This window comes from Marmota monax, unplaced genomic scaffold (genome assembly GCF_021218885.2).
Source record: "Marmota monax isolate L192 unplaced genomic scaffold, Marmota_monax_Labrador192_F-V1.1 WCK01_AAM20220418_F8-fsc00013, whole genome shotgun sequence".
Classification (NCBI taxonomy): domain Eukaryota; kingdom Metazoa; phylum Chordata; class Mammalia; order Rodentia; family Sciuridae; genus Marmota; species Marmota monax.
Genome location: NW_026692202.1, coordinates 13,484,980 through 13,557,068, shown reverse-complemented (window position 1 = coordinate 13,557,068; position 72,089 = coordinate 13,484,980). Strand labels below are relative to the sequence as shown.

Here is a 72,089-nt window from a genome sequence, read left to right as displayed (position 1 = left end):
CACAATAATTTTCCTATAGTCACTATAGACAATGAAGTCCTAGCATCCTTTTCCTTATTATTTGCAAGTTGTAACTATGATAATAAACTGTTTTTGCAACCTTCATCAGATTCAGCTGTAGTTAGGGAAAATTCACTAATTGTATAACATTTTACCTCATTTGCAATTTTTCAGGGTTTTGCATCTGTAAAATTATATAGTAGACATGTAGCCACTCTAGCCCTGATGTGCTAGTTGAAGAAAGCTTGGATTAGAGAGACAGACTCACTTAGGATTTCAATTGGACTCTAATGTCTGCATGGTGCTCATTATCAAGTCACATCACTTTGGACATTCTTTTACACCTTCCAGGTGGAGTTAATTCACAAAACAAAGAAGTCAACGCAAATGTTCTCAAGTTCTATTTAAACAACAATATTTCATAGTTTCAAGTCTTTTTCTGACCTGACTCATATTTTATGCTTGTCTAGCTGGTAGCAAAGATGAAGAGAAAGTAGAGTCTAGGCTTTTTAAATCTGAGTGGTTTACAACAATGGTTTCCAAGTTAGTCTTTGGCTACAAATATAACATTATCTTTGATAAACACATTCAAGTACGAGAGAATTAGTTTTAAAAAATTAAACTTGGGCAGATGCTGGGAGCCATTAGCCAAGTAGGTATGACAATTTCCTTGCCAGCGTACCCCATGTTGCTTAGTGGAAGGACTCCTGGAAATAGGACATTTTGCAGTGACATTGCATCTAAGGTGACCTTGCTCAAGGACCAGGGCGGATCCGGGTTTAGGGTGTTCCTGGTTTAAGATAACCGGGGTTTAGGGCATTCCAGGTTTAAGGTTATTCCTGCTGGGAATAGGGCGTATCCTGCTGCCTGAGTTCCCCTTGAGTTCTCATGGGATTCAGACAGTATTTTTTGGGAGACAGAAGCCCAGTGGGGGTGGACTTGGGCAGAGAACGTGGATTTCCCCAGAACGTGATTGTAGACGGCTGGTGTGAGTTCGGGAATAAAGAGTTGCTGTTTGAATATACAAGCTGTGTGGTGGCTCCTGATTTTGTGCTCACTCAGACTGCGGCAGGCACATGTTAAGTGAAGAGCACAATAGGTCCTCAGGATACCCTACAAACAGATTTCATGTCCCTGGGGGTTGTTAGGCAAATCCTGAATGGTTTTCTTCATTCTGTTGATAGTCTATGACCCAAAGACTTTTCATTTGGGGCAGTTATCTTGGAAATCAGAACAGTCTGGAACACAAAGTTAGTCTTTCACGCCATCTCTCAGAATTCATTGCTATATCACTACAAAAGCTCTGCTTCAACCAAAGAAAAATAAATACCTATCCTAGTCTCTTATTATTATAGTTTTACAAACTGATTTTGTTATCTCTATCAAGTTTTTCTCTACCTATTCTTTTCTTAAAATTGCTATACTATTTTGCTTTAAAAATTTATATTATGCACTGATATTTCATTATATATTTGATTTTGTTTCAAATTATTATTTAACAATTTTATGAATAAAGATGTTTCAATCTACTTCATCAACAAGACAGCAAACTCATTGAAGTACAAAATTGATTGTTATATAGCTCTAGATGCCGAACAGCAAATCCAGGTGTTTTATTCAGTTTTTTTTCTGCTAATCAAAATATAAAAGAACAATTTTAGAGGAGCCAAATTTTTCTTGGTGGATCAGTGTTTCAGAGGTCTTCAGGGTTTTGCACCTTTAAAATTATATAGTAGACATGTAGTCACTCTAGTCCTGATCCACCTCCCCTGGACATATTCTACTCACATTCAGTCACTGTTAGAGTCTGTAAACAAGTCAGGATGGCGCCTGGCAAATGTTAGAGTCTGTAAACAAGTCTGGATGGCGCCTGGCATTTTGCCAGAGGGAGTGGTTTGTGAAGTAACGCCAGCGAGCCATTAAGTGTGGAGATTCCTTATTGGTTGACTGCTGTATCTAGTTTATGTTAATTAAGATAAGCTGTGTGGAATGTATATATACCCCTCCTTTCCTACAATAAACAGCGGCATCTTTTCACCTCTAAGCTGTCTTGCTTTGTCTTGCATACCAGGTTTTGAGGGAGACCTCAGATCCAAACCATAACACCAGGTATACGATTGAAAATATGGTCTTATTAGATTTTGTTTTACTAACATTTTTCTTTATTTTTTTCTTAAATTTCTAAGTCATTAGTTATCCCTTAAAAGTTCAAATTTTGCACCCAATGTCAAAAACTGACACTAATAGAGTTGGGTAAAAGACAAACAAAATAGTTTTTTAAATTCTTTAGAATTTTTTAAAATTTTATTTAGAAAATGTATATCAGCTCTATGTCAGTTTATAGTCTCTATGATTTACATATTCTTTTGAAAGTGCTGGTCTTAGTATCTTAATAAAAAAATCCATTTAAATGCAGCAACACGCACATTCTTACGTTTCTTGTTCTTTTGTATGTCTTTTTTCATTTATATGGGTCAACCAAATGTATCTAATCTTATGATTCCTTATGAAATGAAAACAGGTCACACCAGCATCTGAATGTCTCTAATGTTTTGTTTGTTTGTTTGCTTTCCAGTTCAACTAAACATATATGAACTCAGAAAAAAGTTCTGGTGCTCAATTAACATAAATTTGTTAATGGTGATACCAAGTAGGGGTTCATATTTCAGTGCATTGGATAATGAACTTGAAAATAATTAAGTCATCACCTGGAAGATTGTTTAGAGAAAATGTAGAACTTCTAAAAGGGCCTGAAATTATTCTGAACAATAATCAGGAACAATGAACAGGGTATGTGCATACAATGATTAAGTAATTAAAAATTACTTTGTATTTATATTCTGTTCAATTTTCTTTGGTTGGAAAATAATTTAATCTATTATTCTTTAAAATAACATGACAAAAATCTTTGCTATATGAACTTTTAAATATAATATATATTAATTTTATTAAATTTTATTTTGACAAAATAGTATATATTCAGGGTCCAAATAATTAGACAAAATTATAATGAAAAACATTTCCATTCATCTGGAACAGTCCTGCTTTCAACTCTTGTAAACATATCTTCTTACATTTGTTTATACATTTTAAAGTAATATACTTATAGAATTATTTTTTCTTTTATCAATTTTAAGCACAGTTTATTGACTTTTAATTTTATAGTGGTTAAAGTTTAGCTTTATAAAACTTCACCACTTACATTCCACTTTTATAATGCAATTGATTACATCACAATTTTAATTTAATGATAATTGTATAGTATATGATAGCCATATTAATATGTTCAATTTTGAACCAGTTAGTATAGTTTACCTTTATTGTTGCATTGGTTTTTAATTGGAGTTTATAGCTGACATTCATCTTGCTAAGTAGCATTTCTTAAATAACAAATTAGCATGGGTATAATACACAAATCTCATTCACGTTTTGAGTTTTCAATGTACTCATTTGCATGTGTGTGTGTGTGTGTGTGTGTTTGTGGTTCTATGAAACTTCACACCATATGCCTCATAGGATATCTATATGGCTGCTCTTTCCTCTCTGTTCTCTCATCTCTAATCTTGGCAAGCCTAATATGATCTCCATGTATATATATAACTTCTCAAGAATGTTCAAATTAATTTTAAAAGGTCTTGATTATTATGGTTTTGTTTCTGAGGATATTTTTCTTTGTTATTAGCTTTTTCATAACATTTTGTCCACATATTATATATGAAACACCTTTTATTATCTCAGAACACAGAAGAATACTTATAAATTTCCTTGGTTTTAAAATTTCCATTCTGCTACATTTATCTGTTTCTTCAAAGTTCCCTCCTTTTTTAATTGGTTCCCAATTTCTCTTCATGTAATTCAAGAGTACTACCCAAAAAGGAGATTAAAAATGTTGTATGAATATATAGCTCTGACTTCTAATCTTTTCTTTAGAGAGAGAATCATATATTTGTGTTTGGATTTTTTTTTTAACAACCTGACACTGTATTAACAACACACATTGATGCAGGTCATATTTATAACCTATTCACAACAGCATTCCTTTGTTAAACCTATGGACTTAAAATATATTTATTTAAAAGTAATATTCCCAGGCCAAATGTTGCCTTGGATGTTCCAGTTTCATTATTAGACCATAGCAATACAAAAGAAAAAAGGCCCATTTTAATTCCAGTGGTTATTCACTTGGAATCCATACTCCAGTCCCACATCCTGCATTACACAATATGAGACAGGAGCTCACCACTGGAGATAATAACTTCTCCATGTGATTTTACTCTAGTCACGTACATCCCTCTCCCAGAAATATCTCTAAGCTGCTTCTCTTGAGGTGCTAACAAATTAGACATGAGACATTGATTCCTTTTCTTCCTTGACATTAGGGAATTCTATTATGCTTTATGAGTTTGCTGTCTGCTTAGCTTATGTAATCTATTCTACCACCAAAATATACACATCTACATTCCTGTGCTTAAAGGAAAATATTGTAGAGAACCCCCAAAACTGTGTTGTTTTAAAAGTGAATATAGATTATTGTTTTTCTCAAGAGGCAGCATCCCCATATCAGTCAAGCCCTTGACCCTCTGGACTGTCCCCAGAGAGTACTACCTTAAATATCCTCTCACTCGTCAGTGCATACTGTTACTATCCTCTTAAGCTTTCCACCATGACCTCCAACCCTGTATCTCCAACACTGACCACCACAACCATCCCTCCTTGCTAACACATGAATATCACTGATCTTTATATGTGTAATACTAAAACTGTGAAGTTCATATCTTCCACCTACATAACTTCTGGCCCTGATGCCTTGACCTAAGAATAAACCAAAGTGATGTGAGATATATATATCTTAAAACACATTTCAATACCATCAAGCCATTAATAGAGACTTCACATCTATTTTATTGCTTAATTCCACATAAATGAGAGACAGTTACATCTATCCTACAAATAATTTCTAAAGTTACTCCTTTTGTCTCCCATAATGAAATGTTTTCTGTACTCTAGAACAACTTATACTCTACACCCAGAAGTCTTCTCTACTATTCAAGCCACTCAAATACCTCAAATAATTGAGCTCAAAACTGATATTAAATCACAAGAGGACAATTAAAATACAATTTTTAAAAATCTTTTTTTTTTTTTTTGGTACTAGGGATTGAATTCTGGGGTGCTTAACCGCTACTCAACAGCCTGATTTGTTTGTTTGTTTGTTTGTTTTTTGAGATAGGTTCTGGCTAAGTTGTGTAGGACCTCTCTAAGTTGCTGAGTCTGTCTTTAAACTTGTGATCCTCCTGCCTCAGCCTCCTGAGCTGCTTGATGACTGCTATCTTCATCCAGTTTTGAGGTTTTGGTAGAGGTTGGTTGGTTCTTCCTTCTTGAGAAGTCCATTAAGTCTGTACCCCAAATCATCTACCCCAATAATTACCCCAGGCCAGGCATTAGACAACCAGGGAAAGCCCTCAGGCCCCATAACAAGCTGAAATTATTCCAGTTAGCCAATCAATCCTAAATCTACTCAACCTCCCTTTCCCGTGGAAAGTACCATAAGGAAATGCCCATGATTCTCCTTCTCTTGCTTTATGACAAACCTTGGTAATTTTTACTCCAACTCCCTCCCTGATCCATAGCTTGAGGTTTTTTCTTCTCTTGGGATCTGAGAGTGCAACAAACTATTGTTTTAGTGGCAGTTTTCTGAATCTATTGGCATTACCATACCCAGATAATAATAAAATTCATTAAACAATATTTGACCAAATTTTACCATTTTTGGATAACTCATCAATCTGTTCTACAGATTCACCCAATTGAATTTTCTCTTACAAATGATATACCAACAATAGTCTCTTTATACATCGCTTATGAACTAAGTTATGTGATGATTTTGGGGGGAAAAAAACAGATTTCAGCAGGAAGAAGAAATTGTAAATATGACAGATTTTTTATTTATTCTGAAAATTTAAATAAGTAGTAATAGCTTAGCAGAAATTACTGAAATGAAGGTATTTTTGTTCTTAATGTAAGGAGATATAAACATACATACACATGTAAAATATATGTACATATATTCATTTTACTTCAAATTTAAAATACTATCTAATCAAGTATTATATATGATTCTATCATTTTCACTTACATTTTCCTATCTGAGTTTAAGAACATGCATCTCTGATATTTATGAAATGATTTATTTCACAGATTTCTTGTTATACCTTTAAGAGATTTGTTTCTGCTTTGAGTTATTTTCTCTTTTTCAATTGAAGCTATCTGCCACACAGTTGGTGATGTTAGAGGGCAGAGGGGTGGGCACAGGAGGATTATTTCTAATGGAACTACTAATCTGGCTGAGATTTAACATAGTTTAGAATTACAACATGAATAGTGAATATTGGTGGCAATTTTTAAATATTGATAGCAGTTTTCAATATCCTATGTAATCTTGTGACAAAAAAAATGGTGAGGTTCTAAATTCAACTATCATTACACCTTCTACAAGCATCAAGAAAGCTCTGGTGGTTCTGAGATAAATCAAACAAAGCTTTGTGTGGCTCATGAGGGATTAATATACTTTGAATTACTTTAATCCTTTAGGCTCAAAGCAGTTGTTACACCAGCTACATATGAACCTTCAGGGAATAGAAATTCCTAGCTTTTTATGAATTCTTATAAGGATCCATGTAGTGTTCAGATAGCAGTGTAAAACCAAATTGAAATCACGGGCACTGATTATGCTTCAGGTTGAATGATCCCCTCCTGCCGAACACACCAATCTCATCGGTTTAGTTTATTACACAGTACTAGTCACATTCACAACAGTCTGTGTGCCCTGGGAATTCTGAAAGGATCATAAGCTTACTATGGAGACAGAGCCTTCGCTGTTATGTATAGATTGGGGTCCTCATTTTGCAGCATGAATTAGTTTTAACTTAAAGCTTACTGGTTTTAATCAAAAGAAGAGATTCCTCCTGCTCCTTCTCACTAGATCAGTTTCTGTATAAACCCCTCAAGTTGTTTTGTTTAGATTGCAGTTTTTACCTTCCATTTCTCATTCCTTTAGACAGATATTGATCAGCACACACATTCCAATTTCCTTTTGGAGGATTTTCTAACATATGCATTGCCCACCTCTAAGTTGCCAGAGAGCAAAGTTTTGTCAATTGAACAAGACACAGTATGTACTCCATGTTTACTAAGACTGTTTTAAAAGGCTCTGATTCTGAATTTGTGACCATGTTTGTGCCCCAAATGTAGTTATCTTCCCCACCTCTCCTCCGGTAATTTTTTTCTTTATTTTTCTTTATTTTTTTATTTGTTTTAAGTAGTTACACATGACAGTACAATAACCTTGACATATCATACATTTGAATCAAATGGGATATAATATCTCATTTTTCTGAGTATACAGGTTGCAGAATCACAATGTTCATGCATTCACATACATACACACAGTAATAATAATGTCTGTTTCATTCTATTATCCTTCCTATCTCCCCAACCCCTCCCCTTCCCTCCCATCACTTCTCTCTACCTAATCTAGGGTAATGCTATTCTTTTTTTTTCTCACATCTTCATACATGTATTTTGTATAACAATGAGGGTCTCCTACAATCATCCATGCAATTCCCTTTTGCTCTCCCTTTCCCTCCTGCTCCTCTTCCATATGTAGAGGTAATCTTCTTCCCATGCTCTTCCTCTCTTCCCCATTTTGATCCACACCCCCCCCTTATATCAGAGAAGACATTCGGCTTTTGGTTTTGGGGGACTGGCTAACTTCACTTAGCATAATCTGCTCTAATGCCATCCATTTCCCTGCAAATGCCATGATCTTATTATTTTTTAGTGCTGAGTAATATTCCATTGTGTATATATGCCACTTTTTTTTTTTTTTTACCGATTCATCCATTGAAGGGCATCTAGTTTGGCTCTACAGTCTAGCTATTGTGAATTGTGCTGCTATAAACATTGATGTGGCTGTGTCCCTGTAGTATGCTGTTCTTAGGTCTTTTGGGTATAGTTCAAGAAGAGGAATAGCTGGGTCAAATGGTGGTTCCATTCCCAGCTTTCCAAGGAATCCCCATACTGCTTTCCAAATTGGCTGCACCAATTTGCAGTCCCACCAGCAGTATATGAGTGTATTTTTTTCCCCACATCCTCGCCAGCACTTGTTGTTGTTTGTCTTCATCATGGCTGCCATTCTTACTGGAGTGAGATGGTATCTTAGAGTAGTTTTAATTTGCATTTCTCTTATTGCTAGAGATGATGTGCATTTTTTCTTATTTACTGTTCAAAATCAGATTCATTCATGATTTTCTTCCTCAACACCAGATAGGTTCAAATAATTGTGCATGTATAACATTATGAGGTACAAGTAATTCATCAAATTTATATATGAAAATATTTAAACTTCAGTAAATGCTTCTGTGGAGTAGTTTTATATAATTTTCTTTATATTATCAAAGTATTATTTGATTCCAGAGAGACTCAAGAAACATTGAATGCCTTCGCTACCTTATTAGTAAATAAAATGCTAAAATTTCAATTTATCATTCAATTGTTAAGAGTTTACGTAGAAATAAGATATATAATAAGATTTAATAGATGATGTGTTTTTTGAATTCCCTGACATTTGCAGCTCAATAACTCTAATAAATAATATTTAAGGACTTTTCTCTGGTGGCAAAAGTATTTCTTAATAAGCAAAATAGTCTTATCCATTATCTTTCTATAGCAAAATATTAGAATTATACATATGACTCTTTGGAGATGTTAGATACACAAGATATCTAAAGCAAATAATAGTGTTATATAAAACAACCTACTGTTTCTACTACCATTAAGAGCTCTTTGGGCCATTCAGAACATTCAATTAAGGAAAAGTAGTAAAAAAAAAATTAATGATAAAAGGGGAAAAATTAATGAGAAAGTCCATAATTTACCAACTACAATCTGCAGTAGAAGATAAGCCTGGGAGTCTGTACCTCTAATTGGAGTCTGTCCACAGGGCGCTAGAGGAGAGTTGACAGAAGCCCATCATGGTGGACCTCTGGGGCTGTAGGGGCAATCCGCTAGGATCAGCAAAGAACTGTGAGCAGAAAGGCTTACTCTGGCTGCTGCTCATGGCATTGTTTTAGCCAGCTTTTTTGGTGCTGTTACTAAAAGACCTGACAAGAACAATTTTAGCAGGGGAAAAGTTTATTTGGGGATCACAGTTTCAAAGGTTTCAATCCTTGGAGAGCTGGCTCCATTCTTCAGGGCTTGAGGTGAGGCAGACCATCATGGCAGAAGAGTGTTGTAGAGGGAAACAGTTCACATGATCAGGAAGCAGAGAGGGAGAGAGACTCCACTTGCCAAATATGAAACATATAAACCAAAGGCATGCCCCAATGACCCATCTCCTCCAGCCACACCCTATCTGCCTTCAGCTGCCACTCAGTAGGCTTTCATAACCCAATTCTTTCTTCTCTTAACCTTTCATTGTCTCACACATCTAAACCATAATAGGCATAATTGTAATTAATATGATGACTCAATTCATTGGAATTCCAAAGTGCTAACCCCTATACATCTTGGGAAGAAGCAAAGGAAAGTCATCTTAACATGAACATAATTTCTTCCTACATCTTTCTTACTACATCTTTGAGTTGAGCAAGACACGCCAGGTGGAAAATTTAAGATAAAAAGAGTGTGCTGGAAATAAAATAAAATATTCAAATTATCAAAACCCACATTATGGACTGTATATCCATGTCATCCAAATTCATATGTTGATGTTCCTACTCCAGGGACATGGAATTAAAAATTAGGGCCCTTGGTAGTTAGGTCCTTGGAGTGGGACTCTCATGAATGGGATTAGTGTTCCCATAAAGGAGGTGTTTCAAGATGAAGCAGTAATGTAGCAAGACAAAGGACCTATATTGTGTTAATTACCAGCTAACTTGTCTTGATCCTCAACTATTTGAATAATTTTCTGCTAGGCACAATACATGATAGAAAAGCTGTTTTCTATGTTTATAGAGCAGCATCAGAAGTCACATTATTTGTCTTAAGTCTAAATTCTACTTCTTACCAACTCTGACTTTGTGTGGAACGTTTGAGAATGTGTAAGAATTAGAGAAGCAAATACTTGTATCTTGCTTAGTACAGTACTGACACATATATAAAAGCCCAATAAACATTGGCTGTTATCATTGCTACAATTTTGATTTCAGAAAGAGCTGCTTGGCATTCAAGGTATGATGACTTTGCTCTTAAACCAAACAAAAAAGTAAAAAAAAAATCTCTGAATTACAGTGTGTACTCATATTGTAAATTACACACCAGACCTGGTACATACATTCTTGGTTAAAGAAAACTGGCAATTAAACTGTAGGCAGATGGTAAATTTTAAGGCTCAACAGTAATGTTGACCTTTGTATTTTCGACAGATAAGACAGATCATAGCATAGGGCAGGGATAAGTTAGTTAATGTTACATATTTGTATGCTTTTCATTTGTGTTTATAATCAAAGAGCATGTTCATAAGTTTATTTACACTCTATAATGTGGATAGAAGTAAATTAAAAATAATATCATGGCTGAATGATAATCATATGGCTTGGGTGGTCAGAATTACTGAGTAGAAAATAAGGCAGTAATAGTGCTTAAAAATTTTTTTTAAGTTTAACAGAATTAAAAGTGCCATAACATTTTAGCAGGTTGTTGATGAGAAGAACAATAAAAAATACTACAACTATTCTACAATATATTTTTATGTTCATTATATGACTTATGATAGATTCTAAAACATTGCAATTTGTATTACAATAAAATAAATTTGTAGAAAAATATAATTTAAAGCTGACTCAAAAACAAACATCTGGGTACAGTGGTACAAACCTTTAATTCCTCAGGAGGCTGAGGTAGGAGTGTCTCAATTTGAGAATATCCTGGGCAACTTAGCAAGACCCTCTCAAAACAAACAAAAGTCAAAGAGGTTGGGGGTGTAGCTTGATAATAGAATGCCCCTGGGTTCAATCCCTAGTGCGCAATAAATAAATAAACAAATAAAATGATACCTTTGAATGTATACTTACGTAGAACCATATGCTTATAAATAACCTAGGAAATAGGTCACTACATAGTAAAGAACTTGTTATGATTTGGATGTGAGGTGTCCTCCAAAAGCTCACATGTGAGACAATGCAAGAATGTTCAGAGGGGAAATTATTGGGTTATGAGAGTCCTAACCCAATCAGTGAATCCCTGATAGGCATTAACTGAATGAAAACTGAATGCAGGTAGGGTGTGGCTGCAGGAGATGGGCATTGGGGGCATGACTTTGTGGTATATGTATTTTGTATCTAGCAAATGGCATCTGTCTCTGCTTCCTAATCATCATGTGTGCTGCTTCCCTCTACCATACTCTTCCATCATGATGACTGCTTCACTTCTAGCCCAGAGGAATGCTGCCAGCTTTCTATGGACTGAGACCTCTGAAACCATTAGCCCCTCAAATAAGTTTTTTTCCCCTATAATTGTTCTTGTCAGGTCTTTTAGTCATAGCAGCACAAAAAAAAAAAAAAACTGACTAAAATAAAACTAAAATTAATTCTGAACTTCACTCCCAAATACATGTGCCTATTTGCATAAAAAGGGTATATATACTTATGACTTTTGATGAGTTATGAAGTTTTCTAAGAAAATTATATTAGAATAATTTCCTGTATGAACAAAGACTTAGTTTATTCTTTGGTCTTTAGGTACCAGCTTACATAATGTAAATTTTAGAAATTTTCAGTTCTACTTTTGACTATTGAACTTTGGTCCAAGAAACTTGTCAGGAATTTAATACTTAAATCTGAAATTGACCTTCTGTGTATAATAAAATGAAAAACTTTAAATGACCTTTTGCCATTAAGGAAAACAATACTTCACTTATTCATAGACTCTTCTAAGCCTGAAGAGAAATTGAACTGCTCTCCAAGGGCAGGGGTGCTGCAGAGACACTTGGAAGACAAAGGATCCCTGTATTTTTCCCAGTAACTCATCTATGCATTCACACATACATTCATCCACTTATGGGTTCTTTCATTTAGAAATGTTTTGAGAGTCTATCCTGTGATACATTTTTTTTTTGTTTCCCATTACAGGAAAAAAGGGAGCTTATTTCTGCAAAGAACAACCTTAAAAATATTATTTGTTTGAGTTTCCATATAGAGAATCATAATTTACATACCATTTAACCTATGGGACTATTGAAATAAAATGAAATAATGAAGGCCAAAGCCCTTCCAAAAATTTGGAAGCATTATACAGATGAAAAGAATTTTCATTATTGAAAGTTAAATAGCCTAGATCCTTTTAACTTCAAGTTCATTTCTCATGTCACCTCTTTTCACTTAAAAGACCATAAGATTGTATACAGTATAAAAACCTCAAAGTCTACTGATTGAGCCAAGCACCACCTGTACAATAATCACTTTGGGGAGGTAATGTAATTATCAAATATCTTTGATTATTGAAATGAGATTTCTGGTGGCTTTGAAAGGCATATTTAATTGTTTCTAGTATTTAGGTAAATTTAGTTTAAATCTTACTACCTACATGAATCTTCCTTGAACCAGCTTCTTAAGAGTAAGTAATAATTTATTACATTAAAATCCATGTTATTTTATCTATGCACAATTACATTCCCCTATGTCATAATTGCTTTTTCCTCTGAGATATAATTTATTTGCTTTAATGTTTGACTATAATTTAAATGCTGGAATAAATTTCACTTAATTTTCTTTCTTCTGTGACATATAAAGGGCTTTTTTCTTAGAAATATTTAGTGAATGAAGATTGAAATAAAAAATGCTTTATAGCTTCAAATTATTTTTTACAAGAATGAAAATTTCCCCAAATTTTATCATAAATAATACAAATGAAAAAATCAAAGTCTAGTAAAGTGAAGATGTATTAACAAATCTGCATCAAAATTATAATTTTTTTCAAATATCAGTTTTCTTTCTCACTTTTCTGTATGCACATAGCCACACACACACAATATGTGTATGCATGTATGTATATAAAATATACATATAATCCACATATAAGTATGAATGTGTATGTATATGTGTATACATATTACACACATATGGATCATATTATATGTATAATATATACTCATTATATATTTATTATATGTAAACACAAAATCTATATTATATATAGATTATACAAAATATATACACATATGTATATGATGAACCATTTAGAGTAAGTTATAGATAGTAAAATTCTTCATTCATAAATCCTTTAGAATACAGACAGCAATATTATTCTGATAAAAACTGAAAAATGTTTCTGTTTATCATCCAGATCTCATTCAAATCCTCCTAATCTTACTTAAATGTTTTATTCTAACTTTCCAAGAGCAAAAAATAATAAAAATATTATGCAGTATTTTTAATTCTATGTCTTTAATAATTTGGTTCAATCCTCCAAATTATTTTTTCATGATGACATTGAATTTTTTAAGAGATCAGGCCAAATCTTTCCCAGAATATACAATGTTCTGACTGTTTCTTGTGACATGAAAGAGTTTCTCTATGTCATATATTTCATGTGAATTGAAAATTACATCTATTATCTTGATAAAGTTAAATTTTATATTGCTTTCCACTAACACTGCATAAGTGATACAGAATAGTTCATACTGAGTCAAAAATATGTGGAATAAGATGCTATATCTCAGTATCAGAATGCCCCACTACTATTTATGCCAAATTTGATCACAAAAAGTAAAAATCTCCCAAATTTGTTTGTGGTAGAAAAAAATCTTTTTAACTTTAAAATTACTATAAACACAAGAAAATGCTTTGCTCCAATATCTTTCACACTAATAACTCTTAAATGAATAATTATTTTATTTGTATCATTTTATCTTCTTTAACTAGTTGATATTCTCCTGTTTTACAAAAAAAAAAAAAAAAGCTTTCTTTTTTCACCTGAGGTCAAACAGCATTTCTACCTAAAAAAATAGTAAATGTTCTTTCTTTACTTTTTGAAAATTAAATTTATTTTAAATTGAAACATAAAAACATATACATTATATATTTTGATGGGTAACTTGATGGTTTCATACATATATACATTGTGTGATCTTTAAATCAGGCTAAGCATTTCTATTTCCTCAGATAACCATATTTCACATATGGTGGAAACTTTCAAAATCCTTATTTTTAGCTTTTTGATATATACAGTATAATAATTATTATATTTGTCACCCTATTATTCAGTACAACTGGAACTTTTTTACTTCTATCCAACTGTAATTTAGGACCACTTCTTCCTACCCTTCTCTTTCCCTCTTCTCCCAAACATCTGGTAAACATTTTACTTTCAATTTCTTTCTTTCTTTCTTTTTTTTAGAGATTTGAGTTTTTACTTTTTTCTAATTTTTTTCTTGAGTTTAAGCCATTAATAGTCTTCAAAACATTATTGTTTTTAATGGCCATTAATAGCAAGTCATATATATTTGTCTTTGAAATGTTTTTATTACAGCAGTGAGTAGTTTTTTCTGTAAACACTTGTCCGGACTTGAATCATTTCATTAAATACATTCTTATGAATGAAATGAATGGTTAAGAAGACAGGAACATATTAAATTTACTTATAAATAAATATGATTTTTTTCCAGAAGGAATAAATTATATTAGATTTATGCAGAAGAAAAGTTAGAAAATGCATATCTCACTTTAACTTTCACATTACTAAATATTTTTGTTTTTAAAATTTTCAATAACCTGGATATTTTTTAAAATTTGCTTTAATTAGTTATACATGACAGTAGAATGCATTTATGCACTTTGATATATCATACATAAATAGGATATAATTTATCAGTTTTCTGAGTGTACCTGTGGCAGAATCATATTTATCATGTAGTCATATATATACATAGGGTAATAATGTCTGCTTCATTTTACTATATTTTCAATCTCCACATCCCCATCCCTCCCCGCCCATCACTTCTCTCTACCTAATCTAAAGTAATGCTATTCTTCCCTAATGCTTCCACTCCCACATTATTGTGAATTAGCATCCACATATTAGAGAAAATATTCAGCCTTTGGTTTTGTGGGATTGGCTTATTTCACTTACCAGGATATTCTCCAACTCCAACCATTTACTGGCAAATGCCATAATTTCACTCTTCTTTAAAGCCGAGTAATGTGGGAGACAAACCTCATGCCTGACTGAGTTAACTCCCATGCTGGGCTATGTGACTTCAGGCACCCATGCTGCTAGGTTGCCCTGCTCTTCTAGGGTTCCAGTAACTGTGTCTTAGTGCCTGGGCTTGTCTTCCTACAGCCCCATGGGTGGAGCTATGCTCAGCTCTTCCTTTGCAATATAACCCCTCGCCCTGTTTAGGGTAGAATCTTCCATGGAAGTGCCTTGTGTGTGTCCCCTTCTCTTGCTGTGCCCTTGGGTGTGGCCTACCCAGGTATCAATCAACCTGCTGACAGTGGACATCATGAAGATAGACTCAGGTCCCTGAAACCTGACCCCATACCTCATTTGAATAGCTTCTCCTCGATAAAAGGGGTCAGCTCGCTTGTGCTCTCTCTCTCTCTTCCTGTGGGCCCTTAAGGTCAGAGGAGCCATCACAGTGACCACAAAGAAGAAGGTATTTGTGTCCCTTTTGTGATTATTTCACACAGCCCAGTTAGCCCAGTTTGCCTGGAGTGACCCCTGAGCATTTTAGTCTCGAGAACAGAAACCCAGCAGAGTAATATTCCATTGAGTACATATACCACATCTTCTTTATCCATTCATCTATTGAGGGACACCTAGGTTGGTTCCATAGTCTAGCTATTCTCAATTGAGCTGTTATAAATATTGATGTGGCTGCATCACTATAGAATGCTGATTTTAATTCCTTTGGATATAAACAAAGGGGTGGGATAGCTGGGTCAAATGGTGGTTCCATTCCCAGTTTTCGGAGAAATCTCCATATTGCTTTCCATAGTGGTTGCACCAATTTTCGATCCCATCAGCAATGTATGAGAGTACATTTTTCACCACATTCTCGCCAACATTTATTGTTGCCTGTATTCCATTTCCTACCTTAATAAAATTCTGCATTATTAAATTTTTTCCTATGTTATGTGATATATAGATACTTATACTTATTGTACCTCCATTATGATTTGGGATCTTTGGCATTATAAAGTCTCATTTAATTAATTTGATTATTTTTTATTTATATATGACAGCAGAATGCATTAAAATTCTTTATTACACATATAGAGCATATTTTTTTCATATCTCTGGTTGTATACAAAGTATATTCACACCAATTTATGTCTTTATACATGTACTTTGAACCATAAAGTCAATCACATTCCCCCATCATTTCTAACTCCATACCCCCCCTTTCCTTTCCACTCCTCTGCCTTATCTATTCCTCCCATACTCCCCCTCCCTACCCCACTATGAATCAACCTCCTTATATTAGAGAAAACATTATGAATTTGGTTTTTGGGGATTGGCTAGCTTCACTTGGCATTATCTTCTCTAACTCCATCCATTTACCTGCAAATGCCATGATTTTATTCTCTTTTATTGCTGAGTAATATTCCATTGTGTATATATGCTACAATTTTATAATCCATCTATTAAAGGGCATCTAGGTTGCTTCCACAGTTTAGCTATTGTGAATTGTGATGCTATAAACATTGATGTGTCTGTGTCCCTGTAGTTTGCTGTTTTTAAGTCCTTTGGGTATAGACCAAGGAGAGGAACAGCTAGGTCAAATGGTTCCATTCCCAATTTTCCAGTCACCATACTGCTTTCCATACTGGCTGGACCAATTGATGGACAAATACCCACCAGCAGTGTATGAGTGTACCTGTTTCCCCACATCCTCCTCAATACTTATTATTGTTTGTCTTCATAATAGCTGCCATTCTGACTGGAGTAAGGTGAAATCTTAGTTTTGATTTGCATTTCTCTAATTGCTAGAGATGATGAACATTTTTTCATATATTCATTTATTGATTGTATGTCATCTTCTGAGAAGTGTCTGTCAGGTCCTTGGCCCATTTATTGATTGGGTTATTTTTATTTTTTTTTAATTTTTAATTTTAATTTTTATTTTTTTGGTGCTTAGCTTTTTGGGTTCTTTATATACCCTAGAGATTAGTGCTCTATCTGATGTGTGAGGAGTACAGATTTGCTCCCAAGATGTAGGCTGTCTATTCACCTCACAGGTTGTTCTTGTTGCTGAGAAGAAAGTTTTCAGTTTTACAAATGGTACAGAATAGAGGACACAGTGACTAACCCACAAAATTATAATTATCTTATATTAGACAAAGGCACCAAAAACATGCATTGGAGAAAAGATAGACTCTTCAACAAACGGTGCTGGAAAAATTGGAAATCCATATGCAACAAAGTGAAATTAAACCACTATCTCTCACTATGCACAAAACTAAATTCAAAATGGATCAAGGACCTAGGAATAAAACCATAGACCCTTCAACTAATAGAAGAAAAAGTAGGCCCTAATCTCCATCATGTGAGATTAGGCCCCAACTTCCTTAAAAAGATTCCTTTGGCGTAAGAATTAAAATCAAGAATCAGTAAATGGGATGGACTCAAACTAAAAACTTTCTTCTCAGCATTATTTGCTCTTTTAATCCTCTTTTTGATATTATAATCTGGCAGGAATTGAGATCTGGATGTCTATTTAATTTCTATTGTATTTGTCTGCTGTACATTTACCCATGTTTTATTTTTTGCTTTTATGAATAAATTTGTTGCAAGGTATAATTTTATACAGTACATAGTAGGTTTTTGCTCTGTGTATCAATCAGAAAATATTTTCCTTCAAAAATGGGAGTTAAGACTAAGCCTATTTGAAGTTACTAATATGACTTGATGGGTTTCAGACCTGTCATATTATTTTATATTAAACTTTCTGTGTTTTTTTTCTATGACACATGTTTTCATTATTTTAGAAATATTGGATTGATTTTATTATTTATAAAGTTTTTTTCTATTATAAAACTTGTCTTTTGTTAATGCTGAAGCATCTTTATCCTTGTTTGGACTTTGACAACTACTATCTATGTGGAAGTAGATGTATTATTTTTATTTTTTGCTTGATTTCTTTCTTTAAACATAAAACATACATAGAAGTTAAATTTTTTTTTGCCATGTGCAATGACTTCAATTCTGAAATGTTAAAGGGCTGCATGGGGAGATAAAAATATCTTATTGTTTAAGAAATTTGTTCATGGTTCTCTTGCTTTTCATGTGATGTGAAATCAAATGCCAAGATTTGTTTTCTTTTATAAATAATTAACAAATTTTTACTTAGAAACTCACGATTTTTTTAAAAATTCCGTATTAAATACTGATGTTTTTTTCAGATAAATTTTGGGGTTCACTGTTCTATTTAATTATTACAATTTGTAAAAATCAATTTAAAAAAATAAATTCAAATCATGTTTTAATTTTCAGGAGATTTCCTTGAGTTATAATTTTAAATACTGGTTCTGATTTGGTTGTCTTTACAATCTTTTATTTCATTCTTTACCATTTTTCTATTTCCCCTCTATTTTATGCTTTCCTTATATGAGTTGAATTTTTTTGGCTCTTTTGATTTCTATGCTGTGATTATTTTTGAAAGGGTGGAGTAGTACTGGGAATTGAACTCAGGGGCACTGGACCACTGAGCCATATCCCCATCCATATTTTGTATTTTATTTTGAGACAGGGTCTCACTGAGTTGCTTAGAGCTTTGCTGTAGCTGATGTTGGCTTTGAACTCTTGATTTTCCTGTGTCAGCCTCCGAAACCACTGGTGTTACAGGCCTGAGCCACTGCACCTTGCCTATGCTATGATCTCATTACACTCTTGGACTTGGCCATGCTCCCTTCTTGTGTAGTCTGTCATTTAGTTTTCTCATCTGAGAAGATTTTATCTTTTACTTTAATTCTTCCTTGAGTTGAAATTCCATCTCATATCTGCCTGGCATTTATCCTATTCATTCTGAGATTTTGAAATTATACTTTCTGATGTTCTTTAATCTGCAGTTGCATTTATTTCTTATTTGATTGTTATGATTTCCCACTATTTCATAGCTTTTTAGAAGGGGCTTTATAATAAAGGTTTTAAAAATAATCTGTTCAAAAAATTGTTTCTTATACCCAAGTTTATTCTTGCAACTGTATATAGTGTTATTTCCTTGATTCACATTTTAATATATTCTATTTTCTTGGACCCAGAAACTAAAGGTGATGCTATCAGGATGAGTGCATATAGGGGTTGGCTATCTTAGCTGACATCTTAATACAAAATTATCTTTTGTCATTGATATGGTGGAACCTTATTTTTAATAAATGAAGAAACTTTGCTCTGATTTCTTGAGATATTTGGGCATTGCCTTTTTAGATTTTCTTCTTTACCTTAACCAGCAACATCTGATGACACTTTTCCCCTTCTGGAGTGCTTCCATATCTCATCAAGAATAACACTTCTCATGACAAGCAATTACTTGGACACTTAATTCAAAATTCCTAAAATCTAGTCTTCCAACATATCAGATCACAGACTTCTTCCCTATATGTCCAATCTCATTAGGTTCTCCTTTTTCTGGGGAATGAATAGTTGATATTTTTTTGTATTCCACTACCACTTGAACCCTACTTCACTTTTCTTCTTCCCATGCAATTTTTGTGCTGTTTCCTAAGGTGTAGACTCTAGAAATTACTGCACTGATCTTGAATATCTGTGCACACTAACATTTAAATTTTATTTTGAAGTATCCTCTCACTTTTAAGGATTCTGTTGGAAGGGTCTGTGTGTAATTTTAATTCCTTTCCCATTTGATCAACATGTATTTGGTGTATATGCTAAGATATATATATATATATATATATATATATATATATATATATATATATATATATATATATATGCATATATATATATGCTTATTTTTACTCAATGTTATCATAAAAACTTATTAATAAGAATTAAACCCTAACATGAATATTTTTCAATATTTCTAGTTCACAAACCTCATTAACCGGTCAAGGTGACACACACCTGTAATCCCAGTGGCTTAGGAGGCTGAGACATGAGGATTGCAAGTTCAAAGCCAGCCTCAGCAATGGAGAAATGCCAAGCAACTCAGTGAGATCCTCTCAATAAAATACAAAATACGGCTGGGGATGTGACTCAGTGGTCCCCAGAGTTCAATCCCTGGTACCCTCCCCCTGCAAAAAAAAAAAAAAAAAAAAAAAAAAAAAAAAAAAACAACAACAACAACAAAACCCTCATTGACTTCTAAGGCACTAGCTGAATATCAGAAAATTTCCAATGGTCAATATGTTTTTTTAAAACTTTGTTGAAATGATTATTGTACTTCAGTTCTGTGGCCCAGTTTGAAAGTTGCCATATTACTTCAAAAAATACAACTTTTGAGAAAACTCTGTAAAAGTAAATACATTTGTAATAATAGCTTTATAATTTAATTGAATTTAATAAGCAATGGATATCTTTCTAATAAAGTCTTTCTTTTAAGCAAATTAATTTTTTCATTTCTAATACTTTTGAGAGATTACACACACACACACACACAAATGCACATATTCTGGCTGGCAGAGGATTGTTTTTATGGTCACCTGATCCCCCAATCTCTATTGACATTTACAGTCACTGTAAAAACTAGAATAGAAAATACCAATTAATACACAAAATTGACAATACAATAATTGTGGATTGTAATCAGTTAATATTATCCATATGCCTGAAAATGAAAAATTAACTTTCTTTGCACATCATGATATTTTTTAATATTGAAGAAGCCACACACTATGAAATGTCTCCCAGTTTTATAAATGTGAAGTAATGAATCATCCAGCAGAGCTTGTAGTAAACAGGCAACCCTTTTATCTATGCAGTCAGATTTTCACATGCCTCACACTTATTATTCAACTCAAGACAAGCAGGAAATTGGATGAAAATTAATTGAAAAAGCAAACGTGAAATTAGTAACTATGTAACAAACATGTTTCTGTTGCATTATATCATTTAATGAGATCAAACACAGTAAGGAGTATTCCTCTGCACATGTAATTAGCAAGCAGCCAAATTATCACCAGTGTCTATTCTAGAAATATATTCACATGCAAAAAATAAAACTATTTACTCAAGATCAATATATAACTTTCTTAAAATCTTGAATATGTCTATAACTTTTGTTTCTCTAGAATTAATTCATCTCTACACATGACCATGACCAAATCAAGATAGAACCAGATCTATTAAGGATGATGATGTCAAATAACAAGATATTCATCCATATGGTACATTATTAAAATACTAGAAAATGGTACCAACATTTGAAAACAACAATCTGGAAAAAAAAAATGAAATTCACATGACAGTTCTGGGTAGTAAAAATAGAAAGTAAGACAACTGAATTCCTCTGTTACTATATTACCAGTTATGTAATTTCTAGTGAAGACTACCTTTGAACCATAATGGTGTGGTTGACAAAGAATAAACAAAATTGACTACAAATTTCTGATATTACTAATGCAAAAGATGATGGAAAGAGTAAATACCAATGAACTAGAAAATAAAGAGATGTGGATGACATACCAAAGTAATAAAGGAAGGTATAGAAGGATGCAAAGATTTCTAGAAGGTTGCAATAAGTGATATGTAGTAGAAATTAACATTTTGTTTGAATATTTTAAATCAATTACTTAAACAATTTTATTTCAATGTTTTAACTCAATTAGTATACTCTCAGACTGATTTGCAGGAGCAACTACAGGTATCTACATGATTCTTATCCTGTGTAATAGAAGTCAGTTCCCGGAGGCTCCACACCATGCTTTTTGATTATCAGTATGTGACATATTTATATTTACCCTAGTAAGCAAAATAATTCATTTGAAAACAACAATCTGGAAAAAAATTGATATTCACATTGTTAAGCCAAGATTGCAATAAATCACTAAGCTGATCTTAAATCAGGAGATGGAAACTTTATTCACCAGCTGGCAGTCCGGATCTACCAGCTGGAGAGCTAAGGAGTAGTCTACAAGTCTACACCCTTCGACCCCCTCCTGGGTTTTGAGTATACCTTTCATAGTGCAAAACCATATTAAACATAAGTGGCTGTTGCTATGATTCAAACCATAAACAAATGCCATGTGATCTAAAAATCACAAGCAGAGAAGAGAGTGAGCCAAAATGTTCCTACTTGTGTACAACAATGGTTACTAAAATCTAGACAATCAATCTCTGACAGGGTACGTTGACCAAGAAAAATGGAAACCAAAGAGAGAACACTTTTACATTGTAAAATAATTGCCATTTTATGTTGCTAAACACGCTATGCTAAGCAACTGTTGATTGGTACAGTGGTGGGGCTTTCCCTGAGAGAAGCATTTATTACATGACATGGAGTTTCAGGGCAAAATGGAGTCTGTTTGGTCATTGCCCATATAGCCTGGCCCATAACCACATGGCATTTCTGGGTAGTGAGTTTCTGTTGCAATAAGTTGCTTGAGCTGTAGCTTTGTTATTTGCATTCTCTCTGTTCAGGAAATTTTTCTTCATATTTGATATAGTATCAAAATCAAAAATTTTAGATTTGTTAAATTAAAAATTGGAATTAATTTTCAAAGTGCTCATGAAAATGCTTAATATTCTGGCATTTATGTTCTCTATAAAAAATCTTTTCATGTTAAGAAAACAGGAACACAGAAAGATCTGGATCTTAAGGAAAATATTAGAATAAATATAGTTTCTTCTGCATTCATCCCACAAGAAGAAATTTCACTTCAATTGAGGATAACAAAGATTTAAACCAATGTATTTTTGTTTTCCATCATGAAGAATAGATACTAAATAATTTAAGGAACATACTTGCCACAGTAACAAATAGAACCTGAATAGACTGTAAACAACTTATGGCATGTTTATCAGTTTTCAAGTTATTTTCTCTAGTCCAGGATGCAGCAGATTCTTACTATACATCTATCCTCAGTTATTTAAAAATCACACAGAAACCTTATTTTTAAAAGTACATTGTGGGCAGCACGGAGGGTGCAGCTCAAGGATTGAATGCTTGCCTAAGAAGTACAAAGCCCTGTGTTCCTATCCACCACCATCCAGAAAAAAAAGCAGTGCTCTTTCACCTTATGCTACCCCCTCCTCCACAAATCATGAGTCAGTTCAGTTGGTATGGACACCATCCATTTTATTTATTTTTATTTTATGTTTGTGTAGCTACTGGTGATTCTGTTGTGCAAAAATTTTGACAGGTATTACATTAGTTTTGTTAGAGTTGACATAACAAAGAATCACGACCATGGTGACTTAAACACAGAAATGTATTTTGTTCAAAATTCCTGAGGCAAGAAGTCAGGAAGTGAGATGTCAGTGAGGCTGGTTTCTAACAAATCCTTTATTTGGCTTGTAGTTGGACATATTCTTCCTATATTTTCATATAGTTTTTGCTCTGTGTATGTCTCCTAATTTTTCTTCTTATAAGAAGACTAGTCATAGTGGAATAAAGATATGAATGACTTAATTTTACTTCTTTTACCTCCAACTACATTACCATCTGAAGTACTGAAGTTAGGACTTCAAAATATGAAGCTGAAAAATATACATTTTGGCTCCAAACAACCACTATTTTAGAAATTGATAAGTTAGCAATTGATAATATACTAAAACTTTCAAAACTATAAATAATTTATTAAATTAAGAAAAATATCATTTAAATTAGGAAAATCACTATAATTGTGCCTTGATACTTCAGTATCCTCTAGAATAAGTTGAACCATGAGACTTTATACTGAATAAGAATGTGTTTTAAAAATTACAGGACACTTTATTTCAAATTTTATACTTGGATGGATATTTTTATGTCTTTAAAACAACCAGTTCCTAAAACCTACAGTACAGAGAAGCTTCAGATAAAATTTTGCAAGAGTAGTAATTTGAGTTAGAAAAAAAAAAATCTCACTAAGATTCTTTTCATCCACAGAAACCAAATGACTTATATATGAAATCCCCTTGAGAGCCATGGCCAGGTCAGGATGGTGCCTGGCATTTTGCCAGAATGGGCGCCTCCTGCTGCCTCAGGTGCCTGCTACTTTTGAGTTCTCACAGAGTTTCCGTGGAGTTCCTGTAGAGTTCTCGGGGGTTTGCGTGGGTGGAGTTTGAGTGGGTAGAGTTTGCGTTTTGAAAAATAAAGTTCCTTCCTGCTTGAATCTACAAGTGGCTCGTGACCTCCAGTTTTTGTTTTTTTTTTGTGCCCAGTCAGACTGCAGCAAAATCCATAGTTGTATAACACTGAACTTCTATTAGCTTACTACAGGTCTTTAATAAAGCTGGATTATTTGAGAAATTTATCAATATTGGCTGATACACATTAATCAATATAAACTGCTTTTAAAATTTCATTTTCTAGACAATTAAAAATTGCTAAAAGTGTGTGGGCTCCAAATGTAAACTTTTTCTTAAAAGTAATTATGTGTGCAGCCAAGTGTGAGAAATACCAATTTAGGCATAATAGAGAATGAGAGTACAGGCTCAATTAAGCCTTTGATGGCTTTGAACCCTGTTACTTGCTTATGTTGTTCAAAGATACTATTGAGGTAATCTTCCATAACCAGCTCTTCAAAAGATAAACAAAGATAGTCAAGTAGCAGGAGTGTTGAAAGTAGCAAACCACTCCTAAAGTCATCATTTTAAAATATATTTATGTAAGCAGCACAATGCATGAAAGTAACAAACACTGAATATTGCTAACAAATTCTAAGTGAAAAATATCCTGTTCCTATTAACAGTCTTAAACCACCAGAGGAACCATTGTACTTTTTAAAAATTTATACTTGGTTTCATTACAATCTGTTTTCCAAGTTTTTAGCTTAGTAACAAAATGCCCAAGAACATACTCTGTGTGTGGTGAAGCCCCTGGCCCTGGAACAGGAATAAGTTTTCTGTTCCTTGTTCCGCATGTGGAGGCGAGTACCACTGAAGCGTGAATCAGCCTTGTGGGCTTCCTGTCAGCCTTGTGGGCTTCCTGTTTATCTGCCCTCATGAGAGCCTGGGACAGATTGTACTTGCTGATTAGTTGGCCCAGCTGGGCATTGCATGACCGACCTGCAAAACCTGACCTAGTTTGCTTAAGGCTGCCCGAGACCGCTTTCTGCAGAATAGAGTGTGTGTGTGTGTGCTCAACCCTGAGTGTGGGAGGATATATAAAGGGGGGGAAAAATAAAATCTCTCTCTCCTGGATGAAGAACCCTGGTGTCCTGTGTCTTTTAACCTCGCCGTCCCTCGCCGGACTCGGCTCCTTTGGCCGGACGCGGCAATTGGAGGTCCCACCGAGATCCGGAAAGCAGGGGTAAGCGGACGGGGCTCACCTTCTAAAGGGTAGAAGGGGGAGGATTGATCTATAAGAAAAAGGAAAAGGGTACGTACCATGGGAAACTCCACAGCGAAGGTTCGTCTGGCCAACGAACTGAAAGAGCTGTTGAATACACAAGGAACAGGAATAAAAACCAAAACTGCAACCGAATTTGTTGAAACTATAGCCCAGGCATGTCCTTGGTTTCTGACAGGAGGATTTCTTAATAATACTGATTGGGATTTGGTGAGACATGATCTCCAGAAATTATTACGGGACCGGGGCTCGGCTACTGTCCCAATTGCCACCTTCTCCTTATGGAGATTGGTGAAGGATGCTTTATTGACGGATAAAGTTAAGATCAAGGAACAATTAGCTGAATGTGAACAGGCCCTTAATCAGGTGCAAGAGGAACAAATGGCAGAATCCTTAAAGGATGAGGATCCTCCTGAGGACTCGGGGTCGGGGGGAAAGAAACGCCTCCAGATTTCTAAGCCCAAAAAGGATCCTGAGGACCTCAGTTCTCTTTCTGAAGAGGAGGAGGGATTAGAAAGGGAGATAGAAGAACTAGAACATCGCCTTAAAAGGGCAAATGTGAGGGTGCCTACGGCCCCCTCATTTGCCGCGCCTCCTCCCTATAATCCTGATTGGGATGAGGATGCCCCTAATAGATGGGCGGGGGTCTACTGGGGTTCTAGAGCGGCTCAGGTTTTTCCAATGATTGAGAATGCCGATGCTGATGGACAGCCGGCCAGAGCCCATGTCCCCCTAGCCTTCAAGGACATAAAACAACTCAAGGAGGCGGTCATTAATTATGGACCTCACGCCCCTTTCACATTGACCCTCTTCGAGTCTTTCTCAGCCAGTCAACTGATACCCAGTGATTGGCAGCAACTTTGCAGGGCTGTTTTATCTGGAGGGGATTTCTTACTGTGGAAAAGTGAGTATCATGAGAGGTGCCGCGAGCTGGCTCAGATTAACCTAAATGCGGGCCATCAAAGGCGCAATGTTGAAATGTTAACAGGAAGTGGGCAGTATGCCACCATAGGGCAACAGATTAATTATGATCCAGGTGTTTATGCGCAGATAGCCTCAGCTGCGGTCCATGCCTGGAAAGCTCTGCCCGTTTCTAAGACTGAAACAAAAATTTCCAAAATCTCTCAAGGGCCCTCTGAACCTTATTCGGATTTTATAGCCCGCCTAATGCAGGCTGCTGGAAAAATATTCCCTAATCTGGAAAAGGCTATGCCTCTGATTAGACAACTGGCATATGAAAATGCTAATACTTACTGCCAAAATGCTGTTAAGTCCTCCCGGGCCAAAAGTATAGATGACATGATTCAAGCATGCAAAGATATAGATGGGCCTCATATCACTGGTCAGGTTTTGGCTGCTGCCCTTAAGACTGGAATGCAAAAATCTGATTACAGGGGAACCCGCTCTAAGGGGTGTTTTAAGTGTGGGAAAGAGGGACATATAAGGAAAAACTGCCCAGAAAGGAGCGAGGGTGCTGGTAGAGGGATGCCTGGAATTTTTCCTAGATGTCATAAGGGAAATCATTGGAGCAGTGAGTGCAGGTCAAAATTTGACATCCAGGGTAACCCGATACCGTCAGGAAACGGGAACAGGGGCCCGCCCCGGGCCCCGGAAGCCAAAGTGTACGGGGCAGTGCAGGGACAGAACAGTGCCCCAGGGAGTGGGCGTCTCCGCCGCCTCCCACTGACCAACCCCTTTCTATCTGGGAACTCCCCAGGGGAACGCCAGGAAGCGCAGGACTGGACCTCAGTTCCACCTCCCGAGAGGTATTAACTCCCCAAATGGGACCTCAGACGCTGCCTACTGGGGTTTTTGGACCCCTGCCAGAGGGGACAGTGGGATTAGTGTTGGGACGAGGTAATGCAACTCAGTGGGGCTTGAGGATTCTTATGGGAGTTATTGATGCTGATTATCAGGGAGAGATAAAAATAGTAGTAGAAGCTACCCAAGGAATTGTTATTCTTCCCCCCGGGGAGCGTATAGCTCAATTGCTGCTGTTGCCCTTAGCTTCCATTCCTGGGCGCACCCTTTGTGGGTCCCGGGGTGACGGCAACTTTGGCTCCACTGGAACTCCTCAGGCCTTTTGGGTAGCTCATTTGGATTCGCGTCCCAACCTGACCATTGAGATACAGGACAAGGCTTTCAAGGGAATACTAGATACGGGGGTGGATGTCTCTGTCATTTCTGAAAAGCAATGGCCACGTGCCTGGCCCCTCCAGAGTTCCTCAGCTGTTCTACAGGGAATAGGACAGACCCGACCAAAAAGAAGTGCTTCCTTTCTAAAATGGAGAGATGGCAAAGGACGTAGCGGCCATTTCCAGCCCTATGTAGTGACTGGCCTCCCCACAAATCTTTGGGGGAGGGACCTACTTCATCAAATGGGGGCTATTCTCACTACCCAGACCCTGAAAGGAAATAATAACTTTGTTAATGATACAATGTTGGACATGGGCTGGATCCCTGGAAGGGGACTGGGAAAGAGACTCGAGGACAAAATATCACCCCTGGATCCAACAGAACAGGTTACTCGTCAGGGAAGAGACCGGAGAGGACTGGGAAATTTATCCTAGGGGCCACTGAAGTGCGGCCACCTCCACTGTCCATTACTTGGTTATCAGATGACCTGTGTGGATGGAGCAGTGGCCCCTAACTAAGGACAAATTACAGGCCGCTTCCCTATTAGTTCAAGACCAGCTTAAGTTAGGACATGTGGTGCCCTCTACTTCCCCTTGGAATACCCCTATTTTTGTCATACAAAAGGGGTCTAGGAAACGGAGACTTCTTCAGGACCTACAGGCTATCAATAAAACTATGCAACCCATGGGACCCTTACAACCAGGGCTACCTTTTCCCACTGCGATCCCAAAGGATTGGCATCTTATTGTCATAGATTTAAAAGATTGTTTCTTCTCTATCCCCTTGGACCCAAGAGACCGAAAGCGTTTCGCTCTTTCTTTGCCCTCCACAAACTTTAGGGAACCTTACCAACGGTATGAATGGACCGTTCTACCCCAAGGGATGGCTAATAGTCCTACAATGTGTCAGTATTTTGTAGCTAAAGTTTTACGGCCCTTTAGACAGCAGTTCCCACAGCTCTACCTCATTCATTATATGGATGACATCTTACTGGCAGGGCCCAAAAAAGAAAGGCTTCTTCAATCTTATGAAGTCCTCCAATCCCTTCTAAAAGGGGCGGGGCTGGTCATAGCACCCGAAAAGGTACAATTTCAACACCCTTACAATTATTTGGGATATATTATTAATAACATAGGAATCTTTCCCCAGAAACCCCAGTTCCAGATGAATCAGCTCAAAACCTTGCATCAGTGGCAGGCATTCCTCGGAGAAATACAGTGGCTGCGCCCGTCCTTTCATATTCCAACTGGAGAGCTCAAGCCCCTGTATGACCTCTTGCGAGGAGATCCTTCTCCTAAGTCGTGTAGAGTACCTACACCAGAAGCCTTAAGAGCATTGAGGCTAATAGAAGAGGCTCTGCAGGACATGCAGATCACGCAGATAGATTATTCTCTGCCCTTGTCATTTATAGTTCTACCTTCCAAAATTACTCCCACAGGAGTGTTCTGGCAAACGGGTCCCATTTATTGGGTCCACTTGCCGGCTTCTAACCCCCGGGTGTTGACTCCCTTTTATGAGTTAGTTATTAACTTAATTTGGAAGGCTAAATATTTGGGTGATGCATTGTTTGGAAAAACCTTTGACATACTTATTCAACCTTACACTAAAGACATGATACATAAGTTACAACAAGAACATGACCTTTGGTGTCTTTTCCTGTGCAGCTTCAAGGGTCAGATTGATAATCACTTCCCTAAACATAGACTTTTGGAGGGCTTTAAAAGGTGTCCCATTATTTTCCCAAAAATTATAAAAATGGAACCTATTCCAAAGGCCCAAACTGTATATACGGATGGGGCCAAAAATGGATTTGCCGTCGTTTTTGATGGATCTCAAATTCTCCGACAACCTGTGTCAGGTCAGTCGGCCCAAAAGGCGAAAGTTGAAGCTTTAATCATAGCTCTCAAAGTCTATAGTTCTATTCCTCTTAATGTATATACTGACAGCTTGTATGTAGCCAATCTGGCTCTAGTCATAGAAACAACATCATATATTGGAAAACAATCCACCATCACAGAACAACTACAGGTAGTTCAGCTTCTCATTTGGGCCAGGCGAGACCCTCTATACATTGGCCACATCCGAAGTCATTCGGGGCTCCCTGGACCTTTGTCAGAAGGCAATGCAAAGGCAGACGCTGCTACTCATGCTGTCGGCCTTTCCTGTGTAACAACTAAATATGATAAGGCTTTACAATTCCATAACAAATTTCACTTAAATGCCCAGTCTTTGTGCTTCCATACGGGATGTTCACGAGACCAGGCTCTACAAATTGTCTCATTATGTCCAACCTGTACACCATTTGTCCATTCTCCTTCCCTTGAGGTCAATCCAAGGGGCTTACAACCTAATGATATCTGGCAAACTGATGTTACACATTTCCCTAGTTTTGGAAAGCTCTCCTTTATACATGTTTCTACTGACACATATTCTGGCTTTATTTTTGCCACCTTACATGCTGGAGAAAAGGCTAAAGATGTGATCAGTCATCTTCTCAAAGCCTTTTCTCACATGGGCACCCCACGGTGCCTTAAAACTGACAATGGACCGGCATATGTGAGCCAGGCGGTTCAACGGTTTTGCACCCAATGGGAAATTAATCATAAAACTGGAATCCTTTATAATCCACAGGGACAGGCTATCGTGGAACGAGCCCATCAACATTTAAAAACTTATTTACAAAAAACAAAAGAGGGGGAGATATACCGGAGCTGTCAGGGACCACAAGCACTTCTAAGTATAACTTTATTCACTTTAAATTTTTTGCTCGTCGACTCTAAAGGCCGCTCGGCGGCACAACGCCATTTTTCTTCCCCTGATTTACAGCAGGCACAGGTGAAGTGGAAGGATCTCGCCACAGGGCAGTGGCAGCCACCGGCTCCGCTCCTGGCAAGGGTAAGAGGGGCCGTGTGTGTTTTTCCTCCAGGAACTGACAAGCCCATCTGGGTCCCAGAGCGTTGTGTTAAACCCATGCAAGAAAGGGAAGAGGTGGTCGACTTTCAAAATGATTCTCCCGGGATGGCTCCTGGTTTCGTTGTTCCCTCTGACAACGATAAAGGGTGAGGAGGGGCAATGGTGGGCGGTAGCCCGAGCTTGGCCTATGCCACTGCCAGTGCATGCTAATTCTAGTTTTCTCCCTACTCTTTTCTCCACTTCATGTGACCTGAATGCACCTTGTCTTACACCCCAGGGAGATCCCATTACTCCTTTTAATGGGTCCCGTGTGTCCCTCAAGGGAGTTTTTTGTTTTACTATGACCAACCACAGCTTCATTTCTCTCCGCGTTAAAAATGTGACTGTTTGGGAAAATCCCATGCAGGAAAGCAAGGTGTCAGATGGCATGCTTTTAGCTGCGCTCACTCAAGTAAGCCAAGGACAACAAAGTGGCTCGGGTGGCATTTCTAATGGGACACTAAATATTACTACCCTAATGACAACTTCGGAAGTGGTAGTACCCATGACACCAAAAAACAGAACTTCTAACGCTACCCGTTTCCGAGCCTCTCCCTTGTGTACTCCTAATAAAGAATTCCCTCCAGTCTATGCCCTGTCAGGGCTCCTCTTGGAGCCAGCGTCAGATCACTGATGGATTCTCCTTTTCCCCCTCGCTAAAGAGGTTCGTTCTTAACGCCTCTGGTGGTAACTCTTCGGTTGGGGATGGCTGGGCCTGGTTTCAGTGGCTTGTGGCAAATGCACGGGGGGCCACGGCGGATATTTCCGCAGTGGCGCAATTACGGGGAACTCGGGACTGGCTTCATAATGTTTCTGGGTCCGTCGCTGGGACTCCCAATGGCCGGAGGCGCTTCACACCTCGTTCTTATAACTCCTTATTTACTAATGCCTCTTTGCCTCCTGCCCCAGTTTACCTCCAGTCCCCTTTCCTGTTTCTACTGGCTAATGACTCCACCAAAGATTTTCTAGACTGTTCTAATGTCACCTGTTATTTGGCCAAATGTTGGAATGCCTCTTGGTCCGTGGCAGTAGTGATGAAAATTCCAACCTTTGTGCCGATTCCTGTTACTGCCAATTCTGACCATTTTCCTCTTGTCAAGCTGCTAAGACAGCGTAGAGATTTTGGAATTACGGCGGCTATGGTTACCGCTGTTGCAGTTTCCGCAGCCGCAGCTGTTACAGCTGGAGTAGCCATGGCCAGCCAAGTACAAACTGCTGCCACTATTAATCAAGTTATTCAACAAACATCCACTGTACTTGAATCTCAAAGTAAAGTCAATCAACATATTTTATCTGGGATTTTGGCTGCTAATCAAAGGATAGATCTGCTTCAAGCTCAAGTTGAGGAATTGTCTGATCTGGTACATTTGGGTTGTATTGATCAACGTGCACATTTATGCATAACCTCTGTCAGATTTAATGATTCCAGGAATGCTTCTCGCATCATCGGAGAATATCTATCCGAAACCTGGTCCTTGGAAGCAAAAAACTTGATCCAGTCTCAAGTGACTCAGATTGCTGTTTTAAATAGCACCCGTGTCCAACCAGTGACTCTGGGTCAACTCACCAGTTGGCTGTCCTCTGCCTTTTCCTTTTTCAAGGAATGGGTGGGAGTGGGCATTTTTGGGACAATGTGTTGCTTCGGTGTTGTACTTTGTTTGTGGCTCCTCTGTCGCCTTAAAGCTCGCCATACGCAAGAAAAGGCAATGATTGTACAGGCTCTTGCAGCTCTAGAACAGGGTGATTCTCCACAGGTCTGGCTTGCTCATTTGAAAATGTGATTGGTTCCCATGGAGTGGCTCCTTCAGTGTGTTTATCTTGTGGTACCCAGAGACGGGCAACTTCTACGCTCATGTCACAACCTAAGACAGGGGAACGGGGCCTCCCCAGAGACGGGTAAGTGACATGAGGGCAGTAGACGACCTAAGACAGGGGCCACTTGATTCCGCCTCCACTTTGCGAAAAACAAAAAAAGGGGGACTTGTGGTGAAGCCCCTGGCCCTGGAACAGGAATAAGTTTCCTGTTCCTTGTTCCACATGTGGAGGCGCGTACCACTGAAGCGTGAATCAGCCTTGTGGGCTTCCTGTCAGCCTTGTGGGCTTCCTGTTTATCTGCCCTCATGAGAGCCTGGGACAGATTGTACTTGCTGATTAGTTGGCCCAGCTGGGCCTTGCATGACCGACCTGCAAAACCTGACCTAGTTTGCTTAAGGCTGCCCGAGACCGCTTCCTGCAGAATAGAGTGTGTGTGTGTGTGCTTAACCCTGAGTGTGGGAGGATATATAAAGGGGGGGAAAATAAAATCTCTCTCTCCTGGATGAAGAACCCTGGTGTCCTGTGTCTTTTAAACCTCGCCGTCCCTCGCCGGACTCGGCTCCTTTGGCCGGATGCGGCATCTGTGTACAGCTTTGGTAGAATTATAAAATTCTATACTGAGTTTGTCTATCACAAAATGACTTTGGAAAGCTAGATATATTTTTATGTTCTCTAAGAAAAATGAACAATATAAACATGAAGAATTGCAACAATAAAAGCTAATGCTGGTGTTTTCAAACATATTGTCTTCCTGTTAAATACCTTTTTTCTCATACTTTGTTTTTTAAATCGAATTTAGCAAGGTATGATTTCAGAATTAAAAATGCCCATTTTCAGTATAGTGCTCAAAGAGTTATAACAATCATAAGCCTCACCACAAACAAAATATATAGCTCATCATCAGGAAAAAGGCCAAACTGCCCCTGGAATCAGTGTCTCAGCCTCTTTTCCTGGAAAAGACTAATCAGATTTCTGATTCTATAGTTTAGTATTCCATTTTCTAAAATTTCAAACAAATGGACTAATTATAGAAGGAACTTTTGGGATTTGAATTATTTCATTCAGCATAATTTTGTCATTTTAATTTATTCATTTATGTATACATCAGCAGTTTGTTCTTTCTATTACCACATAGATTTCTCACTATATAAACATGCCAAAATTCATATATTTATCTATTAACCTGCTGATGGACATTCATGTTGTTTCCAGTCAGAGCCTATTATGAATAAATCTGAAACAAATGACCTTGTACAGTTCTTGGTTGAACTTATACTTTCATTTCTCCTGTGCAGATACTTGATGGAAGTCTATTATTTTGCTAGGACGACTGCAACACACTACCACAAATTATATGGTAAAACTGTTGTTCTTAAAGCTACAGTTCCAAATCACCAGAGTTGGTTCTTTCTGAAGGCTGTGAGGGGAAATATGTTCTATGCTCCTTCCCCAGGTTCTAGTACTTTGCCAGCAATCCTTAGCTTGTAGAAGCTTCACTTGGATGTCTCCCTTCAGCTTCAAGAAGTGTTCTTCCTGTATGTCTCTGTGTCCATAGTTCTCATTTTCAGAGAGACTCCAGTCATGTTAGAGTAGAGGCCTGTATGATTCTAGTATCACTTCATCTTCACTTACCTAATTACGTCTGCAGCAACCATAAATCCAAAAATGTCACATTCTGAGGTATAGGACTTAAGACTTCAACACATAAGTTTTGGAGGGGAATTATTTAACTCATAATGGTTATATATTAGGGATATGTTAAATGTTTAAGAAACTGGCAAATCATTTGTTTATGAAAATTTCATCTGTTACTTGAAGGTACTTCGTATTTTCAGACTTTAATTTTAGCAATGTGTATGGGTGTGTGAAATGTCTTGGTAGTTTTAATGTCCTTGATAACTAGTAAACATGAACACTTTGTTTCCTATGTTTCAAAAACTTTTTTAATAGCTTCTTTTTTCTATTTAATATTTGTTTGCTTCTGGTTGTTGTAAGGGTTTTTTGTTTTGTTTTGTTTTGTTTTGTTTTCCTTTCTTGGACAGATGTCCTCTGAATGTATGTGTGTAGAGAAAAAGAATATTCTCTCTCAGTCTAATTGGTCTTTTCATTTTCTTGAATTTGTATTTGGAAGAACAAAAATAAATTGTTGTTATTGTTTTTGTTGGTGCTCTTGTTGCTTTGTTTGGGAGGTTATCTTGATGAAATTTGAATTATCCAAGTTTTATGATAAGTGATTGTGTCATACGCAAGAATTGTCTAGCTTGAGTTCATGAATATTTTCTCCTATTTCCTTTTAGAATTTTTATAGCTTAAGTTTCTATCTTTAGTTCTATGTGCTATTTTAAGTTAAAGGTTGTATATAGTGTTAGGCAAAGATCTATATTTATCTTCCTTGTATATGTTGTTCCTGAACTCTATTTGGAAAGAGAATTTTCTCCTTAATGAATTACCTCGATACCTTTGTTATTCAACTCATCATATGATGTGTTTCTCTTCTAAACTATTCATTTCCTCTGATAAATGGGTTTATACTCAGATCTGAACAACAGTTTTGATTGTTGAGCTTTAGAACAAATCTTGAGATGATGAGGTGTAACTGCTCCATGAAAGTTCTTTTTCACAAATTTTCTTATTATTTTAGGTTTTTGCAATTGCATATATTCTTTTTTAAATCAATTTATCAGTTTCTAAAAGGAGATCCTGCTAAAATTTGATTGGAATTTAATTAATTGTGGGTTATTTGGGAGAAAATAAGCCTCTTGAAACCATTATAGTCTTTTGACTATAAAATATCTCTCCATTTTATTGCAACTTTAATTTTTGTCAGTATTAATTTATGGTTTCCAGTGTACACGTATTACACATACTTTGTTAAACATATTTCAGTATTTTCTGTATCTAGTGCTGTTTTTTTCAATTTTTTAATTGTTCATTTTAGATACACATGGCAGTAAAATTTTGACATACGTACATGGAGTATAACATTCTAATTTGGATCACATTCTTGTGGTTGAGCATAATGTGAGGTTTCATTAGTCATTTATTCCTATATTAAAATAGAAATTATATTTGATTTATTCTATTATCTTTCCTATTGCCATTCTCCATCTCTTCCCTTCATTCTTCTTTTTCTAATCTAATGAACTTCGATTCTTTCCCTCCTCCTTTATTATGTGTTAGCATCCACATATCAGAGATAATACTCAGCCTTTGGTTTTTTGGAATTGGCTTATTTCACTTAATATAATATTATTCAGTTCCATCCATTTACTGGCAATTGCCATAATTTCATTCTTCTTTATGACTGAGTAATATTCCATTGTGCATATATACCACATTTTCTTTATCCATTCATCTGTTGAAGGGCACCTAGGTTGGTTCCTGAGCTTAGTTCTTGTGAAATGAGCTGCTATAAATATTGATGTGACTGTGTCACTGCAGTGTGCTGATATTAAGTTCAACATATTTTTCTAAATGTTGACTATATGAAAAGCAATTGCATTGCTATTATCAGGAATTGCAAAAGGTTTGATATTTTACCCTATTTGCAAGCTAGAAAATTAGCCTGATGATTTTTTTAGAGATTCTAGAAGAGACATTATTGTGGTGTAAACTTATAAATACAATCAATAAGAGTGTAAGTTATAGGTTATAGATTAGTAGAAAATATAGATTATAGATATAAGGTTTTGATAAGTGAGATAAGACAATTATAAAACAAAAACTGTCATAGACAGGTCTAAGACACCATTTTGCTGCCTTCTATAAAAAAAAAACTGTTATAAGAGCTGTTTCTGAGAAACTGAAATGAAAGCTATTTTCATATTTTAAAAAAAATTGTCTTTCTGGACTTTGTACCCCCAAAATTGTACCCTACCCAGGATGCAGCAGTGGTCATGGTGAGCTACATCGTGGGTTTTAATTCCCTTGTGGGTCTACATGACTTTGAAGTAGATTCTCTCCCTGCCAACCCCCGCCCAAATTCAGGATGCGACTAGCACCTACTTGAACCCAGGACTGTGGTCAACTGAACTGAAAAGCTAATGCTTTTTAAGCTTCTGTTTATCACTTGCTTGCTGACTGGAAAATTCCAGTCCTGCCTAGAGCCCACAGGTCCCACTTATTAATTTTTAGTTTCTATGATTGGCTAGCTACATGGCAATAAGCAAGTCAGTGAGTTGTGATTTTTGTGTTTATATTCTCTTTGGATGGATCTTGAGTCTCTGTGGTGGGTGACAGTCCCTGGCCAGGTAAACAAAGCCCTCTTTTGATTTGAAATTTGGACTTAGAGGGCTTTCTGGAGTGACTCCCCATGACAACATAGGACTCTTGGGTCAGGAAAAAAAAAGTGTTTATTATAGCAACAAATGTATTAGAACATCATTACACTGGCCCTCAGATCTCCAGTTCTGGCTGTCCATCTTTCTTTCCAGATAAGATGTTACTTGCTGTTACCCTTCAATGTAATGAAATCTGAACTAGGGAGAGACTTCTTCAACTGCCAAGACTGCCTAAAATACATATGTATTTGAAAGGATAGTTTATATTAAATTAGAAATCAATGCTTCTTAAGATATACAGAAATATAAGATCCATAGAGAATTGTCTCCTAACAGTTATGACCATGCAAATATTTCCAATGTAAGACAAACATTTTGTTGATATTTTATACTCTTACTCATGAACCATTATTAGAACTAGTGTTCAATTCAATGATGTTGATTTACAACATTAATGGCTATTTGAAACTTCTCTTTTATTCTACCAGTTTCTCAAAATCATGTGGTGTCTTGCTTTATAAATAGAAAATGACTTTTTAGATAGTTTTTTAAAAAGAGTTCTTCTGAATGTTTTAGTTTGACTTTGTGTTTTCTTGGTGAGAGGAGACATACATGCCTTTTTGTGGGATTCAAAATATGATAATAAAGGACAGAAGGATATAGAAAGTCGACATATCTATGGCAAGATGGAGTCCCGGGGTTTTTATAGCTCTGAAATTTTTCTGTAAAATCATACAATTGTTATTCATGCCAGATACCCAAAATTGGTCATAAATATGGAGTTTGTGTCCACTGTTTTATTTCCACAGCCCTTATTAACTCAGGATCTCTGACTATAAACCTGTCAATTTATCAGGGTGTCACTAGTAAGAAATGTAATATTCAAGTAACTTCAATAGATACAGTGGGAAATAATTAACTAATTTCTTTTATTTTTAAGAATATGTTACACTCCATTATGATTTAGACAAAAGCTCATGTATGAAATAATGCAAGAATGTTTAGAGGTAAAATGATTGAGTTATGAGAGCTTTAACTTAATTAGTGCATTAATCCCCTAATAGGGATTACTGGATCATTGGGTGTGTTCCTTAAGTGGAACATATTTTTCGAGCTGAGCTCTCTCTCTATATATAATTTCTGGTGACATCCCTCAAGTGCTTTCTTCTGCCACAACTACCACCATGATATTCTGCCCCACCTCAAGCCCAGAGCAAAAGTGTTGGACACCTAAGGACTGAGACCTATGAAACCATAAGCAACCTCTAAAATTGTTCTTGTCAGATATTTTGGTCACGGCAATGAAAATCTGACAAAACACCCTCACCTTTTATTAATACTATTAGTAGAACTGTCTGTTCTCTGTATTGCAACCTTATTAATTAATTGAATTGTTCTTTTTTTCTGTTTATTATTTTTATATTTTTCCATCTTGTTCTGAGTTCTTGAATATTTTTGAGACCTAGTCTTTGAACTGTTTTTTATAATTCAACAATAATCTTTTTAATTCCTAAAAGTTCCTTCATGTTCTCTTTTACAAAAACCATCATATTTCATTCTTGTTTTATATATGCAACTCCCTCTTGTCTCTATCTAAGCAGAGTGTTAAGTTAAAAAGAAAGTTAAGAAGAAAAGGATATTTATCCCTGCTTTCCAAATATGAGAAGGGCTATTTTCGGATAAAACTTGCTATTATCCTTGTTCAAGCTGTAGAGGGGAAGAGTTTCGCTCCTCAAAGACTCATGGTATTTATAGAAAGCATGGATGGTTTCCTGAATCCCTCTGTGTCTGTTGAAGAACATAAAAGAATGCCAGCAGTAGTGACTAAAAAGCCCAAAAGTTTCTTTGCTAGGCACAAAGTGACTTTGCTGCTTCTTGCTGTAGGGCAAATGGTTTAGGCTGGAAATCAGAATGTAGTCACTCATGATGTTCCTGCCAAAAATGCATAACCTGAATACAATCATGTGGAAACATCAGACAAACCCAAACTGAGAGACGTTTTATGAAATAAATGCTCTGTACTTTTCAAATATCAATGTCAAAAAAGACAAAGAAGGACTGAGGAAGTGTTCTGTACTAAAGAAACTGAAAACACTTGATGACTAAATGTGATATGTGATCCTGAACCAGTTTTTTTTTTCCTTTTCCTTTTGGTGTAAAGACATTTAGGGGACCCTTGATGAAATTTTCATAAGGTTATTACATTAAGAGTAATATCATAAAATAATTATATAATTTTTAACTGATTTTTATCATTTTATCATAGTACATAAGAAAGTACCCTTGAATTTACAAAATACACACTGAAGTATTTTGGTAAAGGAGTCCAGTACATGTAACACTATAAATAATTTCAGAAAATAATTGATATCCCCACCCTCCATCTTACATACAAAGGAAATGATAAAACAAATACGCTGAAATAGTAACATTTGAGGAAACGTGTGTGTGTGTGATTAAAAAAAGAGTGTATTTTTCTTTAAGTCTAAAATTATTTAAAAAAAAAACACATCAAAAGGGATCCTAGCCAATGATAGGTGTCAGGGAAAAAAAAAACCCATATTGACTGCGAAACTGATGTGACTCCATTTTTTTGAAAACAGCTTCTACCTCAAGCCTGTCCAGAGGGAGGGGGTGTGACCCTTGTCCTTGGAAAAACCCACAGAGCTTCCTAGGCACATAGTCACCCAGCTGAGTTGTTTGTCTGCAAATAATAGGAGAGATCTGCAGTGCCAGGTATCCCTGACTCAGGCTAGGTGAGGACCCATAGCAACCACCTAACAACCACCGATCAGCATGAGAAGGGAAAATACCTGGGATGCCAGATGATCCCCCAGTAGTCTTGGTGGTTGACAATATGTTAGGAAACCATGTAGTTTGTACACCCCTCATGGATTAAAGCAATCAGTTCAAACAAATCCCTCTTTTGTACTAACCAATAACCCTTACCCAAATTTTTGTCGGCAGTGAATGTGCTAGTCAATGTTAAGAGTTGTTGTTTGACTTTCCCATGATGTGAAATAATTTGCTGTGTGATGTTGTGACGTATAGAGTGTCCCCCCCAAACCTATAAAATATCACTGAACAAAGGACAGGGACTCACTCCTCAGGACCACTGCATCAGAAATGGTTGTGAGTCCAGGCTTGATCTTGCAATAAAGACTGTTGTGTAATTATATCAGATTTAGCTCCTGGAGGTCTATTGGGGTCCCAGGAATCCGGCATTACAACTGCAAGAGCCAATTCTTCAAGGACATCTCAGGACTTGATGGAGTGAGCCGAATAAGAACAGACCTCATGTTTGCCAGCCACCACTTCATGGGGAGTGGATATAAAGTGACCTCGTTGAGTGGAACAGCCACTTCAGAGGCCAAGAAAAGCTGAAAGAGCACCAGATTTCTCAAACTCATACCACAGCCTCTTTTCAATAGTCTACAAATGCTTCACACACTCTACCTTGGAGACTGGCAAGGTAACAAAGGGAAACTAGAACAGATTTAATATCAACTTGAAGGTGATAGTTTAAGCTAACGAGGATAATAACATGACAAAACATGTCTTGTTTGCCTGGCAAACTTTCTTTCCTATTTATTTATTTATTTATTTAATTTTGTAGTTGTAGATGGACAGAATACCTTTATTTTATTTTTACGTGGTGCTGAGAACTGAACCCAGTGCCTCACACATACTAGGCATGTACTCTGCCACTGAGCTACAGGCCCATCCCGCAAACTTTCCTCTTTTCCAGTAAGTAGGAAACATCTGAAGAACATTATCTCAAGTATAGAAAATGAAGAAGTCATACCTTCTCTGCATATAAGAACAAAGTTTAGAATGTATTATTCTTCTATGTCACTTTGATCTTTTAAAACATTTTCTGCAGTTCCCTGAATCAGTTTCACACAAGGTCTGTGTCTTTATTTGGCTTATTTGGACTTTCCATTTCATGTTACTCATGTTCCTCACATGCCTGATAATTTGGGCCAATCATGCATATTTAAAAACTAATTTGTCATTTAGGTGAGCAGGTACAAAGTTTCAGTTATATAGAACAAATAGATCTGGAAATACTAACATATAACAATGAGGATTATAGTCACTAATGTATATTATTTACTGAAATTTGCTAAGAGAATTGATTTGGGGTACTTTTACTACACACAGACATGTACACACATGCCTGCATGCACACAAACAAAGGCAACTTTATAAAATGATGGATATATTAATTTATTGAACTGTAGTAATCACCTTGCTATGTTTATGTATACCAAGGTAAAAACATCAAAACAACATGTGGTATGCCTTAAAATGTATGCAACAAAATGATTTTAAATATTAAAAAAATAAGTACATGTTTTTGTTCTATTGGAGACTTGATATGAATCTAGTTTGAGACTGTGAAACTTTTGGGGGGATTAGATTGTAAGCTTTATAAATAGGAATTGAGAAAATTTTAGACACAGATAACTTATCAGATAACTGGTCATCAAGGTACTTAGCTTTCTAATTGATAAAATGAGAAGAAATTTACTTTGAGAATCAACACAAAATCCTTAGCTTGCCCCGTAAGAACAATACAAATTCTTGAGAAAAGAGCACATTCTTTGATTGTTTGAATTTTTTTTCCACAAGGGTTACACCAGGCTGCTTTATATTTTGTATACTGATATAAGGAAGAGAGTGACATTTAATTTACAAAGTCAATTTGGTTTTCAATTCTCACTTTTTATATCAATGTTTCATATATCCCAACAACACTGAGTTAGGCATGCCTCCTTGTTTTCTTTTTCCTTTTCTGCAAGACACACTCTGGACCAAGATACTTTTCACTACCCTTTTCTAATAGCACTCTTTTTTAAAAAAAATTGTCATTATTTTTACAGAAATACATAAAATGCCCTTATACTGACAGCCTCTTTTTTTGTTAGTTCTATTTTTGTTCTGTTACTATGATTTTGATGATGTGGAATCTTAATACAGAAATAGGCAAAATCTTTTAAATATATGCTCATGCTAATATTTTTTCAATTTATAAAATATTTAAATGACTTCAGATAAAAATCACATACTTCAGATTTCTTTCTAGGTGTCATTTGTAATTATCTTCCATACCACTTAATTCTGCTCTAATTAGGATCACCATATATAATTCTAATTCTGCCAGGAAAAGTCCCAGCTGCATCTGATGGTTCAGCTTGATTATGAAATGCACTTTCTTTCACTTTAGAATAGGCTTCCAGTGAGGATGATAAATTGTATATCACTTTACTTTAAGAAACTTGCAGTACTTTTCCCATCTCCTTAATTTTCCCACACATTTATGTAACTTCATTGATATTGCTCACCCTGAATCAGATTAGTTATCAGAGACATCCTTAATTTCCTCACAGTCCTTTCATCTTCATGGTTCTTCCTAATCAGATTTATGTGTCATGGCTTTTACTATGTATCAGGCAGTGTTTTAGGTGTTTGGAAAACAGAGATGAATAGAACTTTTTCTATGGCTTGTTTGCAAAAGAACATACACAAAATAATATTGGATCCGCTTTTTTATATAGTAGAAGGAAATGCATATGTCTTTTCAAAATACAAAGATGAAGAGCCTGACTCATTCTGTCCTATAAGGTAGCTGGACTCTTGAGTCATGCATCAGTTATTACCTGAATGTGCTTATGTTTCACTAGACAAGAAGGCAAAAGATAAGGTAAAGCATTAAAATAGCATCTTCATCAGGAATTACTATAAAGTTACATCAATCAAAGCAGTGTGGTGTTGCTGAAAGAACAAAGAGATCAGAGGAACAGAATAAAGAGCCCAGAGAGACTCACTGACAAAGGAGCATAGACAATACAATGCAACCCATGTAGTATTTTCAATAAATAGCACTGGCACAACTGGAAACTAATGTGCTCAAAAAATGAATCTAGACCCAAACTTTATGCACTCCACAAAAATTAATTCAAATAGATCACAGAATTCAAGGTTAGAAGCAAAGTATAGAACTGCTCAAAGATTTGAAAACAAAAAATGGAAAACATAGCTATGTAACATTGAGTTTGAATCCTTAGGTACACCACTAAAGGCACAATCTATGGACTAAATAGTTGGTAAAATGGACTCAGTCAAAATTTAAAAATAAAAATGCTACTTTGCTAGAGAATGAACGGAATGAAGACAAGTCATAGAAGAGGATAAAATAGGGACCAAAGTGCCACAGTCTGGCTGGGCACAATTCAGGAGCCACTTGTCAAAAGAAACGAACTTTATTTTTAGAACCACACACGCCAAACAAAACCGCTCCTCAGGAAAAACCCTCAGAGCCCAACTGCCACCACCGGCTTCCCACAAGCCTCTCTGTCAACCACAAGCCTCTCCACCTCCCACAATCCTCCTGCTCTTGAGGCTGATTGGCTGGGTTGTATGGGCGGAGCCAAAAAAGTCCCCCAATGAGCAGCTCTGTGGTCTGAAAGGGCAGGGAAACAGCCCAATGAGCATCACCGCAGAGGAGCCAATCAGCTAGATGCTGCTGGGGCGCTGTAAGCCAATCATCAGCTGGCAGTCTGAAAGTTTGCTGGGGCCCCTTCGGCTGTGGCTCTCAACACCAAAGACTTTCCTAATCAATAACTCTCCTACAAAATAAATAAAGAGCTCTTTAAACTCAACAATATGAAAATAAAACACCCCAAGTAATATAAATGGATCACAATCTTAACAGATACTTTGCAACAAAAGATATAGGGATGGTAAATAAGCATATGAAAATATGTTCCACATCATATGTCATTAGGGAAAATACAGTAAGTTGGCCAAATGCAGAAGGCTGCATTTGAAAATTCTGGCCACAATAATTTCTGGTGAGAATATTGAACAACAAGAACTCTCATATATTGCTGTTGGGAATGGAATATGGTACAGTCAATTTGTCAGAATTTAGCAATTACTTCCAAAACTCTTACTATTATTATCCAGCGATTTTGCTTCTTGACATTTACCCAGCTCATCTGAAAACTTATGTCCACACTAACACCTGGACATTGATGTTTAAAGTAATTTGATTTATAATTGCCAAAACTTGGAAGGAACCAAGTATATGCTATGGTATGAATGTTGATGTTTTCCCCTGAATTCTTATATTGAAACCTAATCAGAAAGGTATTATTTCATGAGCACAGACCCTCATGGATAGAACAACTGCTTTTATAAAAGAGCCCCCAGAGAACTGACATAACTTTTTGCCACGTGTAAGGACACACAAAAAAAGTGTTGTTCACATCAAAATACCTAACTTTAAATTATACTACAAAATAAAACAATAACAATGACAATAACACACACACACACACACACACAAACACCTGCATTATCTGGCATAAAAACAGACACAGAGTCTGATGGTACAGAATAAAAGACACAGAGACAAACCACACAGAGTCATGATCCTTGACAAAGGTGCCAAAAATGTACATTGGAGAAAAGCCAGTCTTTTAAATAAATGATACTGGGAAAACTGGTTATACATAAATAGAAAAATAAAACTAAACCTTTATCTTTCACCCTATATGAAAATAAATAAAAATGAATCAAAGTCTTTGGAATGAGACAGAAACTATGCAACTCTTAGAATAAAATGTAAGGTCAACATTCCAGTGTTAGGTCCAGACAATGACTTTCTCAATAGGATCTCTAAAGATTCAGAAATAATGCCAAGAGCTAATAAATGGGATGGCATCAAATTACAAACTTCTGCACAACAAAGGATCATCATACTATAGTGATACATGGATAGCCATGTTTATAGCCGCACAATTCACAACAACCAAACTATGGAACCAACCTAGGTATTCATCAATGGATGAACTTCTAAAGAAAATGTGGTATATATACACAAAGGGGTTTTATTCCACCATAAAGAAAAATAAAATTTTGTCATTTTCAGGAAAATGGATGGAACTAGAGATAATTATGTTAAGTACAATAAGCCAAACTCAGAAGCCAAGTGTCACATGTTTTCTCATATGTGGAAGCTAGAAAGGAAAAATAAAAATAAAAGGGTGTGGGGAGGGAATCTCAAAAAAATCAATGGGAATTCAGTGAGAGGAAAGACGTCAGGGAAGAGGACAAGGAGAGAGGAAGGAATTGCTGGGAAGTGACATTGGCAAATTATACTGTTATATTGTGTGCATGCACGAATTTGTAACAACACATTATGACATTATGTAGAACTAAAATGCACCAGCAAAGATGTGGGAAAAATAAAAAGAATAAATTTTTAAAAAGGAAGTCCCATCCATGAAAGAAACTGGCAACCATCAGATATTGAATCAGCCAGTGTCTTGATAAATTAGGGCTTTCCCTCCTCCAAACTATGGAAAAAAATTTCTTTTGTTTCCATACCATCCAACTTATGTCATTTTGTCAGTGCAGCCTGAAAAGACCAAGAAAATGTCTTTCAGTAGGTGAATGGATAATAAATGTTGATACATTCAGACAATGGTGTAGTATTCCCTGCTAACAAGAAAGGAGTTATCCATCCATGAAAACATATAAAAGAAACTTAATTGAGCATTACTTAGTGAAATAAGTCAATCTGGAAAGATTACATACTGTATGATTCCAATTGTATGGCATTCTGAAAAAAGGAAAAGTATGGAAATAGATCAGTGGTTACAAGGAGTTTGAGAAGAGGAAGGGAAAAACAAACACAACACAGGATAGAGTACTGGTGAATACATGTCATCGAATATTTGTACAAGCTCATAGAATGTGCAACACCAAGAGTGAACTTTTTATTTAAATGTGAGCTTTGGGTAATGATGTGTCAATCATTTTAAATTAATCAGTTGTAACAAATGGATGTGTGATAGCAGCAGTATAAAGGAAATCTGTGTACCTTCCTCCTAATTTTACTGTAAACCTCAAACTGCTCTAAAAAAGTAGTCTTAAGCCAGGCATGGTGTCACATGCTTATTATTCCAATGACTCAGGAGGCTCAGTCAGGAGGATCACAAGTTTGAGGCTAGCCTTAGCAACTTAGCAAGACACTGTCCCCAAATAAAAAGTAAGTATCAGTGAGCACAGGAGAGCAAAAATGAAAAGATGGATATCATAGAGGTGCAAAATGAAGGGTGATCTGAGGAGGAGTCAGAATCAGAGTCTGAGTAGAGTACGTGGACAGTGAACATCAGTTGGAGTATGCTTTAGTCAGCTTTTTCACTGCTGTGACTAAAGGACCTGACCAGAGCAACTGTGGAAGAGGAAAAGTTTATTTGAGGGCTCACGGTTTCAGAGGTCTTAGTCAATAGAACATCGGCTCTGTTTCTTGGGAGCAAGATGAGGCTGAAAATCATGGCAGAGTGTGTGGCACAGGAAAGAAGCTCTCATCATGGTGATCAAGAAGCCGACAGAGGGCTGGGGATGTGGCTCAAGCGGTAGTGCGGTCACCTGGCATGCATGCTGCCCGGGTTTGATCCTCAGCACCACATACAAACAAAGATGTTGTGTCCACTGAAAACTAAAAAAATAAAATAAAATATTAAAAAAAAGAAGCAGACAGAGATCTCTACTTGTCAGATTGAAATATATATATATATATATATATATATATATATATATCCCCAGGCCACGCCCGAATTCCCACCATCCCCAGCCACACTCTACCACTCCAATTACCACTCAATTAATCATTACTAAGGAATTAATTCACTGATTCGGTTAAGGCTGTCACAACCCTATCATTTCTCCTCTGAACTTTCTTGAATTGTCTTACACATGAGTTTTTGGGGGACACCACATCTAAATAATAACAGAGCCTCAACTTAAGCCAGTCTTCATTCAAAAGTAGGACTGAGTGACAGTTCAAAAACATGAGGCTGAAGCACTGAAACAGAAAGAGATGGAGCAGGAAGCAAAATGCATGGCTGAAGGGAAGTGAATGTACACACTCTGGATTGTAAAAGAAGAGACCAAAAAAGACCTGGAGGAGAACAGCATTCCCTGGCTGCAGTGGATGACTCAATACTGATGATGAAAAGGATGAGGAGAAATATGAGGCATGCAAAAGTTTGGGAATGAAAAAGAATCAAGAGGGAGAAAAGAGCGAGAAACACTTGAAAAAAAGACAGCAGAAATTTAACACATGAAAAACTTGACTGAGGAAGAGAGGCAAGCTGAACTTTAGGCAAATGGCAAAGTCATTACTAATAAAGCTGTTAAGGACAAATGCAAGTTGTTACAAGTACTGTCACCTGGGTTCCTTCTTCATGGAAGAGGATGAGAGTGTATTCAAGAGAGATTTCAATGCATCTACCTTGGAGGATCTTTTAAACAAAAACATTCTTCCTAAAGTCACACAGGTTGAGAACTATTGATGTCCTGGTCATAACAAATACACCCACCATATAGATCAAAACACCCTCTCCTTTGACTCAACATGGATCCAGGAGAGTGCCCAGAACACAAAGTTCTTTAAACCAAAAGCATCAGAGTATGTGCTGTATTTGAGCAAGCATCTGCCAAGAAGCATAAAATTATGTAGGGTTTAACTACTTATTTCAACTATGGAGCACAAAGGGTTGTCTCATCATCTGGTCCTTGACTTTCTCTTACCATTATTTGCATGGTTCTTATTTACACGCTACTGAACTTACTATTGTATCTGTTATTGTGTAGCCCATACCTTGAAGAGCTTTGAGAGGTTTGGACTTGTACCAAGAAACCCACAGAAATGTAGGATTAGTGGTTTCCCACATAAAAATGTTTTCAAGAAATCTTAGATGTCTCTGCTGTGGCTTCCCATATTTACTTGGGATTATTCTAAGTTTTTTTTTCCATCACTTAGCTTGTGTCAGAAATGTGGTCATGTAAGTGGAAAATGCATTACTTCTTCCTTAGAGTTAGAAATAGTATACCAGGAAATCAAAACCCATTGGAACATATTTTGCATTTTTGGTTGGAGTCAACTTTTCTAGATGAAAATGCTTTTTATCGTTTCATGTATATGTGTCAGAAAATTAAAGAATCATACACAGAATATTTTGCATAGTACTGGATAATAAAATGTGTAAACTGACAAGAATCAACTACCTGTTAACTAAGGTAAAAGACAGCAGGGAATTTTCTAAAAATAGAATTTTAAAAAGATTGTAGCTCAATGGTAAACATTCTTGGGTTATATCCCAGTACCCCCCCCCCAAAAAAAAAGAAAAGAAAAAGAAAAAGTAGTCTTAAAAATAAGTTACATTAATTTAACTATATCATTTACATTACAGTAAATTAATTTACTTATATCATTTAATTTACAGTGCTCCCCATGTATCAAGCACTGCTTAAGGATCCAGAGGTGTCTTAGTGAAGAAAAACACCTATGAATTTCTGCTCTCATAGAACCGAATTGTAGAAAGAAAACTAAATGAGTATCAATATTAGTAAGTAAAACTTATTGTATATTAGCTAGTAAGAAGTGTCAGGGGAAACATCAAATCACAGGCAGATTAAGTGCACTATTTTGGTTGGAGAAAGCTTGTCATTGGCTGGAGTAGCAAGGAAAGATTCCCTAAGAAGAAGCATTTTGAATACAGACTTAATGCAGGTGAATGAGCCAGTCAAGCAGGTATCATTCCTGTTACAAAGACTAGTAAATGCAAAGACTTGAAGATCCAGTGCAATCTATACATTTAAAGAAAAGAGATGCAGAACAACTAAGGGGAATAAAGTCATAGAGGTAACAAGGGTTCATATGATGTGGGGTCTTATAATGACTTTCAAATTTTTTCTGGGAAGGAGATGAGAGTTTAAAGAAAAAAATGATCTGAATTAGGACAGATAGGATGAATCCTGCATTGAAATTAGATAGGAGGGGAGACTAGTAAAGTAGTGGGTATAAGCTAATGATGGGGGCAGGGTCACCAATTAGCAGTTTCTTTCTGTAGTCCAGGAGTGAGAGGATGATGGTATGGTCCAGTGAAAAAATTACTGGGATATAGTTTTTAGTTTGAAAATATATCCAATGGGATTTGTTGATTTCATGTAGAGTACTAAAGAAAGAGGGGAGTCAGGGATAACTCCACAGTTTTGGGCTGAGCAATCAGAGCCCTCATTTACTGAGGCAGAAGAGGCCCAGGAAAATGCAGTTATTTGAAGGGAAGACATATGTCAAGAGCTCATCATTAAACAGTTTAAATTTGAGTCACCCATTTGATATTCACATGGGATGCAAAATAAGCGACTGACTGTACAAAATCTGAAGTTTAGGAGAGACTTTATGCTAGAGAAAGTCCCCAGTGTGCATATAGGTCTTCGTTGAGATCAGCAAGAGAGTGAACATCAATAGCAACAAGATGAATACCAAGGACAAATCCTACCTACTGCCAAATTTGGAGATTGGAAAATGGGGAATAAGTGGTGGAAAATATTCAGTTGGAGTAGTTTGAGAGCTAAGAGAAAAGCTAGGCATTGACTTTGGTGTTTTAGAAACTGTATTAGTGTTCTTAAAGAACCAGAACCAATAGTGTGTGTGTGTGTGTGTGTGTGTGTGTGTGTACATGTATTATATGGAGAGAAGAGAGGAGAGTGAAAGAACAATTTATTTTGAGAAATTGGCTCACACACAACTAGAGGTTGGCAAATCTGCACTTTTTGGGGTGGACTATTGCCGCAGTCCGGCTGCAGCAAAATAACCAGGGGGCTGATGAGCAACTTGTGTACATTGATACAGCAGGAGTGGGAGCTGTTTATTGTAGGACAAGAGGGGTATATATCCATTCCACACAGCTTATCTTAATTAACATAAACTAGATACAGCAGTCAACCAATAAGGAATCTCCACACTTAATGGCTCGCTGGCATTACTTCACAAACCACTCCCTCTGGCAAAATGCAAGGCACCATCTTGACTTGTTTACGGACCTTAACATTTCCCCCTTTTGTTTAATTTAAATAACCACCATAGTGGTTTTTACACAAACACCATAAATAATCTGCTACAAGCAGAAGGGGAGGATACAAAATGCCACAATACCAAGCCAATTGATGGCTCCATGCAAGAAGCCCTTGGAAAAATTATACCAGCAATGACACCATTAGCAAAGATACCAAGTTACAATTTGTTGTAGATTACAGTTTGTTGTCTCAGTCCAGGTAAAGCAGTGTCTCAATAGATTAACTCACAGTCCAGGTAAATCACAGTCCAGGTAAGTTCACAGTCCAGGTAAGTTCTGCAGGCAGCTAGCTTAAATCACAGTCCAGGTAAGTTCTTCAGGCAGCTAGCTTAAGTTGTAGCAGCAGAAACAGCCTAAGCTGAAGCAGTAGAAACAGCAATCAGCTATGATGATCCGAAGTCTCATCCGGTTCTCAGCAACACTGGAAATCTCTCCACCCTCATCCTCACCAGCACTGGGAGGAAGGCAGGAACTCCAGCAATGTTGGCTAAAGAAAATCCTGTAGTATTCCAGCAGGCACTAAGAAAACAACCTTCTGAACAATTTAGTACATTATCTCAAGGTTTTTTTACATTTGAAATAAGCCTTAATAGTGCTCATTACTCATTAGCTTCCAGGTGTGGGAGAACTATTGTAGTTACTGGCCTTGGAAATGATCAAATTTCAGGGACGCAGGGCCGTCTTCCACCTGCAGAGTCCCAGGCATCCCCAGATGGCCCCAGGGAGTGTTCCATACTCAAACTGCCACAGGGCATAGGGAGCAAAAGCTTGAGAGACTGTGCCTCCGGGTCAGGTCTGCATTTGGGCTCTTGCAGTGGCATCCTGCTCCCCGGGCAGGGGGTGGGGAAGAGCCAGCTGCCGCTGCTTGGAAAGTCCTTGCTACACCATGACCGGCTCGCGCATGTGGCAGCTGCCTCGCTGATTCACGCACCCTCTGGTAACGAAAAGTATTCAGTAATAGCCTTTTGCTGCAACTTTTTTGCTGACAATCCTTCCTCTTCTGAACTTTCTTTTTCTTTCTGACTAGAGTTCTTGGGCTTTTATCAACACATGCCCTAACTATTCTTGGTTCCATTGGGGTGCCTTCTTCCCTTAGTAATTTACTTAACACCCCTTCCATATTTTCATCACAAAGACAATACAACATTTCAAGACAAAACAAGACACAAACATACTGTATCAATCTTTTCCATTTTCTCAAAATGGCCATTTTTCCTCTCACCCTATCTAGGGATGAGCAGATTTGCTCCCATCCTATCTAGGGACGGGCAGCTTTTTTTCTTGTCACTTACCCCCAAGTGTCTCGGGGCTCCCCATACGGGCCACCGTCTGCCACAGTCCAGCTGCAGCAAAATAACCTGGGTGGGGGGTGTGTGATGAGCAACTTGTGTACATTGATACAGCAGGAGTGGGAGCCATTTATTGTAGCACAGGAGGGGTATATATACATTCCACACAGCTTATCTTAATTAACATAAACTAGATACAGTAGTCAACCAATAAGGAATCTCCACACTTAATGGCTCCCTGGCGTTACTTCATAAACCACTCCCTCTGGCAAAATGCCAGGCGCCATCTTGACTTGTTTACAGACCTTAACAGACTATCAGGCTACAGACCCAGGGAAGACTTGCTGCTATAGGTCAAGTATGATGGCAATCTGGAGGCAGAACTTTCTCTTCTTTATCAGAGATCATTTTTTTTTCCTCTTTAAGTTTTTAACTGATTAAATAAGGTCTACCAAGATTATGGATGGTAGTCTGCCGAACTCAAAGTCTGCTATACTAAATATTAGTCTCTTTTAACCACTGAGTCACATCCCTAGCCCTATTTTGTATTTTATTTAGAGACAGGGTCTTACTGAGTTGCTTAGTGTTTTGCTTTTGCTGAGGCTGGCTTTGAACTCACAATCTTCCTGCCTCAGCCTCCAGAGCCACTAGGATTACAAGTCTATGCCACCATCCCCAGATTACAGGCTTGTTTTTGATCAAATAGTTACTATGGCCTAGTGAAGTTAACACACAAATTAAACATCTCTGAATGCAATAGAGTTTCAAAGATGACAGAGATCATTTTTTTTCAAGTGCTGCAATAGATAAAGTAATAAGAGCTAAGGATTTAAGCATAAATTGAACACTTGAATTAGCCAAACAATGCCACCAAGGATCACATGGATGGTTATGTCTAACTGAAGAAATTCAAAGAAGACCTGGAGGAAAAACATTGGACACAGTAAGAACAAATTGCTCTTCCATGGACTTTTTCTTTTAAAAACAGATAAATAGGGCTGGGGCTGTAGTTCAGTGGTAGAGCGCCGGCTTTGCACATGTGAGGTGCTGGGTTTGATCCTCAGAACAGCATAAAAATGAATAAATAAAGATATTGTGTCCATCAACAACTAAATAAATATTTTAAGAAAAATTTTAAAAAACAGATAAATATTATGGAATCTTAAGTGATTATAAAGATTAAGAAAGCTTTTTTAAAAAAAATAGGAAGAAATAACAAAATACTGATGAGAATAACCTAGCCCCAGAGAAAGGAGAAATATATTTTGAGTAGTTGGAAAGGAAGAGATTTAGTATAGATAGGAAGGATTCAATATGAACAGAAATATGCACTGTTCATCAAAATACGTGGTGAGTTGAATATATGGGCACAGAAGCAAGTTGGTATCACAGTGTGGTAGTAGATGATGAAAGTTCTCAGGAAATGGAATGAGGCTAGCTCCATGTGTGAGCAGCCAATGCCATTGCATAGGGTCCACTCAAAAGGGCTTCCTAGTAATTTTAATTTTCTCCTGTTTATGTTATAAAATTATTAACAATTATATCTTTGAACTTTTGTAAAAAACAAAGAAAAGAGCATGTGTGTGAGCAAAGATGTACACCCACCACGTGGATTACTTTCCCATGCCAACAAACTCAGTCACATGCAGCCTTTAAGATGCCCTTGAACACAGAATTCCAGCAGACCCACAATGAGAAGTCACAACTCAAAATATGTACCAGGTAAATGATTTTATTACCACACCTGAGGCATCCACAGCTACAAGAAGCCACACTTTTTATAAGAGGTTGCTTCCAACACAGAAAAGGACAGTAATATTATGAGAAACAATGATCAAGAAATTCTATTATATCTTTTTTATGTTAATTCCCTGTCTTAGTTGACATTTTCCACTGAAAACCATGATATATACTAAAAAAAGGAAATAAAAAGGCAACATATTTCCATTTCCTTTCAGCCCTTTCTTCTTCATTAGCATACTGAAGGTAGAATTAAAGTAGAATGTGTGAACATTAAAAAGTGAAAAAGAAACAGTTGAGTTTTGTACAGCATTTCCACCGTTGTAGTAGGAATAACACACATACATACATGAGCTCCAAAATATGAATTATGTAATTTTGGTGATTATTCATATGTGTTAAATGTTCTTGTATTTCCATTTCAAACTGGCATTCTACAGCATAAAAATAAGAATCCATGTTAATAAATTATATATTTAATTTTTCTTTACTTAGAATAGCATTAAGTCCTAAATTTTTTTAAAAAATCATGCTATTTTGTAAGAGAAAGACTATGGAAAAAAAGATATTTAAATTTTAATGCCTCTAAAGGCACTTTTCCCCTGATCTTTAAACAAGAGGCACTGAATTTTTATTTTGTACCAGGTCCTCCAAATAATGGAGCCAACCCTGAAGGAGTAAGCAAACAATCCATTAGGAGATTAAATAAGGAAGGGGATTTGGAAATTTTAAGATAGAAGAAACTGCAAAGCATGAATGGGAATAGCAAAATAAAATATTACTAGGCCACATTAAGAAACAATTTCAGGTTAATGATCATAATTATAAAGAGTGTCCAGTCAGCATGATCTGTGTACTTTTATCCAGACACATTTATTTGTTTGGTTGAATACACAGTACAAAAAGATTGTGTGTGTGTGTGTGTGTGTGTGTGTGTGTGTATATATATATATATATATATATATATATATGTCAATGGGAGCAAAATAATTATAATAATTGAGTATGGAATTTATGATGAGTAAAGAAAGAAGTGAATATGGGGCTAAGGAATATTAATAAGTCATAGATTCAAGTATGTCCTGAGTTTTGGAGGAGGTCTGAAGTTAGGAATGAGCTAGAAGGAGAAGTGGAAGATAAGATGTTGAAATTATGGAGAGCGATTATGTAGTCACTGGTTACAAAAAGCACTAGAATATAATCATGAGAATAAGAGTATGTGGTAGAATGATGGAGCTGAAGTTGCTTAGAGACATGGATGTTGGCAGAATCTGTATGGATAATGAAATGTAAGAGTTGTAATAGAAGTGATGTTGGAGAGAATGGTAGTGAACCCAGTGCCAGCATCATAGAGGCAGGAGTAGAGATTAGGGGGAATGGAGGGAATCTGCAAGGCAGCAGAAGTGGTGACAAACTAGTGCTGTTAGTGAGATTCAGATTAGAAAGAAGAAAGCAAAAAAATATCTGGATGCAATAAGGATGAAAGAGGAAACAAATTCACCTCCAAAATGTGTGATAGGAGACATGTAGGTAAAAACACATCAAATTATCATAGGACCACAGATGGAGTGGAAATCTGGAGTTTGGATATAGCAAAATGCAGAAAAGACTATTTGCTGAAAATGGTGAAGACATAAAAGTGAATTTTGGTATTTGCCATGGAACTACTGAAAGCAACCCAGTGTTGAGAGCCACAGCAGAAGGGGCCCCAGCAAACTTCCAGCTGCCAGCAAACTTCCAGCTGCCAGCTGATGATTGGCTCACAGCGGCACCAGCAACTTCTAGCTGATTGGCTCCTCTGTGGTGATGGTCATTGGGCGGTTTCCCCGCCCTTTCAGACTACAGAGCTGCTCATTGGGGAACTTTTTTTGGCTCCGCCCACATGACCCAGCCAATCGGCCTCAAGAGCAGGAGGAGTCGGGGAGGTTGAGAGGCTTGGGAGAAGCCGGTGGTGGCAGTTGGGCTCTGAGGGTTTTTCCTGAGGAGCTGTGTGGTGTGGTGTGTGGTTCTAAAAATAAAGTTCGTTTCTTTTGACAAGTGGCTCCTGAATTGTGCCCAGCCAGACTGTGGCATTTGGTGGGCCACAGGGGGAACGACTGAGGGTAAGTGATAAGGTAAACTGCTCGCCCCTGAGGGCAGGGCAAGAGGATGGGTAGCCATTTTAAGATTCTTCTTTTGTTTTGCTTCACTTTTGTTTTAAGTTGCCTGTCCCTGGAGATGAGTGAGACAAGAAAAACCGCTCACATCTGAGGAAAAACTATTTGCGTCTGAGGAACAGATAGGGAGAAAGGACGGATGGACATTTCAGGAGGATAGAAAGGCTATAATGATTTTTTGTTGTTCCATTTTTGTTTCATTCTGTCTCGGCTTTGTTTGGCGTCATCTTGTTGGGTGTATTATAGTAGAAATATGGGATCAGAAATTAGTAAAAAACAAACCAAAAGAGTGTTAAGTAAATTGTTAGAGGAAGGAGGCATCCCAGTAAAATCAAGAGCAGTCAGGGCATACGTTGATACAATACAAAAATGTAGCCCATGGCTTTTTAAGGAGGAGTTGTTAAATATATCACAATGGAACCATCATGGTGAAGATTTAAAAAGAATAGAAAAGAAAAGCCCAGGGACTCTGCCAGTTGGCACATTGCCATTGTGGACGTTCGTATCTTGTTTGCTTAGTCCAAAGCCTTCAGTTCAGACAATGGTAGAGGAAGGAGAAGACATATTGATTCAAGTAAAAGAGAAGGTCTCTCAAGTTAGTCAGACAGAGGAAAAGATTCAAGTAAAAGAGAAGGTCTCTTGAGCTAGTCAGAGGAAAAGATTCAAGTAAAAGAGAAGGTCTCTTGAACTAGTCAGACAGAGGAAGAAAGTTTAGAGCAGAAAAAGCCATCAGGGGAAAAGTTACAACAGGAGACTGCTACTAACACCTTTCTATCACCAGAGGGCGTAAGTGTCCAACCAACAGTGCCACCTCCATAACCCAGTAAAAATATTTCAGAAAAAGATGGAAGGGAGTTGAAGTCAGAGACCATAATGTACAGAATCTAAAGCAATCCAAGTCCTAAGAGATGAGATGAGAGATAATGTTGGAGAATTAGGCTCTTATAGTAACCACACACAAAAAAGAAAAAAAAAGTGCATGATTGAATCATCCCAAGTTAAATAGTATTAATAAAGGTGTGAGAATTAGAGAAGGGCAAGTGAGTACATGAAAATTTTTAAAGATTTGCTCTTGAAAGAAATGACAAGTCATGTGGTAAAATTTTTAAAAAGGCATTAATTAAATGTGTAGGTGTGAAACAAGGTAGAGCCACGTTTGAAGGAATTTTCATGTTAACCCACATATAAAGAGGAGTCTTCAGTGGACTCAGGGATAATACAAAGAGGATGTAGGAAGAAAGGATTGATACTCAGTTATGCAATTTACTGACAGTGTGACCTTGAGAAAGATATTTGTATACTTTCAAGTTTTATTTCCACATTTTAAAATTATCAATAGTCCTTAAATCTGAAATTTCAAATGGCAGAGATATTGTCAGATCTACTTTATAATGGTAGCTCTTGAGGAGGGTGACTACTTTAAATCTGGTAAGAAAAGAGGTGAGTCTGCTCTCAGAGCAAAAAGAAAAGCTAATGAGGCTGAATATATTTAGGAGATTAAGTCCCATTAATTTAAGCTAATTGTAGATTAAAGAATCTGAAGTTTACCAAATGATAGAAGACAAAGGTAAACCCAAAAGCTCTTGTGGGTCTGTCCTATTGGAGAATAAAAGAGCAAATAGGAGCAAAATATTGTTATTTGTATTTGGAACATTTGATCATTTTTTGTTTTTGTACTTTTATTTTGAATGGGAAAATAATGATATATATTTATGTAATACAATGTGATATATCCTTAGATACCTACACTGTGGAATGATTAAATCATGTTGATTGATTGCATCAATTCACATATATATTTTTGTCATGAAAACATTTAAAATCTACTCTTCCAGCAATTTTGAAATATGCAGTAAATTTTCCCCTTATATTCACAATCCTGTGCCATAGATTATTTAAGCTTATTTCTCCTAACTGAAACTTTGTACCTTTCAATAGATGTCTTCCTTTTCCCTGTACACTGTCTCCCCTCAACCTCTGGTCATCATCATTCTACTCTATTTCTATGAATTCAACTTTGTCAAATTCTATATATGAATGATGTTCAGTGTTTATTTGCAGTTCTGTGCTTCCCTTGTTTTACTTAGAATAATGTCCTGTAGGCTCATCCATAATTGATAACAATTACTCCTTTTTGGCAAAATAATATTCTATTGTTTATGTATACAATATTGTCTATTCCCTGGATAATAGACATCCTAGACTATCTCCCTTTCTTAACTATTGTAAATAATGCTGCAGTGAAAATGTAGATACTGCTTCAGCATGCTGATTTCATTTCCTATGTCTATGTACCCTGAAGTAAAATTCTGGATCAGAGTTGTTGTATTGTTATTTTTTTTTTAAACCTCGGTCCTATTTCCTATAATGACCCTTAGTTTATACCTCACCAACAAAGCACAAGAATGACCTTTTTCCACACCCTCATGAGCGCTTGTTCTCTGTCTTTTAACAGTCATTCTAACATGCATAAGGTGATACTTCATTGTGTTTTTAATTTGCATGACAATGCACATTTTTTCATAAATCTGTTGATTATTTATATGTCTTCTTTTGAGATGTGTCTATTGGCTTTGGCCGTTTTTGCATTGGGTTGTTTATTTTCTGTCTATTGAGTTGTTCCTTGCATATTTTGGATATTAGGTCCTTACCAGCCATATTAATTGCAAATACTTTGTTCCAATCCTTGGAGTGTCTCTCACTCTTATTAATTGTTTCTTTTGCTGTGCAGGAACTATAAGTTGGATGTATTCCTAGTTGTTTAATTTTATTTTGTTTTTTGGGTTTTGGGGTTATAGCCAGGAAATATTTGCCCAGATTAATGTCATGGAACATTTTACCTCTGTGTTTTTCTAGCTACCAACCCTTTGTAGAGACAATAAGGGTGGCTGAGAGGAGTCCTGTCAATTAGCTGAAAAATGCAGAGCAATTTAGGCTCCAGAGGCTTAAAGTTGCCTTTTCATTGTTTTGTTTGCCCTGTGTGCACCAGACATCCTGGCAAGCAGCAAAAGAAGGGGTTAAGGGCACAGGAGGTGGGGAGAGGGAAAGAGATAGTTGTTCTTGGATACTTATGTATCTCATTAATTTTCAAACACTTCAGAAAATTAATGTGTTCTTAAGTCACTCCAAGACACTGTGAAGACCCTTGTCCAGACTCTCCCCCCAGCAACAAAGACTTTAATTCCTTTTAGCATATGCCCTCTAAGCTATCTTTAATGTTTTCAGTTTGATCTAGAGAAAAGAACACTGTTAGATTTGTATATGAAGTGTCCCCCTAAAACTTCAGTACTAATGCAAGAATATTCAGAGGTAAAATGATTGGATTACAAGAGATGTGAACCAATCAGTTCATCCTAGGTTTAATGGACTAACTATAAGCTTATGGGGTGTGGCTAGAGGAGGTGGGTCACTAGGGACATGCACTCCAAGGATGTGTTTTCCCTGTGGCCCCTTCCCTTTTCCTCACTCTGCTTTCTAGATGCCAAGAGGTGAGCTGTTTTTCTCAAGTCTGCCCTGTGTTCTTTATGTCTTACCTCACTTGGACCCATTGAATTTAGCCTTCTATGGACTCTGAAACACCATGAACCCCAAATATCCCTCCTCTAAATTGTTATCAGGTATCTCATCCACGGTAATGCAAAGCTTATTAAAACACAGTTTTAAAGTATTTAAGCCTTAGCTCTGCTTTGCAAATTGGAAAGCTATTTAGCCTTTCTGAGCCTGGTTCATTGCACTGGTAAGATGGAAATAAATAATGTATAGATCTCTACAACTACCAGTTGAATTTATACCGGTTTGTGGATGAACCCCTACCCCTAAATATACAGAGGCATATGTGGGGCAGATCCAAGTGGCAACACTTAGGCTCCTTCACCAAGACTTCTGGACAGCTGTTTTTAGTATGTAATGAAGGTCATAAACATCCGAATTCAGCATATTTCTCAAGATCACAAGTATCTGCTTGTGAGCAGATATTGGTACTGTGCTTTCTTTGTTTTGCCTGCACATAAATCAAGTCTAAGGAAAGACTCAGGGGGCTGCTGCCACCACTGAATAAAGCATGTCTACTATCCTAACTGAGTTTCACATCATCTTTCACCTGCCAGGATCTCAAATCTGTTTCCCAGGGTCTGAGCCTACATGCTATCATTGAGAGCCCACCTGGAGAATGTTCTTCCCTGCACGACAGTAATTTCCAAACACTGTTCTTAATTTTACCCCATGGATTCATGAGGACAAACCATGTGCTTTTTGTCTAAGTGAAAGGCAGTTGAAGAAAGCTGCAGGAGGACAGCCAGAGCTTGTCCTGACATCAAAGGCACTGAAGGAAGGAGGATTTGGGGCATTTAATATGTGTGAAAGTATGCTAACTCATCTCAGATTAAGTCAAGTGCATTTAAAAGCTTTCCCAACTGTGAAAGTTCCTCTAACTAATTCTCTCAATAGTTTCACCTCAGGAATTTAACACACCCCAGGACCTATTGAAGTTCCCCATCAATTAAGCTAATTGACACAGCAGGATTAACCTCTTTCCCTACACTGAATAAAAAACATTTGTTCAACAAACCAAGACCTCTTAAATCTTTTGAAAACCTTCCCTAGTCAACTAGTTGAAGGATAAAACTAAAAATATATCTGTACACATACATGTAGAAGATTTAATAATATCAAACCACCAGATGCACCCTGCAATTAAAGATATCCTGTCACAGGATTTATGTTCAACTAAACATCGGTTTTTAGGTTTAAAATGTCCTAAATATCAAAAGTTCTACACATTCTTGAAGAAAATCAAAAGTCCAGTGAAATTCTTTTCAGACTTTTAGCAGTTTGCTTTATTATTTGTATGGTTAAAAAACAGTAAAATGAACTAATAGTATTATTGTTTTGTGTCCAAACTGAAAAATCAATTATTCAGTTTTAATATAATATTTTCTTAATTCAGTTATACAGTTTTATCAGATATCAATTTTTACTGATATCAAATTGAGGAAAATTAAATAAAATGAAATAAGAGAATATGAAAGTTATCTATAAAATTCAAATCACTTTTAGGATAATGACTTACTTGGGTCTCCTTGAAAAGTCCATATATTCCTTCTTTTATGTGGATTTTCATCTTATTTCCTGTTTTGCTATAGCACTATCTGCCTGACCTTGGAAATTTCACTTAACTTTTGTGTCTCAGTTTTCTTTTTTCTTTTTTTTTTAGGATACAGTTTATTTTTTTATTAGTTCTTCAAAACATTTCAAAGCTCTTGACATATCATATTTCATACATTTGATTCAAGCAGATTATGAACTCCCATTTTTACCCCATATACATATTGCAGATTCACATCGGTTCCACATCCACTTTTTTACATACTAGTAAAACAGGCCCAATAATAACAAGTACCTATTTGAAAATATTTTTGTGAATATTAAAATCAAGAAAATACCATACACTTTTAGCGTATGTACTGGTACCAGTTGAGCACTCAAAATATGTATACTAGTGTCATAAAAAATGGGGAATAAAGAAGAACTTGGGGCTTTCAAGACAGAATAGTATAAGTGAAAAATACAGAAGCAGAGCTTAAACACACATGTTCAATGACAGTATGTTGTTGGGCTAAATTAAGTACTGATTTCACAACAGAGGAGAGGAGAAAGTGAATAGTGATCCTTGATGTTTCATGGGGGCTATGTAAGACTAAACTGAATGTTTGGGACTTGAGTTTAATGTACTCAGTTATCGATAGCTTCTGCTTGTTTGTCTTTTTGTTTAGCTTTATTTATTTTTCACTTAAACTTATTTTGAACAGATACATAGAAATTTAAAATTGCACATATTAATGTGGTGACATTTGAATACATGTGTACATTTTAATATTTAAATCAGATTAAACATATCTAACTCCTCAAACTTTTACTGTTTATTTATGGTAAAAACATTCAAAATCCTTTAACTTTATAAAATGCATAGTGCAATTATCATTATCTATAAGCATCCTAGGTGCAAGAGCCCAGAAATTTTTACTCCTACTTAACAATAATATAGTACCCATTTCTGCCCTTCCTCCCTCCAAACTACTCTTCCAGTGTCTAGTGACCACCATTCTACATTCAACTTCTATGAGATGAAATACTTTAGATTCCATATATAATTGGGATAATGTAGTATTTGCCTTTCTGTGCCTGACTTATTTCACTGAACATAATGATATTCATTTACACCCATGTTCTGAAAATGATGATTTTATTTGTTTGATGGCAGAATCCTAAGCCATTATTTATATTTTTCCCATTCATTAGATGATGAGCAGTTGGATCATTTCCATTTATTGGCTATTTTAAGAGTACAAGAAGGAACATGGGATTGAAGATGGCTCTGTTTGATTTAGATATGAGAGGTCCCCCAAAAGTTCATGTGTGAAATAATACAAGAAAGTTTTGAGGTGAAATGATTGGGTTATAAAAGGTTTAAACTAATCAGTGCAGCATTCCCCTGATAGGAATGAATTTGGTGGTACCTACAGGCAGGTTGGGTGTGACTGGAGGAGGTGGGTCCCTTGGAGCATGCCTCTGGAGCTTATATTTTGTCCTTGTTGAGCACAGATCTCTCTCTGCTTCCTGGTACAATGATCAGAGCTGCTTTTCTCCACTACACACTTCCACCATGATGTCCTGCCTCAGCTTGAGCCAGGAGGAATGGATTCAGCCATCTGTGGATTGAGACCTCTGAGGCTGTGAGCACCCAAGGAAACTTTTTCTCCTCTAAATTTTTTTTGTCAGGTTTTTTGGTTACAATACTGAAAAAGCTGACTAAAACAGTCTCTTTGACACACTGATTTGACTTCCTTTAGGACTAGGATTGCTGGATCTTATTGTAGTTCTATTTTTAATATTTTGAAGAAAATTTGAACTGTTTTCCTTAATTGCTCTACTAATTTACCTTCTCACCAACTGTTTTCAAGCATTCCCTTTACTCTACATCCTCACTGGCATTTAGCTTTAGTCTTTAATTAATTAATTAATTAGTTAATTAATATTTGCAGTGCTGGGGATGGAAGTCAGAACAATATGATGGAACCAATTATTTCACTAATGGAGCTCTTTCCATTGCTAAGTGCTTGCTCCAAGTCTACCTTAAAAACCTTCATAATGATCATGATCATTACAGGTTTTCACATCCTTCACACTAGCTTTTTGTGAAGTTTCTATTTTTAGACACAAATTATGAAAATTTCTATGAAGTCACAAACATTCTGAAGTTGATCTCTATGAACCTGTTATCCAGTTTCTCCAAATGATTAGACTTATATAACTACAGTATCAAAACTAGAAATTCAACATTGGTACAATATATGGGTTTACTTCTAGGCAACTGTTTCAAAGATGGAGAGTTGTTAAATCATCACTGCAATCAAACTATAAGCTGTTCTATCACCACAGAAATTTTCCATTTGGGTCACATTAGCTTTCCAACCATCCACTGCTGGGAATCTCAAATAGTAAATCAGGTATCCATTTGTATAATTTTGTCATTTAAAGAATTTTCTATAAATTGAATCATGAAATACACAATATTTGTGTTTTAGTAAGCTTTTCACTGCAGTGACCAAAAGACTTGACAAGAAAAATTAGAGGAAAAGTTTATTTGAGGGCTCATGGTTTCAGAGACCTCAGTCCATAGGGAGCCAACTTCAATCATCAAGGCTTAAAGTAAGTCAGAATATCATGGCAGAAGAATGTGGTGGAGGAAAGTGGCTCAGGACTTGATACCAGGAAGCAGAGAGAGGGGGATATTCTCCTTACCATGGACAAAATATTTACCCAAAGGCACACCTCAAATGGCCCACCTCCACCAGCCATACACAACCTGCCTACAATTAAACCCTGTCGGGGGATTAATGCACTAATTAGGTTAAGGCTTCCAGTACGAATCATTTCACCTCTAAACTTTTCTTACATTGTCTTACACATGAGCTTTTTGTGGGACACCTAATATGTAAACCACAACAATTTTTTGTTGTGTCAATAGTTTGTTCCAAAAGACAGACAGGAAGACAGCATTAAAAACCAAACCTAACAATATGCTGTCTCCATGAGACTCATCTCATAGGCAAAAAAAAAAAAAAATGCACAGTCTGAAGGTGAAAGTATGAAAAAAACGATATCACTCACATGGATGGCATAAACAAGCAGCAGTTTCAATTCTCATATTAGATAAAGTGGATTTCAAAGAAGGACATTTCATACTGCTTAAGGGAATCATATGTCAACAAGACAACAATTATAACTATTTATTCCTCAAACAATGGAGCATCTATCTATATGAGACAAATCCTTCCCAATTTCAAGAATCAAAGAGAACACAGAACAACAATACTGGTGAATTTAACAGTCCATATCGTATGCCTCTTAGCAAATACAAAAAAAAAAAAGCAGATACTACCATGCATTCCATCAGATCATCATGGAATGAAATTATAAAGCAAGATAAAATTAAAAATAGAAAATACTCCAACACCTGGAGACTAAATAATACATGATTGAATGTTGAATGGAAAGAAGAAGAAAACAGAGATGAAATAAAACAAATATACTTAGAGGTAAATGAGAACACCAATACAAAATATCCAAATCTCTGGAACACTATGAAGACAATGTTAAGAGGAAAGCTTAATGCACTGAGCTCATTCATTAAAAAAAAAAGAAAGTCAACAAATAAATGATCTAATGTTAAATCTCAAAGCCCTAGATAAAGAACAAATCAACACCAAAAGCAGTAGAAAATGAGGAATAACCAAAATTGAAATCAGTGATATAGAAACAAAAGAAACAATTCAAAAATTTGACACAACAAAAAGTTGCTTTTTGAATAAATAAATAGAATTGGCAAACCCTTAGCCATGCTAATGGAGTAAAAAAGATAAAAATCCAGTTACTAAAATTTGTGATAAAAAAGGAAATATCACTTTTTGGACACTACTGAAATACAGAAATTTTAAAAACTATTTTGAAAATGAATACTCTAATAAAATAAAAATCTCAGAGACATTGACAAAATTCTAGATCCATATAACCTATCTAAATGAAAGCAGGAGGACATACATAATTTAGAGCAATTCCAAGCAATGAAATAGAAGATGCCATCAAATCCTACCAACCAAGAAAAGCCTAGGATCAGACATATTCTTAGCCAAGTTCTACAAGACCTTCTAAAACCAATTAACACCAAGCAATGAAATAGAAGACACCATCAGAAGCTTACCAACCAAGAAGAACCTAGGACCAGATGGATACACAGCTGAGTTCTACATGGCCTTCAAAGAAGAACTAATACCAATACTCCTAAAATTATCCTATGCAATAGAAAAGGAAGAAACTGCTCCAAACTTATTCTATGAGACTAGTATCACTCTGATACTAAAACCAGAAAAAGTCACATCAAGTAAATAGAACATCAGACCAATATTCCTGAAAAACATAGATTTAAAAAATTCTCAATAAAATTTTGGCAAATTGCATACAAAACACATTAAAGATAGTGCACCATGATCAATGGGGTTCATCTCAGAGATCCAAGGTTAGTTAAACATATGGAAATGAATAAACACAATTCATCACATCAATAGACTTAAAGACAAGAATCATGATCATCTCAATAGATTCAGAAAAAAAAAACATTTGACAAAATACAGCACACATTTATGTTCAATACACTAGAAAAACTAGGGATAACAGGAACACAACTCACCATTGAAAAATTTATGGCAAACCCAAAGTTGACATCATTCTAAGAAAAAAGGAAAAGAAAGAAAGAAAGGAAGGAAGGAAGGAAGGAAGGAAGGAAGAAAGAAAGAAAGAAAGAAAGAAAGAAAGAAAGAAAGAAAGAAAGAAAGAAAGAAAGAAAGAATTCCCTCTAAAAACTGGGACAAGACAAGGATGTACTTACTGTATTACCACTTCCATTCAAAATGGTCTGGGAAACTTGAGCCAGAGCCATTTGGAAGGTAGTATGTGGCTGGAGGAAATAGGTCATCGAGGGTGTGCCTTTGGATTTATATTTTGTCTCTGGTGAACAGGACTTTCTTCTGCTTCCTGATGTTATGTTCTGAGATGCTTTTTTCATACCTTTCCATCATGATGTTGTGCCTCCTCTTGGACAAAGAATAATGGAGTTATGAACTGACACTCTAAAAGTATAAGCCAAAATAAGCTTTTCCACCTCTATATTGTTTGTGTCAGGTCTTTTGGTCACAGTGATTAAAATAAAAAAAACAGCTTCTCAGCACAGGAAACAATCAATAACATGAAGAGAATGCCCACAGAGCGGGAGAACATCTTACTACATGCAAATCAGATAGAGCACTAATTTTCAGAATTTATAAAGCAATCAAATAATTTAACACCAAACCCATAAATAACCGAATTAATAAATGGGCTAAGGAACTGAACAGACACTTTTCAGAAGAAGATGTACAATTGATCAATAAATATATGAAACAATGTTCAGCATTTCTAGTAAGTAGAGAAATGCACTGTAGTCAGAATGGCAATTTTCAAGAATACAAGCAATAATAAGTGTTGCCCAGGATGTGGATAAAAAGGTACACTTATATATTGCTGGAAGAACTGCAAATTGGTGCAACCACTCTGGAAAGCAGTATGAAGATCCTTGGAAAACTTGGAATGGAACCACCATTTGACCCAGCTATCCTACTTCTTGGTCTATACCCAATGGACTTAGTGACACAGCCACATCAATGTTCATGGCAGCCCAATATGCAATAGTTAAACTGTGGAACCAACCTAGATGCCCTTCAATAGATGAATGGATAAAGAAACTGTGGCATATATACACAATGTAATATTACTCAGCATTAAAAGAGAATAAAATCATGGCATTTGCAGGTAAACGGATGGAGTTGGAGAATATCATGCTAAGCGAAGTAAACCAATCCCCCAAAACCAAAGGCCAAATGTTTTCTCTAATGAATGGATGCTGATCCATAATGGGGAGTGGAGGAGTGGAGGAACTTTGGGAAAAGGGTAGGGAGGGGAGGGGAAGAGTCATGGGGACAGGAAAGATGATGGAATAAGATGATCATCATTACCCTAAGTTCATGTATACCACATTATGGTGCTACTCTTCATCACATACCACCAGAAAAATAATAAGTTGCGCTACATTTGTGTACAATAAATTAAAATGCATTCTGCTGTCATGTATAACTAATTAGAACAAATAAAAAAAGAATGATCTCCTCTTAAAAATATTTTTGTATATTTTTCTTATTTTAATTTCAAAAAATATTATTATATTTTTCTCATAAAAGTAGCACATCTTATTGTGCACTTCATCTACTTCATGTCAGGTATTAGAAAACTATAACTAGGTCCTTGGTTATTTCATAGTCTAGATATTTATAAGAAAGTGTCCAATTCAGATTAATTAAGGATATTTTTATGATTCTAGGACTATCTTATTATAAATAACATTAAATATAACCCTAGAAAACATGATTAATAATTTTAAAGAATATATGAACTAAAAGCTACAATAACATAATTAGAAAGATTTTTTTACTTGTCCTGATCTTCAAGTATTGAAGCACAAACAAAATTCAAAAACAACAACAACAACAACAAACACTTTAGAAAGCAGTGTAGAGATTCCCCAAAAGGCTAATAAAGGGACAACCATATAACCCAGCTGTCCCACTCCTTGGTATTCATCCAGAACAACTAAAAGCATTATGCTGTATTGACACATGTATACAGATGTTAATAGTGGTGCAATTCACAATAACCAAATTATGGAACCAGGCCAGGTGCTTGTTTGTCAACAGATGAATGGATAAAGAACATGTGGTATATATACACAATGGGGTTTTACTCAGACATAAATAAGAATGAAACTACATTATTTGATAGTAAATGGATTAAAACAAAGAACATAATGCTAAGCGAAAAAAGCCAGACTCAAAAATTCAGGATAAATAGTTGTCTTTCATGTGCAGGGTTTGAGGGTGAAGGATAAAGGGAATTTAAAAAGGGGAGGAATCTCATGAAATTAGAAAGGAGACCAATAAAGCAGAAGAAGGGGATGAGAGAAAGCTAGGAGGGGAGGAAGTACTAGAGAATAAAATCTACTGAACTATGCCATGTGCATGTATGAATATACCTAAATAAATATATGATTAAATATATATATATATATATATATATATATATATATATATGTACTTTAATGAGTTTTTTTTTCTCTTCTGTGATCCAAAATCTGACAAGAACAATTAAAGGAGGAAATAGATAGTGAATTCCATTCCTCAGGCTGGAGATGAGTCTGAACAATGTGGCAGAAGGAGTGGGAGAGAAAAGCAGCTTAGGACATCACACCAGAAAGCAAAGAGAGAGACTCCATTCACCAAGTAGAAAATATACATCCCAAAGTCATGTTCCCAATGCCTAACTCCTCCAGCCACAACCTACCTGCCTTTGGTTACCACTCAGTTAATCCTTATCAGAAGATTAATTCACTGACTGGGTTAAAGCTCTCATAACCCAATCACTTGACCTCTGAATTTTCTTGCATTTTCTCAGTGATTTTTCATTTTCACATTGATCTTTGCAGAGACATCTCACATCTAAAACATAACATTCTGCCCCTGGCCCCCAAAAGCTCCTGCTCATCTCACCATGCAAAATATGTTTAGTACTTTTCAAAGAGTTCCCATAGTCTCAACAGTTCCAACATTGCACAAATATTTAAGTCCAATACCTCCTCTGAGACTCAAGGCAAACTCACATCTTGAGCCCCTGTAAAGACAAAAGCAAGTTATATGCATGCAATATATAAAGGTACAGGATAAACATTTCTATTTAGAAAAATAGGAGCATAGGAAGAAGGGATGGGACCAAAGCAAAACCAAAATCCAGCTGGGCAAACAAGTCCTGTAGCTTCTCATCCAGCATCTAGGTCACAGGGCATCCACATGTTCCCTCCAAAAAGCTTGTGCAGCTCTGCCCCATGGGGTCTTGCAGATTGCAGGCTATATAGCCTCTCTCTTGATTTGTTTCTGATCAATCCTGAAGCTTTCCTTGCCAGATATTCTTCAGTATTGGCATTTCTTAATTTTGGGGGTCTCCACTATTCCTCACATCTCCAAGAATGCCCTCTCAGGGGCCACCCACATGAACTCTGACCATGCTGCATTTTGCTGGCCTCCAAGGCCTTTCTTTGAAATCTTCATTGAGGGGCTGGGGTTGTGGCTCAGAGTGCTTGCCTAGCATGTGCAAGGTGATGGGTTCAGCACCACATAAAAATAAATAAATAAAATAAAAAGGTATTGTGTCCAACTACAACTAAAAAACAATATTAAAAGAATAAAAGGAAATCTTGATGGAGCGTTTCATGACCTCCTAACTCCAGTGTCCTTCATTCCTGAAGAACCAGCACCACATGGTTCCCAGGAAGGTCTGTCACCCTATCAAGCAATAGCCAAGCCTCCAGGTACCCTGGCTGCAGCAGCCTCTGAGTGTCTGCATGGCTGAACACATTGAAAAAAACTTTTTAGGCCCCCTTGTGCACGAAGGGTGCTCCATTGGTTTCTTCTCAAAGGAATTTTCACTTTTACTCCCTTGAGTCTGAGATGAGTGTGTTCTTGCCAATTTCTGAGATGCCCTAAACCCATTTTTCTTATTGTATCCAGGCAAGGTCTTTAGCATTTCTTATGTGGTGGTAATGCCATTGAGAACTGCCACCTCCTTAGCCCCAGTTTTACTCCCACCTTTCAAGTCCAAGTTTTTCAAATCTTTCTGTTCTGTTTCTACTCTTGAATATAATAATAAACTTAGCTAAAAGCCATCAGCAATATATATGTCACTGCCTGAATACTATGCTCTCTAGAAATTTCTTCCACCAGATTAAGAAGTCTATCACCTATCAATTAAACCTTACAGAAAGTCTCAGGATATGGGCAAATACAGAAAATTTCTTAAGTGAAACATGAATGGGCTCTATTCCAAGATTCAATATAGTCCTCTTCCTCATTTGAAATCTCATGAGCCCAGTCTTTATGGTGCACAGTCCTAATGGTATTCTGGTTTTCTGAGCTCCCACCAGAATCGCCCATTAATACATATATACTATACTATATATTTTTCTTAATACTCTTAATACAATATATATTATAATACATTACTTATAATTTTTTCTTAATACTCTTGGAAATATCTGAAACACGTTGCAAGTCCTCTTTTGATAATGTAATATTAAAAAATCAATTTTAAAATGCAGATTGCTTATATATATGACAACTTTAATGTACCAAGTACATATGATATTGAGGTAAGTTAATATTCCTTGAATGACCTTCCTATTCAAAGGACACTCACATCATCTGCAATCTTTGATGCTTATCTTTTTGTCTGAGGTAACAGAAAGGACTTGATAAGCCCTTGTTTTACATTCATTTTTTTTTCAGCTTTATCCAGAGTCTACAGTATGCAAATTTTCAAGGATAGCTGGGGTGACCATCTTATCTCCACTCTGGTTTCATAAGTGGTTTTTATTTATGATGAAACCTCTTCTTCTTTTTTATTATGTGAACTGTAGCCACATCAGTTCATATTATCCTTCATTGTTATTCTAACTAGCTATTCAATAAAATAGAAAATGATTTTCCCTTGTGGTTCAATAATTGTCAATTTTTGATGACTTCTTGTGGTTATGCTTTGGTTTACTAAAACCAAACTTTAAAGAAATTGGCTTCTTTGAGCTAAGTTTTTCTAATATCAACACTAAAATATTGTATTAGTTGTAGGCTGGCCTAAAAAAAATATCACAAAAATAAACAGCCCTTAAAAAAGGGCTTAAGTTGACATCACAGAATTTTACCTAGCAACTTACTAGATTATAAGAATGTTTTTGGGAGAGATATCCATTTAGGCTTGCCTAAATATATTTACCAAAGATATGTTTAAATATCCTTATACATGTTTATGATGTGAATGCTTTAAAAACTCATATCCTTAACTAGTAAAAAAATGGCTGTGATAGCATTTCAATAGATCTATGTGCCATAGAAGTATGACTTCCATTCATTTGTATACATTCCAAGTCAAGTTCTTGCCCTTCAAACATATAGATAAAATTTGAAGACTTTCAAGATAGTAATTTAATTACAAGTATCTTCCAACTGTTTTCTTCATTCAGTTTCTTAGCCTACTTATTGATTGAGTTATTTGTTTGAAGTTTTATTTTAAATAAAATTATGACACTACAACAATATCTAAAAACCAACTCCAAAATATTTTGAAAGTGTGAACGGTGTCACATTACTGCTATTCTAAACCAATTACATGATGCATTGAATTCACCATTTCTTATAGCATGTGTCTGCCCTCTCCTTACTAGATCTCATCTGTAATTTAATAGTTCAGAGATGAAACAAAACCATATCTGATTTCCCCATTAAATAACATCAAGAAAATGAACATTTAAACGTCATGTACTCTGATAGATACTAAAAGTACAAATTACCAAAGAAGTCAAGATGCTAGGATCCTGGCTTCAAATAGCTTCCAGTCTTATTAAAGTACTTCCAATCTCATTAAGTTAAACAACAGAAATAGGTGTGAAAAATTACCAAGATATTATGTAATAGAATCTCAGCACCTGGTGCTGCATGGAATTGTAGGAGCTTTCAATAAAGGGAAATCATTGCATAATGCATCAACATATGGCACAACTGTTGTTTACTATTCTGTCTGATGCTACAGATTAAGTATTTTCATAATTCCTAAGCTCATGTCATTTCTTTTCATCAACTGTGGTGTCTGTCACCATTGCCTCTGCTGAAGACAGAGAATCAAAAGTGACAACAGGAGGAGACCCTCAAAGTCAGGAAATATGTTTGGAGATTGGCATATTGAAAACATGCCCTATAACTACTGTGTGCATTCACTGCACTAAGCATATTGCTTACATTACCTCATTTAATCATTAACAGACTGTGTAAGGCAGAGTGTTATTACTATGCCCTTTTATTAGATGAGTGATTGGAATTTAAGAAAACTTTTATAATTTGCTTCGGGTTACAGGGTAAGTATTTAAGGTGTCCTGAAAACAGGGCTGTGCTGAGAGTGGGGGGGGCCTTCAAATTACTAAGACTTGGAGGAAGGGTGGGGAAAGAAAAAGAAACTAGAAGACAAAGTCTAGTGGACTAAGATGCACATGTCTTAATATGCAAAACTACAGAAGTGTTTTAGCTTTTATTTTCTTCATTTTATGAATAAAATTTATTTCCTCCAGGAAACAGAAAGCATATTATTGCAATTTAAGTTTGCAAATGTGGGTATCTGACTACTATCTTCAATTAATACAAACTAGAGGATAAAACCCATAAACATATCTTTTTTCCCTATAATTTTGTTTTCTTTTTCCACTCACTTTTGCCCACAATGATATTCTTTTTTTTTTCCTGCTATGTGTTATGGCTAGCAAATCAATCTAGGATTAGCATTTTGGAAACATTACTACTTCTGATTGAGTAATAATATTACAGAGAAATTGATACCTTGAGTTTAAACTGCTATAATGACTTGATACTGCTGCTGGTGTATTATAAATCTTACTGGCATAGCATTAGAATCTGAATATCTTATTGGCTTTATCAGCCATGGGTATATTTGGAACTATCGACTCCATTAGTTTTGTGGTGAAATATTTTCAATTTGGGGTAGAAAAGTTCTACATGTTTCAGTGACAGGTGGTTCTGGTTGCTGCAGCAGATAAAACCCATCAGGCTCAAGCTATGTAGAATAAGGAGCAAGGGAGGAAAGGCAACTTTTCTGGAAAAAAAGAAAAGGAAAAAGAGAAAAGGAAAAAAAATTCAAATTGGGAATTTCAAATTTGTTGCAGGGAGACAAAAAACTATCTGCAAAAGTTGTCTTTTGTTACCTACTATGTAGCATTAGCACATCTTGCTATATACACGTGATTGATTGATAGTATTTTCAAACTCTGAAAGTCCCTGGTATATATCAGAAAATTTTGTTCTGAAGCTTAGTTGAGTAGAAGAGAATTCTGAAGTTATCTTCAGGATGCTTTTTTGTTTTATGCTTACGGGGAATTTTGAGTAAATCTAGTGTACTTTCCTGAACTACTTCAAATACTCTGGAAATAAAATTTTTTAAAAAATTCTCCAATTTTAAGATCCAGAAAAGAATTTTAGTGCAGTACTTATAGGATTTGTGAGCAGGTGTCGCCAGATGGCCAGGCTGGCAAGATGAGCTGGGTTCAAAGGAGCTGGTTGCAGCAATAAACTGAGAAAACGTCA

General features: G+C 36.3%; 1 protein-coding gene and 1 pseudogene across 1 annotated transcript; both read left to right on the top strand.

Moving 5' to 3' along the window:
* Positions 1 to 31,123: 31,123 nt before the first annotated feature.
* On the top strand, positions 31,124 to 32,821 carry LOC131423787 (uncharacterized). Its single transcript, XM_058575573.1, has one exon. It carries the CDS (start codon positions 31,129 to 31,131, stop codon positions 32,317 to 32,319), a length of 1,191 nt encoding a protein of 396 aa, XP_058431556.1. The 5' UTR covers positions 31,124 to 31,128; the 3' UTR covers positions 32,320 to 32,821.
* Positions 32,329 to 47,170, top strand: LOC124083247 (microfibrillar-associated protein 1-like; annotated as a pseudogene).
* Positions 47,171 to 72,089: the final 24,919 nt, after the last annotated feature.

Excerpts from the sequence above, each read along its gene's own strand:
- LOC131423787 (XM_058575573.1), top strand. The coding sequence starts at position 31,129 with ATGCCCTGTCAGGGCTCCTCTTGGAGCCAGCGTCAGATCACTGATGGA.